At 34.6% G+C, this 72,089-nt stretch overlaps 3 protein-coding genes and 1 long non-coding RNA gene across 4 annotated transcripts; 1 reads left to right on the top strand and 3 right to left on the bottom strand.

Moving 5' to 3' along the window:
• Positions 1-2: 2 nt before the first annotated feature.
• On the bottom strand, positions 3-968 carry LOC145807929 (uncharacterized). The gene is made up of 3 exons (XM_082906973.1): positions 539-968; positions 412-441; positions 3-322 (listed from the first exon to the last, which is right to left on the bottom strand). The coding sequence occupies exons 1-3, from the start codon at positions 840-842 to the stop codon at positions 18-20; spliced, it is 639 nt and encodes a 212-aa protein (XP_082763099.1). The 5' UTR covers positions 843-968; the 3' UTR covers positions 3-17.
• Positions 969-12,466: 11,498 nt separating this feature from the next.
• LOC114290825 (putative E3 ubiquitin-protein ligase XBAT31) lies at positions 12,467-16,090 on the top strand. The gene is made up of 8 exons (XM_082906757.1): positions 12,467-13,057; positions 13,147-13,206; positions 13,439-13,510; positions 13,702-13,823; positions 13,909-14,049; positions 14,137-14,244; positions 14,695-14,953; positions 15,396-16,090. The coding sequence occupies exons 1-8, from the start codon at positions 12,878-12,880 to the stop codon at positions 15,783-15,785; spliced, it is 1,332 nt and encodes a 443-aa protein (XP_082762883.1). The 5' UTR covers positions 12,467-12,877; the 3' UTR covers positions 15,786-16,090.
• A 5,939-nt stretch (positions 16,091-22,029) lies between these two features.
• Positions 22,030-25,622, bottom strand: LOC114290851 (uncharacterized protein At3g17950). The gene is made up of 3 exons (XM_028234860.2): positions 25,137-25,622; positions 24,680-24,832; positions 22,030-22,636 (listed from the first exon to the last, which is right to left on the bottom strand). The coding sequence occupies exons 1-3, from the start codon at positions 25,146-25,148 to the stop codon at positions 22,148-22,150; spliced, it is 654 nt and encodes a 217-aa protein (XP_028090661.1). The 5' UTR covers positions 25,149-25,622; the 3' UTR covers positions 22,030-22,147.
• A 4,228-nt stretch (positions 25,623-29,850) lies between these two features.
• LOC114290852 (uncharacterized) lies at positions 29,851-33,431 on the bottom strand. The gene is made up of 2 exons (XR_003639170.2): positions 33,295-33,431; positions 29,851-30,489 (listed from the first exon to the last, which is right to left on the bottom strand). It is a non-coding gene; the product is annotated as an uncharacterized LOC114290852 (long non-coding RNA).
• Positions 33,432-72,089: the final 38,658 nt, after the last annotated feature.

The following is a 72,089-nucleotide window of genomic DNA, read 5'->3' as shown; positions in this document are numbered from 1 at the left end:
AAACACAAAGTTTAAGGCTAAGTATAACACAAATTTGGAATTCGAATTTGTGGACAAAAATATACTTTTACCTTCACATCCTTCCAGATAGCATCAACAATATCATCAGGCACACTGTTCCAGTCAACAAATGTAAGAGGAACAATGTTACCATTCCGGACAATAATGCCTAGTTGAGTAGTTAACTTGGTCACGTTATCCCCTATTGGGCAGTAATTTCCATCAAATTGTATGTGCAGCTTTTTACCAGTACCCCACTCTTTAATGCCCTTGGCACATCCTCTACCACGCCTAGTCGAGGTTGATGAAGAACTAACATGACCTGCGATATACAATAATAATAAACAATATGCAATGGTAACAACCAAATGCAAATTTAAATAATGTGAATACAAATCATATCAAATAAACCTGATGTGGGCTGTGAAGAAGTCGAAGGGTCTGCAAAATACAATGAGAATAAACAAGTTATATATAATGAGCATAAATAAATGTATGTGTAAATAATTTTCATGCAAATCAAAGCAAATTTAAATACCTGCGGATGGCTCATAAGCTGATGATGATAGCTGCTGTGGTGCCATTGATGGTGGACGCACCGATGGTAGGCGTGGAGGCCGAGTACATGGTAGCTGCTGTGGTGCCACTGATGGTGGTCGATACGGTGGTAATGGCCCCTCAGATGGTGGTGGCACTAATGGCCCCTCCGATGCTGCCCGATGTGATGCCTCCTCTAATGGTGGTGCTACTGATGTCCTATTATGTAGCACATCAGACATCATGCGCCGGGGATGATCAGGCTTCCTCTTCCTTCCCATAATAATCTTCAAGCAATATAACATTAATTGACATTAGAAACATAGACAATGGTTTGTCATCAACTATAATATGACATGATTTGAACTAATACAATTACAAAGACAAAGTAAATTAAGAAATTGATGATTAACTACAACCTTGGCCTTAATTGAATTACTAATGTTGATTACATATCAGCCTATTTGAACATCAACTGTTTCCCGTTCTGCGGCTTCCCTCACCCAACCAACTTCTTCATCACGAAGCATTATATTTTCTTCCAATTGTTGGCTCGTGTATGGCTCGATTTGTGGATCAGTTGAACTCATATCAAATAAACCTCTTTGAGACATCTTCACCACGACTTGCCAGTCTTGTTGTAACGGGTCTGCAACATACCAAACTTGCTCTGCTTGGGACGCCAAGATGAAAGGTTCATTGGTAATTCGATCATCTCGGTACAACAAATGATTGAAGTTCACCAACGTGAAATTGAAGACATCTTCTTTCTTTCCGTGAATGTTGTCAATCCAATCACACTTAAACAACACATGTTTCTTCTCATTGGAATATCGAATCTCAACAATATCTGTCAATTGTCCATAATAGTACACAGACCCCAGACGAGGATTCTTGTCTTTTCGACTAGCATAACTTATGGTATCTACCTTCAAAGCTACACCACAATTTTGTGTGGCTCGACGATCATCCATGGCCTTTACTCGATACCGAAACCCATTCAGTATATACTCGTTGAACCTCCTTGCCAGGTTATGAGGACCATTTGCCAATAGAATAATCTCTTCAGAAAGTATGACATCAGTAGTCCTTCGCAAAGTTTGGACCTATTTAACACGAAATGTAAAATTTAAAATGTAGATCGACTTAAGTAACTAGAATCTATAGAGTTAAATACATACATGTTCCTTGAACCAAATGTGAAAAGTTTCAAAATGTTCACGCCGAAGTTGATGATCGTCGACACGAGGCATTTTGAGCTTAAGTACTTCAAGGTGTTTGCTGTGTAGATTGAAATTTTAGCCATACAAAAATTTTAGTTGAAAATTCAATAAAACATAATAAAATATTGAGTGAGTGACTTAACCTACTTTATGAATGGTTGAACCGCGCTTGTATTGCATAAGATGTACCGATGAGCTTGTACCCAAGAAGTATTATCAAGATAAAAGCTTGTGTTTTCACCAGTAGCATGACCCAAATTACCAGCACCACTATAGTTCCTCACGGGTCGACTAGATTTGGTTTCCACATCACTGAGATATTGTGCACAAAAATTCATGCATTCTTCCATAAGATATCCTTTAGCAATTGATCCTTCAGGACGAGCTCTATTACGCACGTATTGCTTCAAAGTAAGAAGATACCTCTCAATTGGATACATCCATCGAAACTGAATCACTCCACCCAATAACGCTTCATCAGCTAGATGTATAGGCAAGTGCTCCATTATATCAAAAAAACTCGGAGGAAATATTTTCTCTAGATGATAAAGTGTTACAGCGATACGATCTTTAATATATTGCAAATCCGTCGCACGATTCACTTTCGAACACAATTGTCTAAAGAAATTGCTCAATTCAATCAAGGGTTCAATTACATTCTTCGGTAACGATCTGCGAATAGCCAATGGAATAAGTTGTTGCATCAGAATATGACTATCGTGGCTCTTAAGACCCCCAATGCTTCTATCATGTAAGCGCACACGACGTGATATATTGGATGAATACCCGTCGGGAACTCTTACTTCCTTCAACACTTTCAAGAACAAATCTTTCTCATCCTTGGTCATCGTGAATTGTGCTGGTGGTAAATAGGCTTTATTCGACCCTCTTAACTGCAAATGTAGGGGTTTTCTAATATTCATATCTTGTAAATCACGCCGAGCATTAACACCATCCTTCGATTTTCCTGCAACCCCTAATATTGTCCACAACACATTGTCATAAACATTCTTCTCTATATGCATCACATCGAGGTTGTGTCTTATTAGATTGTGCTCCCAATATGGCAATTCATAAAAGATACTCTTTTTCTTCCAACTATGGGTGCGATGTCCAGCTTTCTCCTTCTCTACCTGTCTCCTATGCCTTTCCTTAAGGTCATCCCTATTGTATTGGGTTAAAATACCCTCAGATTCTAATTGTAGCAACATCTCAGTTCCAGACAACAATTTTGGTTTGAGTCTGACTTCCCGACTACCATCAAATGATACTTTATCCTTCCGGAATTTATGGCCAGTAGGTAAAAATCTGCGATGACCCAAGTATGATTGTTTCCTACTATGCTTCAACCAACACGATGTAGTTTCCTTATTGCAACAAGGACATGCATATTCTCCTTTTGTGCTCCATCCTGACAAGTTTGCGTATGCAGGAAAATCACTAATTGTCCACAGTAAAGCTGCATGCATTTGAAACATTTGATTTGTTGATGCATCAAATGTTGACACACCCTCATTCCATAGTTCTTTCAACTCCTCAATCAACGGTTGCATATAAACATCAATCTTGTCACCAGGTCCTTTCGGGCCGTCAATAAGCACAGATAAAATTAGAAATGGTTGCTTCACGCACATCCATGGCGGCAAGTTGTATGGAATGAGCACAACAGGCCAAGTGCTATGAACTATGTTCATCGTCCTGAATGGGTTAAAACCATCAGATGCTAAGCCAAGCCTTACACTTCGGCAATCATTACTAAAGTCAATATTCCGACGGTCAAAATCTTTCCATGCAAGGGAGTCAGCAGGATGCCTGAAGACACCATCATCAGTTCGTTCCTCTGCATGCCATCTCATTAACTTGGCCGTCTTGGATGACATAAACAACCTCTGCAACCTTGACTTTAAAGGAAAATACCTCATCTGTTTTGCAGCTACTTGTTTGCCACCTGTGTTAGGACCATTTGAACCACCATCACCATTTGATTTCCATCTAGAACTGTTGCATATGACACATTTATCAAGATTGGCGTCCTCGTTTCGAAACAACATGCAACTGTTGGGACATGCATCCCACGTCTCATACGTGAAGCCCAAATCTATTGTGACCTTTTGAGCTTTATAATATGAGTCCGGGAGTTTCACACCCAACGGAAACGCCTCATTCAATAACTCAAGCAACATGTCAACAGACTTGTCCGTCCACTGATTAAGCACCTTCAAATGTAGAAGTCGAACAATGAATGACAAAGATGTGAACTTATGACAACCCGGATACAATTCACTTTGTGCATCTTGAAGAAGTTTGAAATACTTTGCAGTCTCTGCATTTGGACCGAGCTGGGGTTCAGATGCACGGGGATCAGGCCCCTGTGGTTCATCACCCTCAACACTTGTACCGGCATGTGGATTTCCCATAGCCCCTTGTATCATTCCAATCATATCATCTCCAATGTCTAAATTAGCTAATGTTTCATTCTCTCGATTACTATGCAGAGATATGTAAGATTCCCCATGATTAATCCAATGTTTGTATTTTTTAAAAAATCCATTCAAAATCAGATGCTTCCGTACACCATCTCGTACAAAATAGTATCGATTCTCACACTTCCTACACGGACAACTGATCATCGAACCTTCAACCCTATTGGTGTAGGCAAACACAAGGAATTCATCAATCCCATTAATGTATTCACTCGACATCCTATTTGGCAAATCAATCCAACTCTTATCCATCATCTGTACACATCCGCAAGAATATCTCACCAAAGTAACTCTAAATATAATACCTACACATAAATATTCACTTGACATCCTATTTGGCAAATTAACGAAATGTCTAAAATTCCTATTTAAGGTTTAAATTAATTAAATTAAAAATTTAAGATTTATTTTATTATAAGGGTTAAAATCCTGTTTTTTTTTTTTGTATTTTTTTTATTTTCTCTTAAATATTTTTATGACTTATTTAAACATTTGCAATTTAAATTTGTAATCGAACCATTACATGTGTATGATATCAAACCCCCATTGTCAAAATTTTATTTCGTTAGTAAAGTTTTTTCAGACCTCCACTGACTTTTCGTGGTTAAAAACACCCCCATTAGTTAAAGATAAAACTTCATGACTTTATAATTGAGTTTATATTATTATTAAAACTTTATAATTGAGTTTGTCTCATGGTTATTTGTAATTGAATCTTCTTAAACACCAATATAATTTGAGACGATTTAAACAATTAAAGTATTAGTTTAATTTGTTTCGTTCTTAAGTTCGTAAACTCAACACAAGTAACTAAAAAATACCAAAAATAATATATTTTTAATGTTTGACTAGCTGAAACTACTAACTGCATTTACTGAGCCAAAACTAAGAAAACTAAAATAGCTAACTTGATAGTTATTAGTTCAATGGAGTTGAAATTTAGTGATTTAATCACTGTTTTAATTAAAAAAATAAAAATAACTATTTTGATAGAGATGCTCTAATATAATATGAATAAGAAAATAGTTGTTTGGCCGGATGATGTGGTTGTCTAAATTATAAGATTAAAATTTTTCACATTATGTTAGGTTGCTACTGTTACTGATTTTGACAAACTATTTCTAATTAGAGCATATGATTTGGAAAAAATAAAAAAATAAAAAACTTGAAGGATTGAATGGTAAACTTGATAATTTATGGATGAAATAGAAAAAAAAAATGATAATAGTTGAAGAGATATAAATGAAAACAACCATAAAAATAATTAAAAAAATTAAAAACACTAATTGATAATAATTGATAAATGTTGATAATAATTAAAAAATAAACAGATTTATATATATATATATATACACATATATATAGACAGATTTATTAATAACCATAAGACAAATCTGTTATATATAGACAGATTTCAGATTTATATACATATATATAGACAGATTTATTAATTAAAGTATGTTCTTAATTAAAGTATGTTATTAATAAACAGATTTATATATATATATAGACAGATTTATATATATATATAGACAGATTTATATATATAGATTTTAGATAAACAGATTTATATATATATATATAGACAGATTTCAGATTTATATATATATATATAGATTTATATACATTGCATATATATATATAGACAGATTTATATATATATACACAGACCGAGAGAGAGAGAGAGAGAGAGAGAGCATACGCAGAGGGAGAGAGAGTCATCGCCGGAGCACCACTCTTGTCGCCGGAGCCGTCGCCGCCGCACCACCGCTGTCTTCCTCGTAAGTCGTTTGGGGAATTTGGGGGTGAAGTTAGGGATTTGGGGAGGAGGATCGAGCGGCAGCCAACAAGAAGAAGAAGGTTTTTTTTTTGGACTTTTTGCGACGGTATGATGTAGACCGTCGCAAATATAAGGCAAAACGGCGCCGTTTGAATTAATCCTTTTTTGCGACGGCAAATTTCCGTCGCAATGCCGTATCAAAAAAAAGGTTTTTTGCGACGATTTTATTTACCGTCGCTAATACTTCCGCATTTCTGACCCCTCCGCTTGGTTTCATTACCGACGGGTCAGTACCGTCACTAAAGGCTATTATTTGCGACAGGTGCAGTTACCGTCGCAAAAAACCGTTTTTTGCGACGGGGGGCGCGGCGTCGCTAAAACTCCGTGTTTTTTGCTATGTTTTCCTGTAGTGAGGGGACAATTTTCATGGGATAATTTACTGTTGGGATTATATGGTGAAATGACCATTTTGACCCTCTACTATTTAATTATGTATTATATTTAGTAAAATTTAATAAAATTTAATTGTCTCAATTTAAAAATAAAATAATTTTATTTAACTTTTTATTGATGTTTTATTTATTTAATTTTTTAAAATAAGTTTTTATAGATATTTTATTGATGTTTTATTTTAAAATTTTGTTTATATTTTATTTAATTTCATTATTTAAATTTTAATAGATATTTTATTTAATTTCATTATTTCATTATTATTATTTTTTGAAATAAATTTATTTAAAATTTTAATTAAAAAAATAACATATATTTTTATTGATATTTTATTTATTTAATTTTTTAAAAATAAATTTATTTAATTGTGTAAAAAATAATAAATTTTTATTTAATCTAGCTAAAAATAATTAAAATATTAAAGATATGTTTAATATTTCTATTACTTAATAAACAATTGAAAAAAGGGTAAAATAGTCTTTTACTCATTTATCCTTATTCAGTCCGTTCAAACAAACATTGGATTTACTAAAAATAATCCTTTCTAAACATCTAATCCCATAAAAAAACAAATACAGGATACACATCTAATCCAATTAAATAGTCCGGGAGATTCTTTTGATTAGACAGACTGGATAAGGGGGGATTAGAATCCATCGGATTTGAATTCTGGGACTATGAATCCCTCGGACTATTTAGTTAGATTGGATGTGTATCTCGTGTTTATTTTCTCATGGGATTAGATGTCTGGAAATGACTATTTTTAATGAATCCAATATTTGGTTGGACGGACTGAATAAAGCTAAATGATCAAAAGACTATTTTACCATTTTTCAGTTGTTTACTAAGTAATAGCAATGTTAATCTGTCTTTAAATTTAATCTTTATTTATAATTGATTAGTGGACCACAATTAATTGTTTGATTTTTTCAATGTTTCAAACAAACGTTTTTCTAATAGTTATATTTTTTAATGGTCACATTCTTTCAATATAAATAAGACCATTTCTCTTCTAATTTTTATCCAACACAAAAAAAAAAAATATATATATATATATATATATATATATATATATGTATTTTTTCAAGCAGCATAGGTGCACTACTTTCAATTTCTAAATTAATGATGACAATTTTCGTATAACAACCAACAATGTTTCAAGGCTAAAAATAAAATAAAATAAAATAAAATAAAAAAATCAGCAGTATCCATTAACAACAAACAGCCAGCAGCAGCATCACAATAGAGAAATTAAATGATATATGATGAGAGCAAAATAAATTTTTTACGGTTTAATTCCATAGGATTGTTATTTTATGAAAATTGTTCCACACCCTCTCGAACAGTGTAAGATAAGGAGTTTGGCCAGACTCTATGTCCAGCGGACTAAAAAAAAAACGCCGGATAAAGGGCTTCCAATGGATTTCAATCCAATCATATACCCTAATCCTTCCAATCCAACACCTCATAAGTGTTATGTCAATTAAAATTTTAAGAAATTTAAATATAAATGTATCAAATTTATAAAACTTTCTGTATTTTTTTTTTTTTTTTTCTTTTTAAAAGGTGACGCTGATTTAACCCAAAAATAAAGTACATCAATCATCCCTAGCCCTTTAATCTTGATTACCATTTGGTGTACCGACGTTCATGTGGCACTAGTCAATCTTTTTATTTTATTTATTTTACTTTTTGTTAATTATATAAATTAGGCACAACCATTTTAAAATGGTAAATTATATTTACTAATTTTGAGGTTTAAAAAAATATATAACATACCTCCCAAATTTAACATAATTACACTGATTTGTCTGCTAATAAGGCTAAATGATGTGTAAATACACAAATACACAAAATATAAAATATATTTAATGTTACAAATATATTAATACCATTTTTGTATTTTTGGGATTTTACATGTACCTACTCAAAGAGAGAAATTAATGATGATTATATAACAATCCTACCTTTCTTATCAATTATATAATTAATGATCTTATTTTTAAACTGTTATTTGAATTTCACTTTAATCACTCAACTTTTAATGAGTTTAGGAAATAGATTCTCTCCAGTCTGGGCCTATATGGCCCATCACAGGTTCTTTTCGATAATTGAACCATTTAATGTGTAAAACTCGTCGAGTATTTCATTCTTGTAAAACATCACGTTGATCTGATATCGATAGCTATTTGATCGGATCAAATTTCTGTCGATAATTTATTTTGAAAATCAAATTTACCGTTGATGGAAACATGTTTTGATCAAGTGGGTATGGATATCTGATTAACGTGATATTTTGCAAAGATGAAAAATTCGGCGAGTTCTACACATTGTATAGTTCAGATCATCAAAACAAGACTCGTGATGGGTCTCCATGAGCCCAACAACACGCTTTAGTCTGATTTCGAACTAGAGAGACACCTGACCCTTTAGTTTAAGGTCTCAAATATTAACATTTTATAAGATAAAGGACATGCAACATTTTTATTGTGGTTGGGATCCGTTAACATTTTCACAGAGAAGAGAAATTTTTAGCTCCTCACAGATAAATTTCTTTTTTCACAGCTTTTCAAAGAGAAATTTCATTGAAAAGAAAAACATATTTCACTAATTTTCTAAACTTTTAATTGTAAAAATCAAATATTTAAATTTTAACCTAAATTTTAACATAATCCTACTTCACTCCACCATTTTGAATTGGAGTGAAATGTTATATAAATTATTTTAAAAGTAGGCAACATAATAACTTTAGACAACACATTAATTGTGATGTCCTGGGTCTTGAGATTGGAATAGTATTGTGTAGTAGGGTAGTATGTTTTTCTTTCAGTGTTTGGTTTGCTGTATCGGGTCGTTGAGATTCCCTTTCTACTCCTACTTAACCTCTCTTAACTTTTCCAAATTGAAAATTTTGAGTTTTAAGCACTGGAATTTGTCTTGGATTCCAAAAAATAAACTCTGGTTTCTGGGCAAAATTGCTCGTGGGAAATTGACAGTCTTGTGGGTTTTTTGGGAAGAAAACCGCTCAAGCGGATGGTGAATTTCTGGACAGCTCTCTGGAGTAATTCGCCCATGAGGCAGAAAATTCCGCTCGTGCAGAATTGAAACCGCTCGAGCGGATTTTCGGCATGTATGTCTAGATTTTCGTGCCCTTTTTTTCACACATGTTTTTCACTTCTCTCTCTCTCTCTTTCTCTTTCTCTCTCTCTATACTCATCTTTTCTATCCCTTCTCTCTAAAAACACACCCAAATCCAACTTCTCTCCAAGATTTGGCTCAAATCTTCATGAGTTTAAAGGGATTTTTTTACACCAAATCGAAGAGGGCGACGAGAGCTACGTTTATAACTGATTGGATTATGTTGTTGTCGACTTTGATTTATAGGGTTTTCATCCTCTTCATCTCCCAAGCTTGAGGTAGGGATATTCTTTAAGTTTTTATATATATATATATATATTTGCAAGTTTATACATGTTTTAAATATTTCATCATGTTTTGAGTTATGATTTTGGGTTACTGAATCCTAGATAATGTTAGAAGTTGATTTTATCTATTTTTTTCCAAACTTTTGAGAATATGAGTATGTTCTAAGGTGTGGGCGTTGTTTTGAAAAAATCTTTTCAAAAATGGAGCAAAAACCTTGTTTTGGTGGAAATTCTAGAATTTGGAGATTTTGAAAAAAAAAGTTGTGATATTGTGTAATTGATACTTGATAATTTTCTATGTGAGTAAATGTTTGAGGACATTCTATAGTTGTATCAAATGAAAAGATTTCATGAGAAAATGAGAAATTGTAGAATTAGAAAGCTTGAGCAATAGCTTATTGTTGTTATTTTGGAAAGACTGAATGCTAAAAGTGATGATGAATTTATAGAAAATACATGAGGGTTGATATTGTATTAATTATTCTCTTGAAAGTGTATCATGATGTTATAATGACAAGGGATGTGGGAATTTGATAACAATAGAGGATCGTTTGGATGAATTGAGGAATTGAGGAATTTTCAAGCATTGATATAGAAATATGTTGCATTGGCACTTGATTTCATTATCATCACCTTTCGAATTGGCATTATTTAGATATTTAAATGGAACTTTATTATTGCATTGGACATTTGCATTGCCATTCCATTTTATCATTGATGTAATTGATTTTGAGTATTGCATTGGAAAAAGTATTGCTTTGAGAAAGTAAATTGTTTTGTGAAATAAAATCATATTGATTTATTTTTGGGATAAATATGTTGGTAAGTTCGGATAGGGAGTGTAGTTGGTATTAGTTAAGTTGACCTAAATTTCCATGGTGAAAGACTAAAAACATGTGCGGAGGAGGTAACACATGCTTTCCAGTTAGCTACTGATAAAGTGGGGATTGGTAGTACTTATTATACTTACTTGCAAACACCAACGAAGGGATTATCTGAATCGTATTTACCGCCCCTTTAAACTACATTGAAATTATTAAATTGTTAAATTCTTAAGATTGCATTGTGCACAAAAGTTTCAAAAGATAGAGATATATGTTTTTAAACATGGCATGACATATGCATTCATCCCATGAGATTGTATAAAATGTATATATTTTGTTAAGATTTTTCTACTGAGCTTTGTGCTCACCCTATGAGATTTTGTACAGAAAATGATGTGGTGATCCCGCCAAGTTAGAGGCGTGGAAATATGTTTTGAGAGCACCAGGCTCTTTTCTTTGTTGTAATTATTTTGTCAAGCCAAAAACTTTATATGTATGGGTTTGAAAAATCACTTTTGTGTAAATCGAGCTTAAGCCTTAAAATTTGTATTTCTTGAGGGCATTTAATCGTACTTGACTTATTATGCCACATGCTATAAATTCATATACTAGGGATGTTGAACATATAATCGCATGTGGAATATTCTTTTATAAATCTCTTGATGGTTATGAATACAAATGTTGGAGATTTGAGGATGGTGTTAATATTGAAACTTACTTTCATTTATATTAAACAATAGAAGTTAATGAATCTTTGTTGTGTAAATTTTCGGGGCGTGACATTAAGTTTTAAAACATCTCTACTCACTTTTTTATCAATCAATTGTTATAAGAAAATAATAATATTATTGTTTATTTTGCATTAATATATATATATATACATATTATTCTTAGTTATTTTTAAATTTACATACCATCTATATTAATTTTAATTATTTTAACCCTCATTGCGTTATGCTTATAGAATTTATTGGCTATGTTTTAAGAATTTTTTTCTAACAAATTAAAAATTAATTTGGTGAAAAAAATTAAAAAGTCAAAACACTTATCATTTTTATATAGTTTTATCTTTTAAAAGGTCAAAAATAATTTTTAAAAAAAATATTTTTATCATTTTTTTAGTTAAAAAAAAGTTATCATTTTTTTCGATTTTTTTTAAAATAACCATTATTTTTGTTTGAAACTAATCATCAATTTGTGATGAAAAATGGTAAAAATCTAAGGATTTATCAAAATTTCTATCAAATGTCTTATATGGGTGGAAAACTCACACCATGTAAGTCACATATGAGCCCCATACCCATATAAGACATTTAATAAAACTTTTGAAATCTTTAACCTTATTTGTTTGTGACTTATATATAGGGGTATAAAATCGATCCATTAGACAACAACAAACCTGAAACCCGTCCGCAGCATGACTCGACTAGGCCTAAGTCTGAGCCTAGCCCGTGATCCTGAGGTGGGCCGTGTGTTTTGAGTTTGGCCCAGCCGAAGTCCCAATGTCATTTTCAATTTACTTTGGTTAAAAAAACAAAAAAATAATGAAAAAAAATAAAAAGGTCAAACTTGACCCAGGCTTGTCACGAACCCGAATTCATGCCCATGTCTAAGCCTGGCCCGCCCAAGTAGCCATTCGGACTGGAATTGAGCCTAGACCAAAATTTTGCACGAGAAACCCGGCTTGACCCGGCCCAATTTCTGGCGCAAACCTGCTAAATCCGACAGTCATTTTTATACCCCTAAATTACGTACAATCTTTTGTGGAAATTACTGAAATGTAAATGCAATGATTCACCAACATTATTGGGAATCTTTAATAATAAAAACTGCCCAAAAAAATATCTGACCGATGCCCGATGGGCCACTCCCTCTAGGTAACTGCCCCTTTTCTGACTCTATAGCTGCCCGCTCTCCAATCCAACCCCTCTCTCTCTCTAAACAAACTCCGCGGAGAGAGAGAGAGAGTACTTAAATGCAAAGTTTACCATTCAGCCACCGCCACAACCACCACCTCCACCTCTAGGCACAGCGGCAAATGACCCAGGTGGAGCATCTCCCTCTGGGTTCCATTGCCTTGCCATAAACATATACATATAATACATATATATAGTGAGAGAGAGAGAGACAGAGGAGAGACAGAGAAGGGGAAGTGATGGGTCAGGGGCTTAGTTGCGCAGCGAACTACGAGCATGGGCTCTACACTGCTGTTCAGTTCGGAGACCTGGAAACTGTTGAGAATCTGTTACAGAGAGACCCAACTCTCATCAACCAGACCACAGTCTACGATCGCCACTCTTCTCTTCACATCGCTGCTGCCAATGGCCAGATCGAGGTCTGTTATTCGAATCTCATTGGGTTTTTTTTTTTTTTTTAAATCGAAATTTGGAGTAATTTTGATTGATGGTTTTGTTTTTGTTTCAGATTGTTTCTATGCTTTTGGATAGATCTGTTAAACCAGATTTGTTGAATCGTCATAAGCAGGTGAGGAAGAATTGGTTCAATGTCTGATTGGGTGCCCAGAAAATTGTTGGGGGGACAGTTTTGATTTTTTTTTTCCCCGTTTATTTACGTACAATTTCTGTTTACCAAACAGAATGTGAAATCGGTTAGCTTTTAAATGTTTGATCTTGCGTGTTGTTTGGTGTAAAATTTTGTGTTTTGTCCACTTTATTGATTTTTGGTTTTATAATTTTGGCAATTGTGAATGTTTTAGACTCCGCTTATGCTGGCTGCGATGCATGGGAAGATCTCTTGTGTGCAAAAGCTTATTGAAGCTGGAGCTAATGTATGTCAAATTCCCATATCTTTCTCTCTCTCTCTCTCTCTCTCTCTCTCTCTCTCTGTTGTGTTGTGTTTTGTTTTGTTTTGTTTCTTTATCCATATGTCTATGTACGAATCTTTGCTGAACTAGATGTAGTCAAATTTGATGATTTGCTGATCTTGATTATCTTTGTTTTATTTTATTTTTAATTTCAGATTTTGATGTTTGATTCAATTCATGGAAGAACCTGCTTGCACTATGCTGCTTACTATGGTCATTCTGATTGCCTTCAAGCAATTCTCTCTTCAGCCCGTCACTCCCATGTCGCCGCTTCTTGGTGGGTATCTGTGTGTGTGTGTTCTTGTATGGATTGATTTGAACAATTCTTAACTGGTTATTCAATGTATTGAATTGGGTTACAGGGGTTATACCCGGTTTGTAAATATTAGAGATGGTAAAGGAGCAACCCCATTGCACTTAGCAGCCCGTCAAAGACGGCCCGAATGTGTCCATATTCTCTTGGACAATGGAGCTCTTGTATGTGCTTCAACCGGTGGATATGGGTAATAATTGGATTAAACTCTTTACTGTTGGTCAATTTTGGGGGTGGTGTTGATTGTGTATTTGATTTGATAAAAAATTTCTCACAGATTCCCTGGAAGCACTCCGCTTCATTTGGCTGCTAGAGGGGGTTCTCTGGATTGCATCCGCGAATTGTTGGCATGGGGCGCAGATCGACTCCAAAGAGACTCATCTGGGTATTGTGAAAATCAAAACATATGGATTCATATCATTTTAGCTAAGCCAATTTGTTTACATCTTGTTGGAAAAATTTGTTGGAAACCTTATGTTGGTGTAATTACCACCAAAATTAAATATAGGGTCAAAAATAAATATAGAGCCAAGGACTGTCACCATGAGAAAACTCTAAAATCCTTTACTCAATTTATTACCGTTGAGCCTGATAATTCAATCTCGTTGTCATGGAAATCCAGAGTGTTTATCATTTTTTCAGTGAGCGATGATTTAACATTCTTTAGGGTATTTTCTAATTATAAATAAAATCTGAAGCCAGAATTTAAATTCAGAATATGGTAGTTGTCCCAACTTATTGATGTGCGACATGAACTAAAGTTTTGTTCTATTACATAATGCTTATAAAAAATGAGAAATTGAACCCTCTTTGTCCAATCATGTCTGTGGTGCAGGAGAATACCATACATGGTCGCTCTAAAGCACAAGCATGTAGCTTGTGCAGCGTTGCTGAATCCTTCATCAGCAGAGCCTCTTGTTTGGCCATCACCTTTGAAGTTCATTAGCGAGCTTAATGCAGAGGCAAAAGCTTTGTTAGAACAGGCACTGATGGAGGCAAACAGGGAGAGGGAAAAGACCATTTTGAAGGGGACAGATTTCTCGCTTCCATCTCCATCATATTCTGATACTGGGGTTGATGACAATATTTCTGAGGTAACTTGTTTCTTCTCATCAAGGGGTAAAATCTTTTTACCCTTGTTTTTAAATCAATTTAAATCCCAAAAATGTTAAATTTTTTTCAGATTTTGGAATTATATGCACAAAATATCCACTAGAAATTCCAAAAATGAAACACGGTTGAAATTTCAAATTTGAAATCTTGTTTCTTAATAGTTTATCAGACTTCTAAGCTGACCAGAACTATTCAAACTTAATTTTTTTTTTCCTTTGTTGACTTTTGTCGTTGGCCTTTGTGGAAAGTCGATATAGAAGCCTAATAGTGGATTTTTGTGTAAATTCTTATCTTGCTTGATATGTTTTTCTCGCCTGTAGTGCTCTGATCCGAGCAAAAATTGTTTCATAATGGTGGTTTATTGTCAATTATAAATGAATGTTTATTCTTGACAGCTTATCCATTTGCTTCCATTTTATGCAGTCTAGTGACACCGAGCTATGCTGCATATGCTTTGATCAAGTGTGCACAATTGAAGTCCAAGACTGCGGTCACCAGATGTGTGCGCAATGCACGCTCGCATTATGCTGTCATAACAAGCCTAACCCAACCACAACATGCCTTACTGCACCAGTTTGCCCATTTTGCCGGAGCAGCATTGCCCAATTAGCGGTTGCCAAAGTTAAGACCAACAATGTCGACGCTGACCACGACATTACCTCCTCGAAGCTAAGAAGGTCAAGAAAGTCCAAGAACTTCAGCGAGGGAAGCAGCAGTTTCAAGAGCTTGTCGGCAATGGGCTCATTTGGTAAAATGGGAGGCCGTGGCTCAGGTAGGATTGCTGCTGAAAATGAGTGGGTGGATAAATCTTGATACCGAGAAAAAATTGGTTTCAAGAATTGCATTTGGCAGTCTATTTTAACCCCCATGGGGGTCCAGGACCCAATTCATTTGGGGTATAGATAGATAGATAGGTAGATAGATCTCAATTTGCATTGTAGATTTGGGAAATGAATAAGTATTGATTTTCAGGTTTGGGTTGGTGAGTATTGTTTTGTGTGGGTCAAATTGTTGTAATATTGGTTTACCTTCAGCTTGAAGAAGCAGCGTGGGCCTCTGTTAGTTACTTAAACAAAACAAACAAGAAGTCTATTTATTTACTTCTTTTCAAAGTGAAATTTGCATTCTTCAATGTCTGCCTGCTTGTAGCCCTTGGAAGGAGTCAAAAAGATGGGGGTTAGGTTTGAAAGAGTGAAGTTTCAATTGTTTTATATAATTTTTTTTTTCTAAATTATTAATAGAAAAGGAAAACATTAAATTACAAAAGGAAATGAGCCTCTTTTGTTGGTGGATTGAATGCCATGTGATCAAGTCACCACTGGGTCAATAATTTTGGGTACCATCATTTTGTACCTCATTCAATTATATCAATGACGATAGTAGGAATAATTTTGAACCTCTATAAAAAGATTTAGTGACGTGGTAAGAGAAAAAAATAAATAAAAATAAAAATATAGATATACATCACATCACCTATGAATATCACTCTTTATTACATTACTAAAACTCTTTTGGAGTTTTAAAATTAAAATTTTTAATCTTTACTTCAAATATATATATAGACAAGTGAGGTGGGATGTGGGGGTTTGCTGATTTCTGACTTGATCTTGACACATGGACGTAGATGATCTCAGATTCTCAAGTGAGGCAAAAGTTACCATGTGGGTCGAGAGATCATTGAATTATTTTATTGGAGAAATTACTGATCAATGTAATTGTAAAAAAAAATTAGTATTAATTATAAACTAATGGTAAATTTTATCAATTTTAATAATTAAAAATATAATTTATTTTATGTATTTGTAATTACTTTTAAAAAATTATACTGAATTAAATTTTTTTGTATTTTATTCCTAGTTTCTTACAAAATGATTATATACCCTTATTATTAATTGGATATAATTATGTGGTTGTTTTTGAATTACTATGTTTGCTTTTGAGAATGTTTGCTTGAGAGAATTGATTTGTGTAGGACTACTTGGACAATGTATATACGAAACGGGCTTGCTTTCCCTTAAAATTTTAATTCAAATTTGAGAATTAACTTTTGTTCAATTCAAATTATGTGAGAGAATCAAGTTTACATTTTCATGTTTCGTTGAGAGATTCAACTTCTCTTACAAAATTTGAACAATGAGAGTTTAGAAAACATCAGGTCTCGTTTGGGAACAGGCTAATTTAGTAACTTTTTAGTTATTTGGCTAAAATATGATTAAAAAAAATTAGTATATTTGTGATGACTTTTTGGTTTTTTATAAAAAGATGTGCAAAAAGTAAAAAGAAAATAGAATATTTGACTTTTTGATATGAATTGTTGGCTTTTTGGCTAATTTAATAACTTTTTGACTTTTTGACTAAAAATGAGAGTTCCCAAACGAGGTTAAATTTTTTATTTTTTATTTTTTTGTGAGTGTGTCCAAATTAATTTACTTGTAATATGAGGCCTCGTTTGGGAATAAGTTTTTTTAGTAACTTTTTAATTTTTTGGCTAAAATATAATGTAAAAAAACTAATATATTTGGGATGAATTTTTGGTTTTTTAAGAAAAGATGTGCAAAAAGTAAAGAGAAAATAAAATCTTTGACTTTTTAGTATAGATTGTTGGCTTTTTAATTTTTTTAATAATTTTTTGACTTTTAGATTAAAAAATAATGTTGTCAAATGAGACATAAGTCACTTAACTTGAATGATGGGGGAAGGGGACCAATATGGTTGTCCTTTTGTTATTTTTTTGTCATGGATTGTGGTGTGTTGATATAAAGGAGTGCCACAAAGTACCAACTAGTTTGGTTTGTTTTGTTTTTGTGTTTTTTCCTAGAACCAAAATCTATTGGGCCAGTGGGGTGTTTGACGAAGGTTATTTTTTTATTTTTTAAGTTAAAATTTATAAAAAAATAAAAAAATAAAATAATTAATAAGACAAGATGACACATTAAATTTATAATTATTTTAATTTTACTCTCATAAATATTACATCTAATTACAAAAAAATTTAATTATCTTGCCAAACACAAAAATTTTAACTTATTAAAATAGTTTACTAATGTAAAAGGTCTTAGCAGCCCTCAATTAACCCCACGACGTGGACTGGACAAGTCATTGACTTGGTGATGATGTGGGGTCCTTTTGCAACAGTGGCCTTTTCATGTGGGTCCACGTGGCATAGGATCCAAGATTGAGAATTATACGGCACAAGATTAGCCCCGTTTGGTAGAGCTGTGGGAAAGTACTTATAGTTTATGCCTAAACAGCTTATAGCTTATAACTTTCAGCTTAAGCTGATTTCCAGCTTATTCTTAAAGCATATCCTGCCCCACTCAAAGAATAAGTTGTTTTCTGACTTCCACAAAACTATAAACTATAAGTTATAAGCTAAACCAAACACATCAAAATAGTTTAAATTAAGCTGAAAGCTGAAATAAGCTGAAATTAAGCTGTGCCAAACAGGGCCATTGTCATTGAGAGATGGATTATGGGAACGCTGACAATTCAAATAGAGACTTGCATTGAGCTCACAAAGATCAATTTGGGGGTAAATTTAAAAGTTGATTTTTTTAATATTTTATGAAAAATATATATAAAAAATAAATAAATAATGTGATCATAAAAAACTAAAAAATCGAAAAAGTTGTTTTTAATTTATTTGCTAAAAAGAGGCCAAAAGCAAGAGATTTCCTAATTGATTTAACGTTTTTATTTATACTATGTAATTAACAGTAGTGACATATGTATATGATTGTGAAGAAATAAAATCATGAAATGTGTGATTAAATTTAATTCTTTAAACTTCGAACTCAATTATGGAATCGTTTGAAAACTCTACAAAGTAATTTAAAAAAATCAAAAGGGCAGTACATATTAAAAAGGCAAAGATTTTTTTTTTTTTTACTTATTCTATTTTTTTTGCACATTTTTTATATAAAAAAAATCATTTAAAACATATTTAGTTTTTTTTAATCTTATATTTTAGTCAAAATATTAAAAAATTACTATAAAAAACATGTTTCAAAACGAGCTTTAAATCTTTAGTGTAGAACTCATACATCCCAAAACAATAATGATAAAGAGTACCAGAGTTGAAACTCTAATGCCCACTCAAGTGATGTGTCAATACATATAACAATAAAAATACAAAATACAAAATCACAAGTCAAAATATTAAATCATAAGATGGAGCCCGCCTTTAGAGCTCCTCATTTAGAGATCTAAAACGTTTTTGATCCCAGAATTCTAATTCCAAGTCAATTTATTTGCAAACCTTATAAATCAAACTATAGATTAGGCCTTGTTTGGAAATAAAGGGTGTGGCTAAACTAATTAATCAAGACAAAAATGATTAAAATAGTTAATAAGATAAAATGTCATATCTTACGTATTAATCAATTACTTTTTATCTTACAATCACCTATTTAATTACCAAAAAAAAAAAAAATCACAAATCATCTCAACGCAATTTCTTTTCATCTCATAAAATAATTAAAAATAAATAAAAAAGCAACTAAAATTGTGGTTAAATGTTTTTTTTTTTGGAACAAAAGTGGTTAGATGTTGGCATAATGTTCTTAAGAGAAAAAGAAAGAAAGACCATAAATATCTACAACAACAGGTGGATTGTCATGAATCCCTGACCAAGGGAACCATATTAAGCCTCTGTTTGGCAAGATGGTTTTCAGGCTTTTTTGGCTATTTTAGCCACAAAAAACAAAATAGGCTATTTTAGCCATAACAAACAAAACATCACATCCAACCTATAATCATTACATTCTTCTCTCACAAAAAAAGTCAAAAAAGCCAAAAAGCCAAAAAGCCCTTCCCAAACCAAGCTTTTTAGCCCAGGCTAAAATAGCCAAAAAAGCCAAAAAGCCAAAAAGCCAACCTACTTCCCAAACCAAGCCTAAATTTTGTTTTTTTGAAAATCCAGTTCCACCAATATATAGTTGAAAAGCTCACATGAATGAGGCTTGATTAACTTGTCATGTAGGACAAGGGATATTATTAAGCTGCCATAAGAATCAGATTTTTTTTTTCCTTTTTTTTTTTTCCAATAAAATTATGCTTCTAGGTAAAAATCAGGAATAACAATATCAAAATTTGAACATTTTCATAAGAAGTAACGTGGAGAAATCTGGACATGTGGTCCATTTTGTTGATCCGATTGGTTTAATTGATAGTGCATTGTCAAGATTATTTATGAAAAATATTGGATTAATTAATTATTGAAATTTACATTAAATTATATTTATTTATTTTTTTAAAAAAATAATAAGTATAATTTTAAAAAAGAAAATTTATTGGAATCCTATTTTGGGAACTTCTATACTATATGCTCATACGTTTTAAATGGTTGATTGAGAAGTCTTTATTAGGTATAGTGTGTGACTAGTAAATCTTTTTTTAAATGTAGATGGATATTGGTTAGACAGATATACTCTCACTAGTTAATTGGGGAAATTTGTTTTTTTTTTTTTTTTTTGGAGAATGTGTAATAGGTATGACGTGATACTCCAATGTGATAGGTATTAATGTAATACTTCAATGATGGGACATTCCAAACAAATTAAAAACTGTTTAATATACTTTTTCTAAATGTGACAATGTGATGCAACACTCTAAAATTTTTACTCATCCTTTGGCCTTGTTTGGGAACATGTTTTTTTAGTAACTTTTTGACTTTTTAGCTAAAATATGATATAAAAAAAACTAGTATGTTTAGGATGACTTTTTGGCTTTTTATAAAAAGATGTGCAAAAAGTAGAAAGAAAAGGGAATCTTTGACTTTTTGGTATAGGTTGTTGGCTTTTTAGCTAAAAAAGTCACTTGCCAAACGAGACCTTAGTGTATTTTTTTTTCTAAATGTGACAATGTGATAGATATGATGTGACACTCCAAAAAAAATAAAAACTCCTCAATATATTTTTTTCAAATGTGACAACATGGCGGATATGTTATGACACTTTAAAAAAAATTAAAAATTCATTGGTGTACTTTTTTTAAACATGACATGTGACACTCTAATATGGTGGACCCAATTTGATTGAATTACTGTGTATCTTCACGTCACGTGCCAAAGAACAATTAGTAAAGAGTTTACGTTCCACACTGCGCGTATTAAAAATAACCAAATTTTAAAAAGCTACTAATGCGTTTTTTGAACAACGTGACACACAAACGCCCCACCATCTTCCCCATACATAACCATGCCACCTATCCCACAATTATACTAACAATGGAAAAATAATCAACAAATAATTTAAAAGACCACTCAATCACCAAAAAAATATTTAAGACCTTATGAATTACAAATCTACAGGATTAGTTGGTCAATTCTCCTTTTAAAAACAAAATTGTTTATTTATTTATATCTAAACATTGGTTATCAATATCTACTCAAAAACAGTTCCAAGAAAAAATATCTACTCAAAAAGTAAACTATTTGAGTAAACAAAACGGATCGAATGTGGGCCCGTAATAGTCTAAATTGGACCCTCCCCTATCCGAATAGTGGACCGACGAGACACCTCATTTTTTTTTTTGGAATTATCTTTGTTTTTATTTTATATTGTAAACACATGTTACTTTCAGAAATCATGATTTAAAAGACGACTTTAAGTTATATTTTCAAAACATAAAATTTAATTTTTTCTAATAATAAACTAATTGAATTCACAAAATAACACAGAGTTTAGAAAATAAATTTAAAATTACCTGAGTTCAATAAATATGCTTTAAAAAAATATAAGTTTGATAAATAATAATAAAAACTCAGTGAACTCCATTTGCCACGAGAAGCCAGTAGATGCATACATATTTGGATAGTACGAATTATGACATTGGTGAAGTTACTCCATTGTCATATGAACTTTAAGGTTTTAAAATATGAAATCGCTCTGTACTCGTGGGTAAGATTACCTAAATTTGACTCTCGTTTAGACTTTACACTGACAGAAATCTCGTGCACTGAGTTGCCATTAAAGTGGGCTAATGGAGAGCAAGAAGCTCTCATGTGCTAAACACTATTGAACTATAAGCCCCACTTAACTAGGAAAAGAAAGTGACGGATTCTCAAAGAACTTGAAACTTCATGGAATACTGTTTCACTTCAAACTCCAATCTCTTCCAAAAATCAATCATCAATGTGAGAAACACACACAGATAATTTTCACACAAGCTAGTAATTAGTGGACTTCTTGTCCACACATGCATGAAAACAGCACTGGAACTCCATACCCACCATTACCATGCTCCAATCCTCTGTTCTGTCTCCTCTCACCAATATCTGATCCAAACCATGGACTCGAATGAACAGGAGGGGCAACGCAGTCATCAACAAACAGTGAATTTTGCTCACTTTCGGGCTGAGCCAGAGCGAGCTCATGCGGTCCATAAATGAGAGGGAAATGGTTCCTTCTATCTTCAATGGCAGCCCTTCTTTCAACTGCTAGAAAGTGGCCGAGGGACAAAGTATTGTTGTTCACAGTCTCGGCATCTGTACTATCCGTTGGGCATAGAGAGAAACACCAAGTTTTGGGCTTGCAGATCTTTTTCTCTCCTGAAACTTCTGGTCTTCTTCCTCTGACTGATCTTCTAGGGAGATTGACAATGCTAGAAACACCCATTAAGCTCCCAAGTGTGATGCTTTTGTCATGGAAAAAAGACCCTGTGGACTGAAATCATAGATTATGAGAATATTACACTTTAACGCCACTGATGGTAATCATTACATTCTTCGTGTTAGAGTTGTAAATCGAACGAATCTATCTGAGCTCAACTTATAATTGACTCATTGCAAACTCGTTTGAGATTGATTCGTTAGATATACACTTGAGTTTGAATATATTTTAAATTACATTTATTTTTTTGAGCTCACTTTCAACCTCTAGGATAGTATACAAAACCAAGCTACTGGTTTTTTTATTTGATTAAAGCTTGTTTGATATCAACTCGAATAATAAATATGTTAAACATAAATACATTTTGAAATTTTTTAAATTTTCAAGTCAAACTTAAACAACTCATTACTTGACACTTAGCTCAAATTAACTCATTGACAACCCTTTTTCTTTTCTTTTTTTTCTTTTTTTTTTCTTTTGATTTGTGCCCCACAATAGGATGTTAGTATAAGATCTCGTCCCACTAGCACCTAAGTGTCCCCTCAAGGCCACTGGCCGATGTCATTCCGTTGCAACCCTAATTGTTGTTATGATGCTTATTGTTATTATGCCATTATAACCATTGTCATCAATGTTATTATAATGATCAATGACTTTAACATCTTCATGCAAACTTTCAACTCAAGTACATGAAAGATTAAAATTTGGTTTAGTAGACGAGGAGCTCATTTAAGCATGACACTCGAGCTTGAGCCTTAAAATTATCTGATCTTGTTCTCATATTTCTCTCTCCAAAAAAAAAATAAAATGAAGTACATGGTTTTGATCTTTTTGTCATGTGAAAAAAATACCCTAGTGGCAAACCCTAGTAGTTGGTAAAGGTGAGAGCTTTTATCCTACTTGTCGAATTTTGAGTTTGAATTCTCTCCGAGGCACTGTTTGATTGGAGTCAATAGGCTTTCACTTGTTTTAAGAGGTAAAGCTTATGTTTCACTCATCCCCAGGGCCTCATTCTTGTACTATCTGGTTTATCTTCTGTATTCAAACTATTGGAACGTGAGACAAAGACCACCTAGAAATCCGAGCCAGTTACCATCGAAGGTTAAGAAAAAGGCTAAATCAAAACTATTACTGTAATTCCTAATAATTTGCAAAATTGATTAGCAAATTTTTCAATATAAACAAGTAAGTTAAATCTATATATCCAGTTAAAAATCAGAACTCGAGCAATAAGGTAGTCATGAAAGATTTGTCTTTCATTGACATGTCAGCTAGGGGTAACAAAGCAGTGCCAGTGAACATTTGAGCAATGAAAGGTAATTGGTAAAGGCTTCACAAGAAAATTCATGCCAAGTACAATTGTGTACTGTCAGCATTTATTGAAGCATTGAGTAACGCATGACCACTGAACTGGGCATAGGAGGACCATGTCACATATACAACATCCTAAGGCTGTTTTTAGAATTTGGATCAAGGATTTTGGTGTGTTTTGATTATGGATTGTGTAGGTATTTTTAGAAGAAAAAAAAAAAAAGAGAGAAGGAAATGTGAAATAAAATTAACTTATATTTTATTCATATTTCTTTCTCCATTTCTTTTTTGCTTCACAGATCTCTAACAAAATCTAAAATCCAATCATAGGTTAAGAGATTAGTGCAGACCGACAAAAAAAAATTAAATACAAATTAAGAAGCTGCAAAGAAGTGCTAGGAAAGCATAAGGTCACATTATCAAACTCAAGAGAGCAAGTAATTACAAACAACTTTATTTATTTATTTATGTAAACTCCATGAAGAATGTAAGTAAAGCATTTCATACATGAACAAAACAACAAATTGAAAGAAACAAAAACAGGGGTGCCCTAATCATTTAAGTAAAATCAGACTTGTACAGAATCATCAAATCACATAATTAACTAAGTTAGTCCGGATGGTCAAAACTCACGTGTCTCACTACAAAGTAAAAGATTTTAGTCTTCTGGAATAGGCAAGACTTCCTTATGCTCAATAAATAAATCACCAAATATATAAAATTTAATATGTGTATATAGAGATCAAAGCAACGATGTCTCATAACGTTTGGGTTATTTTGACTGACCTCTGTGTCTAAATCAGATGAAGAATCTGTAGAGGAACTCAGAGAACCGGTGAGCAAAGTATTGAATGATGTTGATACATAAAAATCACGGTTTCTGACTAACCCAACTCTTACATTCACTGGCTGCAAACCCAAAGGCCACCCTTCCTCTTCCTGCAATTAATTCAGTCAAAAAATAAAAATAAAAATAAAAAACAAAAAAAAAACTTAATTTGTGTTTGGTTGGGGGATTTTGAGAGGGATTTGGAAAGGAAAAGGAAAAAGGTGTGTGAAACTAGGTGAAATGTAGGCATATTTTATTCCCATTTCACCTAACTTTTCCCTTTCCTTTTCCAAATTCCTCCTCAAATCCTCCTACCAAACACAGCGTAAATGAATTCCGAGGACAATAAGCTAGAAAAGCAGTGACCATCCTTCAAAATGTCCCAAAAACAATAAGAGTGGGACAAACAAATACCTGTTGAGCCATAGATGCCAAGTACTTGTACACTTGGATTGATTCAGACTAGTAAATGAAGCACCAATGAGGTCACCTCAGGACCTTAGGTATCATTTATAGAGAGAGAGATAGAGAGTAGTCATTTCCCCTAGTATGCTCTATTGCTAAAGAACAGAAGGGCAGTGAAAATGAAGGAAGTAACTCTATATCACATGGAATCTGAGAAAATGGCAGAGAGAGAGAGAAGAGAAGAGAAGAAACAGAGCAGATAGAGTCAAAAAGAGTGACCACTGATTAAGGTGTCTGTCTGTCTTATCATTTCTATAAGCACTCTTTTCTTCTTTCTTTGGTTTTGAAGATGGGAAAGAAAAAACAGAATAATTGTGTACCACTATTAAAAAGTAAACAATGGCAAATTCCAGAAGTGGTGCAGGGACTGTCTTCCTTAATATGACACTTCTGCTCTCTCTTACTTGCTTGGGAGATGTGAGTATGTCCACTCCTAAAACAATACATATGGTATACATTTTATAATAATATCACAAAATTTTGTAAAATTACAAAATGATATAAATTTTATTATTAATAAAAATGTATTTCATTTTAAGGTGCCCATAATAATATCATTCATAATTTTTATAACAATTTAACATAACACGTCACAAATATTTTATTTTTTTACTATTCAAAATTATTATTTTTTACCAAGGATGCACATCCTAAGTTTCCCTCACTTCCATGGAAAAAGATTTTTGCTTTTAGTAGGGTAAAATTTAGGCCAAGTTTGGCGAGTTAAAAAAAAGTTTAAAAGTCAAAAAGTTACTCAAAAGTTAATAAGCTATCACTATTTATCAAAAATAAAAAATTACGGCTGCACAACTCCCAATCCTAATTTTCCCCTACACACTAATTTATATAATTTTTTAATACACATTTTTTCATAAAAAGTCAAAAAGTTAATCCAAACATTCATATTTTTTTCCTCAATTTTTTAGTTCAAAAAGACAAAAAGTACACTTATTTAGGACACTCCAAACAACCCCTAATCTCCACTCCAGTATTTTATTATAGTAATTTAGTTTTTAATGTATAAAATTTGTATTTAAATGTTTCATTTGACCATTTCATCCATATTTGCTAACTAGGGGCATGCGTATTTTCGGCCCAACATATTAACACATTAATTAACAAAAAGTTTATAATTGATGAGATCTTAATGTTTTTTACCCAAAATGACCCTGTTTCCATCAATGTTGGGGAACATTGGAATATAAATTCTATATATTACGAGATTAAATTAATATAATTAAATCATTAAAGATCAAAATAATACAAAACACATAACTTAAGACGAGAGGAGTTTTTAACCCATGTAAATTTCACATGGATATGTCACACTCTGCCTAAAGGGGTCCAAAATTTAGCTCTCTCTAATGACTGAATTTCTTTATTGGAAATTATAGAGACATTCAACACGAGAGAGGACTATGGTCCTCAAAAAGATTTTGATGCCTTTTTTTTTTTTTTTTTTAATTTATTCCAGATGGTGGCACTTTATGCAAGGTGTATGCCATCGCCAATAAGCAAATATATCAGAAAGTCTTCCCTGCTTGAGTACACCTTTTACTTTGGTCCAAAGGCCCTTCTGTCGTGACTTGGCCTGGTCCAATCTTTTTACCCACACGGCCCACATGATCTAGGCAAACTTGAAATAATGATCTGTTGCTTTCACCACATAGCTCCATTAGAATGGGGTAGTAACTAAAGGAGGATCTAGCCATAGCAAACAAGAGCTAAGTTAGCAAGGGAAATGATGGAATTTGAATTCCTGAGATAGAGATTTAGGAATTCAAATCCTATGAAGTTAATTGTACAGTATGTTATAAAGTACATTATTAATTGGTTCGCAGAACTATTTAGGCAACAAACTAGTTTAAGAGGTTGTTTAAGAAGTGCTAGATTAGTATACTTTTTGATTTTTTATGAAAAAAATATAAATGTAGACTAGGGTTGAAGTGATGTGATAAAAATGTGATGTGACTCAAATAAAATGATGTGCTAAAATAACATGTCTATTTTAATACATGTCAAACAACTAAAGTGTATATATCCATGTACTTCCTTTCTTGTTTCAAATCTTATGTCTACCCATGCTCACAAGTTATTGACCAGTCACAAACTTGCTTTATAACCTACTGCGCAAAATAACCATAGAGGAGTCGGACTCAAGATTTAGAGGGTATGCAGGTTTTCTTTACTAACAAAGTCAGTAATGCACTCAACTTTAGTGATCAAGAAAAGAATTTTGCTCACGGGTGCACTAACAACCATTAACATACTTAAAATGATTGTACACCATTCATAAAAGTGGTTGTATAACTATTTAATAGTTTGTTAAGCCCCGGTTTGACATTTATTTTAGGACTAAATAATAAAAAAAAACAAAATTAATTATAAAAGTTAATAAGACAAAATACTACTTTTTATTCATAATCATTATATTTTTTTTCTCACAAAAAAAAAAAAAAAAATCCCAAAACAAAAACAAGGCTAAAAAAGTTAACACAAATTTTTTTTCTATATTAACCAATGTCAAACGACCCCTGAGCAATACACTCATCCCTTCAAAAATGACCTCTCATTTTCAAATTCCAGGCTCTCTCTATCTCCCTAGTCTCATTTGGCAACATACTGTTTTAGTTTAAAAGTCAAAAAATCACTAAAAATGTTATAACCTATACAAAAAAGTCACCTACTCCCTTTTATCTCTATTTTTTGCACATCTGTTCGTAAAAAATTAAAAAGTCATTCCAAACATACTAATTTTTTATCTCATATTTTAACCAAAAAATTAAAAAATTACTAAAATAACTTGTTCTCAAACGAGGTTTTCACTAACTAGCCAAAGATTAATGATTTGTCCACTGAATTTGTTTAGTCTGAATTTGCCTGAATGAGCCTCTACCCAGAAGAGACTCATTTGGGCGAATTCGGACTAAACAAATTTAGTGGATGTAGCGGTGATAAAGTCACACAACTTTAGCCTTCATTTGGGATGTGGGTTGACTTTTTGACTTTTTTAGCCTAGGACTAAAAAGTCTCGTTTGAGATAGATTTTTTTGGTTTGTTTAACTTTTGTGAGCAAAAAAATAAAATGATTATGGTTTGGATGTGACATTTTGTTCTATTTGACTAAAATAGTTAATTTTGTCCTATATAATTATTTTAGCCCAAATGAGCATATCAAACATAGCCAACCTATAGCCTATATTAAAAAGTCAAAGATTTATTTTTCTTTTTACTTTTTACACATCTTTTCGTAAAAAATCAAAAATTTATTCCAAACATACTCTATTTTTTTTACCTCAAATTTTAGTCAAAAAGTTATTAAAATAACATTTTCATAAACAAGGCCTAAGTATCTCTTTTTTGAAACATTTTTAATTATTTGGTCAACATTTTCAACCAAAAAAGAAAATCAGCTAAATTTTTTTTTTCTAACCAAATTATTAGAGACAGTAATTGGAAAGTTAAATTCTCTCATCATTTTCCAACCAACAAGAAGTCTTTGGACAGGGAGAAACATGAAATGATGTTTTCTAAGCCTAAATCAACTGGAAATTGATAGTCAATTCAAAGCATGAAATGATTACATGTTTTGATGCCCTAATTGCTGGCCATTTCTGCATATTTACACGTTCTTTCCTGATTAACCCATCCCAGCGAATCCTATGAATCGCAACTCACTAGTGACGAACCTCTTGCAAAATTATGCATGACCATTTATTTACCTTTTACCATCCCATAAAAATTAATCTAGCAAGAAAACATTTCATTGCGGTACCACACTAATCAATGCCTTAAAAAACCTGGTGCTCTGAATTATCCTTAAGCCATGTTAGTTTTGTAGATAAGATGAGATAACTTAACCTGATGGGGGTAATTTAGTAATTTTGTGACAAATACTTATCCCGGTACAAGTAGCCTTAGTGCCGGGATAAAAAAATCTTACTATCTTGTGCTTGGTTCACATATTGTAACCCAAGATATAACTAATTTAAGGGCCTTTTTATCTCGAGATAAAATAGTCACATGATATCTCATTCCTTATCCACAAATCAAATGTGGCCATCATGTCTAATAGAGCTTATTCTTTGTCATTAGAACCCAGTGACAAGACATGATCCTTTGGGTCACAGGGCATGTAACTAATAAAGCCCATCATATGGATTCTATTACTAATTCATAAACATATTGCTGCAGCTTAAAAAATAAAGCAAACAGTTGCATACGCGTTCCCTAATTCAGCCTCATCACATCCCCTAAATTCTCTCCATTACAAGCCAAATTACTAGTTCTGTTTGTCAACATAAATATTGTACTTGAAAGTTGAAACCGCATTCACGTCAAATGTAATATCTCAAACAGGAATAATGATTTTATTTTTTAATGCATTACAACGTTTGCTTTTCATCATAGCAGATCAATTCACATCTTTGGCAGCAAAACAATTTATGCAGATAATGGAGGCTCTAAATTTTCAACAGTTAACATTGATTCCAGGGAGCTGGATTCGGCATAAATAACTTAAGTTATTTTTTAATGCATTACAACGTTTGCTTTTCATCATAGCAGATCAATTCACATCTTTGGCAGCAAAACAATTTATGCAGTTAATGGGGGCTCTAAACTTTGAACACATAACATTGATTCCAGGGAGGTGGATTCAGCATAAATAACTTATGTTATATAAAATGGCAATTTAAGCTCCAATATTTACTGGAAATTGCTGGCTAATGAGCAGTTAAACAATTCACTAGTGCTATTATAACTATGATGTTTCAAAATTCTAAACATCTAGCAAAATTGATTATCAGATGGAAACAACATATCTTAAAAGCCAATAAAAAAAAAAAAAACTAGGTATCTTAAGATTTTTTTCTCTTAATTTACACTTCATCCTAACTGAAACTCAATTCTACTTTGTTTAACAGTTTACTCTTTCTTTTTCTTTCATTCTTTATTTATTTTTTTGGGTGCCAGGGGAGAAGGGGATCCATAACCACTCTAGCATTTAGTCAAATATTTCAGGGCTCCATAACCACTGCCACCAGCTTACATTGAAATCCTTCATTTCCATGCCCAGTAATGCAAACTATACTTTAAAAATGTTGAATGCTAACACAAATTTGGAGAAAAGTTGGCAACCTAATGATTTCATGACCTGCCCAACTTCAGATATCTAAATGCCAAATCTAATAAGAAGATCATCCCTAGCATTAGATAATTCTCGGACCTGGTAGTTGCCTTGCACATCATAATGCACAAGTTGCACTGATAAGGTATCTGATTCCAGTTCGTTCAATTCAACCTGCATGATGGAATAAGAAGACGTGATGTTCAAATGAATTTCAATATTGAATTAAATAGCTTTATCATGATGGATTTGAAATAACTATATAAAAGTAGTTATTTGAAATAATGCTAAGGATTCTCTTATAGCTACAAAAATCCTACTAAAATACATCTCTTCTATCTCTAGTTACCTTCTGCTATAGTTTTTCTCTCCACCCATAATAGCTAACTGTCCAATATTTTTATCCTCAAATTCCCTTGATTCGAAATCCATGTCCGGAGCCTAAAAGGCTAGAAGCTATTAATTTCTACAATGTTAGAGATGGGAGGATGATCACCCAGAGAAATTTCAGACCAATTGAAGGTTTGAGTCACATTCTTCCCAAGGCAGAGGTAAAAAAGAAACCAAGATTCCATGTGACAAATATAGCATCAGCATGAGTGATCCAATAAGCATTTCAACTATTTCAAGGAAAAAAAAAAAAACGAAGGATAGAGGAAATAAATATGACCCTAAATTCAAGTGCTTGCTTGGCAGATAATTGGGAAATTGAAGAATTATTGGTAACCAAACATGACCAAAATCTCCCAAAAATGAACTTAGATGGGCTGAACATTGGGCTGAGAATAGCAATGGGTACGGAGATTTGTGGAAGGATCTACAATTTAAGCTGTCCACAATTTATCCCGACTCAAAACACCAAATTATCAGCAACCTGATAATCCAAAAAGATGTGATATCCAACTTGTAGCAAACAAACCACGACAGAGATTTGTAAAATTTCCACTATACTTTAGAGATGCAACTTTGATACCTAGACTCAAAGTGATGTGACACATACTTGCCCATATAGATTTTCATACTTAACTTTGAGGAAGAAATGGTGATAAAATTCCCATCAAAATTAATTTCTTATTATAACCAGCCATGGCCATAGTTTAACCTTCCTCTCTACTTCCCATCATATAGTATCTCATTAAGTAGTAGGCCTCATGGTTACTGGATCAAGTACTTGGGCATCAAATTCTTTAAAAATTGGGCAACAAATTCTTTAAAAATTGGGCAACTGGTGAGTGGGAGACACACTAATTCCAGCCAGATAAATATTAAGTAACTAATAGCTTTAGCATTACTGTTTTAGTATCAAAATACATAAATACATACCCACAAATGCATATACACACGCATACACATATAGGATTTAACTTCATCTTGAACTTAAGCAACTCAAGACACTGACAAGTCATAAAAATATGTCAGGTACACTGGGAAACCTAAGTGCTGTGACAGTCAACAAAAGAGATTGGACATTGATTATCAATAACATCTAAGTGGACCTCTATCCATTTTCTCTCACACTCAAAATCTTCACTAACAGATTTTGCGTTTGCCTTCTTCACAATTCAGATTCTTTTTCCTCTATAAGTTAGGAAAGTTTAACTAATCCAAGAAAATTGAAAAAGAATAAAACAAAAATAATAACCTACGAATTATAACAGAATAGGAAACCAACATTTGCTACTAAGAGGAGTTTTACATTTGGTTACTTTTTCCTCAATAAAATCACTCCTTCCTCAAGTCTTAATTGTGATTAGATTTAGCCCAGCCAGAAACAATTATACAAACAAAAAGTCCACAGTTCCACCTAAGCAACAATTAATTTTGACAAGTTCCATAGTTGCTTGTATTCCTAGTTCCAGTTGATTAATGATGTTCTGAGGATGAAAGCAGTTATTCTATTTTGTAGTCATACAATTTTTATTCCAAATGCTGTGAAGCTTAAACAACTTTTTTTTTTCTTTCTTTTTTCTTCTGAACTATTGGCTGGTGAAGGAGTATACAACAACAAAAACTCCCAGATCACAACTTGTTTGATTTCGAGAAAGCTAGAAAAATCTAAGGAAGCATGAATTCGATGTCTAAATCCTTGTAACAGTTTTTGTGTGGTGGTGCGTTGGATTGTGGGGGGACTGGATGGTTTCATCAAAAGCAACATGACCAGTACGACAGTATTAATAGTCATTAAGATCAGTGGCAGACACACAGAGGGGTGGGCGGGGCCACAGTCCCCCCCAAATTTCTCAAAATCATAATTAATCCCTTGCAAATTTTTTTAAGTATTTATAGGACAAATTAACATTTTAGCCCCCCAAAATCTAATTTTACTCTAGCCCTCCCAAACTTCACAAAAACCTCATTAACCTAGGCAATCTTCAATTATTTATTTATTTATTTATTTTAAAATAGTATTTTGACCCTCAAAAATCTATATAAATTTGCCCTCGAAAATTCTAATAATTCTACCTTGGCCTCTCCTTTGTACAATTTCTGGGTTTGCGACTGATTAAAATGTTTTGTCATGAAAAATGGTGCTAACCCACTCATCTAACCATACCATTATTAGAGAAAATGCAATATGTATAATCCACAAAAAGTATGACACAACAACTTAACAACAGTGATGGGATGATACACACATTCCCAATTTCCAAGGCCAAGGAAACAAATCAAATAATAATTATTTCAAACGCAATCACATCATTGATTGCTAAATTAATTATTATTATTATTTTTTTTTTTTTTGGGGGGGGGGGGGCTCTCTGTAAAGCATTTTATCAAACAGTAAGAAAGCAGAATGAATTGGAGGGAAACAAACACATCATCGAACAGAAAAATGAAAGTTAAATAGGAATAGACCATTCTCTCATTTTAGTTTAAACCCAATTAGTCATAAAAAAGAAGAGATTTGTCAAATTCAAAATGGGAGAGGCAAAAAAATTCAATACATGTACAATTATGAAAACTAAACAATTCACGTACCTATATGGCTTGATCGAATAAAAGAGTTCCTTACATGCCCGCAGTGATTGTAGAGAGAAATTGCAGAAGAAGAGAGTGAGAAAGAAAGAGTTGCTTGGAGAAGAGAAGTTGTGGTGACCGAAAGGGTGAGAATATTACAAGTTAGAGAAATGATGTTTTGAACTTCTATTTATTTTTATTTTTTTGCAGTTTTGCACATCAATGTTCTATCATCATGCTCCTTTATAGACACAAAAATTCAGTTTTACACCAAATAAATAATAATAATATTTTTTCTGCATATAATTTTTTTTTTTGTTTTTTCAATTTGAGAGTTTTAAAAATCAAAATAAATGTCAAATTATCATGTTCCTTTATACATGATTACAAATGATGAACAATAATTGTTTGAAAAGCAATTTCAACTATTAAAAATTTAATGAGATTTGAAGGTTCAAAAAATCTTAATTATAATTTAGTGGAGTATAAGTTCATAAATTAAAACTTGTGTGCAAATGTCCCTTAAAAAATTACACCAAAGAGACGAAACACTCATTTGGGAACATATTTTTTTAATAATTTTTTGAGTTTTTAGCTAAAATATGAGGTAAAAAAAAATTTTAAGGTATTTGATATTAAAATTTTATGAGATAAAAGACATGTAATATTTTCATAGTAGTTAAGGTCTCTCAATATTTTCACAAAAAAAAAAAAATCGACTTAGAAAAATTTCACTCAACTCAGAGAAATTTCGACCTCGACACAGAGAAATTTCAATTTTTATAGAGAAATTTTTCTGATTTCACAGAGAAAATTTGAAATTTCTCTGGTATGATTATAGAGAAATTTCATTGATGGACCTTAGCTAAGAAAAAAAAAACATCTTAGACCTCTCCTACTACACAAAGTTAGAGAGTGATATTTTACTAATTTTTTCTATAAAAAAAAATGGAAGAAAGTATCACATTAGTGATGTTTACAAAAAATAATTACCAATCAGTGGTAAATTTTATAAATATTAATAATTAAAATCGTAAACTTTTTTTTATAAATTTATACTTATTTTATCTATCTAGCACTAAATTGTAATTTTTTTAAAAACAAAAAACTAATATGTTTGAAATGACTTTTTACGAAAAAAAAAATGTGTAAAAGTATAGATAAAAGAAAATATTTGACTTTTTTAATAATTTGTTGACTTTTTTAATGAGTTTTTAATTTTTAAACTAAAATTTGATACTTTCAAATGAGACCTAAGTAAATCCTAAATACATGTAATCACGCCCAATATGTGTATTAGGCAAGTGTATGGGTCTTCAATGACTTGAGCTGTTTATTTTTAAAGGTTTTTTTTGTATATATTATCCCGAAAAAATAAGTCGATTTTATAATTGTAACTTTGTTTTTTAAAATAGATTATCGATTTCTTTTTTATAACAAAAGTGATAAATTAAAAATATTATAATTATTTGATTAATTTAATTTTTTTTATGTAAATAATATATACAAAAAAATTATAGAAAATAAAAGAATTTAAATTACCAAAATAAAATCCTATTTGTATCTTACAAACTCAAACAACACCCCATCCAAGATCTGGATGAAAGCCCAACTCTTAAAATTACACCACACAATTTCACTTGAACTGTTGACTTCTTCTATGCAGAGAAGAGTCACTGCTAAAGTGCGTTGGTTGGGAGGATGGTTAGTTAATTAGTGGTGGGTATTGATGGAGGGATGAATAAAAATGTTCACAATTATTTTCAATTGAATCAAATAAATTAAAAAATTTAAAGAGAAAATTTGTTATAACAAAAAATTATAAGAAGCAAATTATGGGGTAGTTAATTAATTAGTGGTAGTGTAAATGGTTTTGGTTGATTTTTTCCATTTTCACCATGCTTTTTTTTTTTTTTTTTTTTTTTTTTTTTTTGCGTTTCATTTTCACCATGTAGAATGCAAATATATATGAGGATATCAAGCCACCATTTTCCACCAAAAAAATTATCACAATTGCTATCGAATAAACCAATTAAACACAAAACACAAAATTAAAAAATAATTTTATAATTGTAATTATAATTACCAAATTAACAATGAGTAAACCATAAAAGTCAACCAAAAAAAAAAGCTACTACTTTAATTTGTCCGGTATTATATGGCACTAACATTAAGCAACCAAACTTGAGAGATGAATCTCAAACTGTCTGCTAGGATAAGGATATATAGGGACAAACAACCACTCTCAATCATGTGAGTTTCTCAAACATTAAAAAAAAAAAAAACTGTGCGCTTACTTTATCTTCAGGTAAATGCTCATTACATGCATTGACCTTCAAGCTAATGTTGTTCCAAATAAACCTTGTTAATTTGTGGTTTACTTATGTAGCAAAGTTGTGCAAGAAAAGGCTCAAGACTCCCCTCCATCCACAAATTTTTTTTTTTTTGGTAATCAATACATTTTCGGTGCATTAAGAATTTATATCTGAAAATTTTCACAACTTTCAACCATGTAATCATGCATTGAAATTATTGTATTTCAAAATTTTCACCTATCATATAGTGAAAAAAAAATATAATTAAATTGTCAGAGAAAGTGATAATTTTATTATTTATATTATATTTTCTACATGTCTTTTTTTTCTGTGCAAGCCAAACATGTCCAATTATTTTAATTATAAAGTAGGTAATAGTGAGATTTAAAGATAAAATCTATTGTATGCTCTTATATCATATTAAATTGTTAATTATCAATTCATCTAAAAACTTAAACTGAATGATAGTCTTATTATTTATATTATATTTTCAAACACTCTCCCTATCACTCTTTTATTTTCTTTTTCTATTTTTTTTTTTAAAGACAACAGAAATTTATTTTTGTTATTTGCATCAGAAATCTTTATCACCAGCTTCTCGCGGGAAACCAGACAAAGTGTTTTATAAGTTGTAGCTCAACTGGATCTGTTTCTTTTATTTTAGGTGGAACTTGCACTTATTTATTTGGTGCTCATGTGATAAAAGGTTAGAGAGTAGTACATTAAAGTTAAGACTGCTAGTTGCAAAATAAATAAATAAATGAATGAATGAATAAATAAATAAATAAATAAATAAATAAAGCAATTGAACCCATCCAATAGCTAAAATAATTAATAATAACATAGCGTAAAGAGCATCTACTTTGCTTTATTTATTAATTTAATTTTGTTGAACGAAAACTAGATACAAATTTAGAATTGCAATTTCCTTCGAAAGGGTGAGTATTATTGTGTTAGCATATTAGTAGGTACCAATTTGAGTCACAGAAAAAGTATTTTAACCTAAGATTAGAGTTTCAAGATTTTTATTGGATAATTACTTTATATTTGTGAAAAATGATAAATTAAAGCTTGGAATATGTGAAGATTTATCCGATCGATGTGTAGAAACGCTTTGCGTGGTCTCGAGATTAGTCAAAGTGCATCCGGACACCCGATCATAAAAAAAAAAAAAAATTTAAAGCAATTAAAAGGCACTTTATTTATTATATTGGAAAAATATGGGCCAGCAGGGAATATACTTCATGGTTTTCTTCACCTTACTGGTAAAAACAATGAAGGATGTTTGAATCTTTTGGGAAAGTCGATACAAATCATTCCTCAACCCCCACAAGAAGTTAATGTCAATGCAAACAATGATTTCTAAACCCACAACTCAGAGAGAGAGAGAGAGAGAGAGAGAGAACCAAAACTGTATATTTTAGTCTTAGATTACAATTTACATACCAATCTGTTGCAGCAAAGTAAGAATGGCGTGTAAACATCATTCATATGCTTTGGTTTCGATGTTTTTTCCATTTTTTTTATCTTAGAAAATATCAGATCTGGTTCTTGAGCCAAACACCACCCATTACCGAACAAGAAGTATGATTACCATCCTAAACAAAACAAATAATAAAAATTGTAAAACGGAAAAATTGAACTTAGAAAATATAAACAGAAAATCATACAGAATATTCATACAGGATGACGCAATAGATTTCAATCCTTCCATTTCATAACAAATGGCCAATCAAAGCGACTTAGTATTTTAAAAATATTACTATCATATCATTCTGATTGAAAATTTTATATAAAAATTATGAAAAAATATTATACATAGTAGCACTAATGACAACAATATTGGCATAGAAGGAGTGAATTTTCGGTAGAAATATCCACTCAACAATCCACAAAATTCGCTTATACATAAATAATATAAAACCATACATAATAACATTCATTTGCTGGAATTTTCTGTTCTAACTTTCTTGATTTTACCACCAAGATTCACAAGAAGAGATGGAGGAAACAATGCCTCAACCTCACTAGACAGATCAAGCAGGGTTCGCCGAGAAGCCGCTTTTCTCTTCATCAATAGCATTTTCTTGGGCTTTCTTGGTGCAGGTGGGCATTGGGGGACCAATGGAATTATCTGATCCAAACAAGTTGGAGTTCTACACCCTTCCTCCTCCTCCTCCTCATCCTTAAATTCTCCGAGAGATGGTGTCTTGATTTTTAAACAAGAAACTGAAATCTCACCTTTCGCTTCTTGTTCTCCTTGTTGTTCTTGAAGCTGATGATCATCATGAGTATGAGTCTTTTCTTGAAATTCTGACGCGGGTTTTGAAATGGAATTGAATTCCATGGAATTTGAATCCTTGTCGGAGAAAAACAACCCACAATCAGATGTACCCATGAAGGAAAGTAAATTCATGTAGAGAAAATTGGAAAGGAATAAAGATCTGTGGAAACAAACAGAGAATAAGAACAAGAAGCGTGAAATGAAAGGTAGGGTCGAGAAACTGACAGAGAGATGGGTAGGAGAGGAGAGGGGTGATATAGAATTGCTGGTGTGTCAAGAATATAATCATCAACTCACTATCTTTTTTATTTGTTTAGTAATCAATTTCTTTGGATTTTCAGCTTTTCCAATGTTTTGGATGATGAAAGAAAGAGAGAGAAGGTGGAGGTTTTCATACCCACTTCGGCGAAGGATCCAATGCACATAAAACACACATTCTCTCTCACTCCTCGCTTTCTCTCTCTAAAAACACTGAAACACACTTGTTTGGTTTGTTTTGGAGAAAAATTTTTGGGAAAAATTCTTTACAAATAAATTTTTAAGAGTAATCAAATCAAATAAATTTCTTTTTAAAAAATCTTAAAATTTTATTTGGTTACTTACTTTTCAAAACCACTCTCTTTCTCATACACATCAAATCAATCACTTTTTTTAAAATTCTCTCCTAAAAATAATTTTTCAAAATCATTTCTGAAAAAAGACAAACCAAATAAATTTTCGTACTTTTTATCTCAAAAACTACTCTATAAACACAAACCAAACAAACGTCTCCAAGTGGAGTAAGTTTTTTTTTCTTTACTTAAGTTTTTTAATGAGTCGGACATTAAAAATAAGGATAAAAATTTCGATTTGCAATACATGAAGTATGCAATTCTATCACAAAATTATATAAATTTTTAATAATTTAAATGAATTTATGTTTAATTTATGTATTTTTATGAAATCATTTACATAGAATAATAAAATTTTATATAATTTTATGTTAAAATTACATATGGGTTACATTTGGATTACATTGCACACCGAAAAATTCCCTTAAAATAAGTTGTAAAATCTTGCATTTGGAAACTTTTTGAGATAATGGTCCCGTTTGGTGGAGTTGTGGGAAAGTAATTATAACTTATAGCCTAACAGCTTATAGGTTATAACTGTGAATATAAGTTGATTTTTTACTTATAAATTAAACTTCTCCTCCCCCACTCAAAGAATAAATTGATTTTTGAATTATAAAAAGGTATAAGCTGTATTGTTAAGCTGAACCAAACACATCAAAATAGTTTAAATTAAGCTAAAAACTAGAAATAAGCCTTACCAAACAGGGTCAATAATCTAAATAAATATATTTTTTGACTTTTTATTAAAAATATATAAAAATAATAATAATAATAATAATAATAATAATAATAATAATAATAATAATGATCCAAAAAAAAAAAAAAGAGAACTAACTTAGAACTCTAACAAAAAATATTAAACCAACTCTAATGAATTGAAAATGAAAATAAACAAAAATAAATAAATAAACAAACAAACAAATAGATACAACCATCACATCATCGGGAGGCCAGCTGAGAGGGTAATTTTTGGGAAAAAATTGGGCCGAGCTGCAAGTTGGGCTTTGAGGCCCAAAACATGAAGGACTAAGTGAGAATGCCGTAAAGGATACTCCGGCCCAGGAGAGCAATGTTACTCCGGCCCAGGAGAAGCGTAGTTACTCCGGCTGGGAGAAGTAAATGTTACTTCGGCTCAGGGATGTAAAGATACTCCGGTCCGGGGTGGCTTCTAGTTAAACCGATCTCCGAGATAGTCCGGTTATAAGTTGTTCCGGTCAAGATCAGTCGGAATGTTATTACTTGGTAGAGCGGTTCAAATGCACCACGGTTCGTGTATGGGAGAACCAATATATGGTGTGGCAAGAAGAACCGAACTACGGTTAGTATGGCCTATTCTGCGGTTCGGCATAGCCAATGTTATTTCGGTCATGAGGTAGCTCGGCCGAAAAGAAAACCATCCCACTTGGTTTAAGCAGTGGGGGAGGGTGTAAAAAGATAAACATTATCCTTGGGAGAATGAATCCTAGGAGGACTCTGCATGGAGAAATACAAGTCCTACCAGGATTGTGCCACGGGAAACTTATAAAAGCTCACAAGCATCACCTTGGAGGAGGTAATTGAACACAATACTTTTTGAGAACATAAATCTTTGTCTATTTGTCAAGCTTTCTGACTTAGGCATCGGAGAGGTTTCCGGCACACACCCGCCGGCTAGCTCACGTTTGTGTTTTCAGGTGACAAAGCGACGTCATACGGAGGAGCGTGGACTTGGTCAACAAGATTATACGAGGAGAATTATTTCTCTTTAGAACTCCATATTTAGGGATTGTTTGAAATGACCTAAATAAGTATACTTTTTGTCTTTATACGAAAAGATGTGCAGAAAAGTAGAGAGGTGATGTGATGAAAAAAAATAAAAAGATAAATTATTTGAGGTATGCCAAACTTAGCTTTAATACTTCCAAACATTTTTTAATAAAAAAAATAAAATATATATATTAAAATAGAAGATGCAAGATAATACCCCTTCATATTTTTTTATTTTTTATTTCTTTTCTGGTTTCTACGAACTTTGATGCATCTATGCACGTGGTTAGCTACAGCGAAGACATATGGTATGTTAAAAATAAGAGTAATGATTCATCCCCTTTTTCCACCCACCCCCTTTGACCCCCTCTCTCTCTCATTGGTTACCTTTTCTTTTTCTTTTTCTTTTTTTTCCTGCTCCTCCAATCACCCCCTACCACGTGGCAAAGGGGGTGAGGGGGTGACCCCCAAAAGGGGGTCCCAAGCATTATTCTAAAAATAAGTACCCGTCACTTTCTCACGATATTTTTAAGCACAACAATTTCTCAGATTCTTGGCTTATAGCATGTAATTTCTCTTAATTTTTTTCCTTTTCTTAAGTAATATTATTTATAAAAAAAAAATACATATAATTAATACAAAATTGTATGATAAGTGTTGATTTTCTTATTTTAACGCAAAAAATATCAAAGTGGCATAAATTTTAAAAAATATTACCGTCACATTATTTTTTTGAACATGAATTTGTATAAAAATTATATAACTTTTTTTTTTTTTTTTTTTCTCTGTTGTGGAGTAACTCTAATGGCGAGTTATCCTTCATATCAAAACTAAAATTTGGTAAATATTTTTTTTTTTTTTGATTATATGCTATAATGTGGTGTATTCCTAGTCAAAGTGTAACAACACCAAAGGCTCCGATTAAGATATACATTTGGGTTAAAACGATTTTATAGAATAAAATAAGTTATTTTAGTTAAATAGGGCAAAATGTTACATTCAACCCATAATTATTTTATATTTTATCTCACAAAAATAAATAAAAAAAAGTCAAAAAATCTATCCCAAATGAAACTTTTTAAACCTAAACTATAATAACTAAAAAGTTAAAAAATCAAAAAATCAATTCACATCTCAAACGGACTTTTTGTATTGTTGTTGAGATCAGGACCGCCTTGACTTTCTGAAAGCCTAAGCTTTTATACATATTTTAAAATATATATATATATATATATATATTGGTCTCAATTTATTTTTATTTTTTGTTTGTACTTTTCATAAATTTATTGCATACGGTACACATAATTATTGATATAATCATAGTTATTGAGATAAATTTTGAACATTTTCAATTGTTAATATTATTAATTTATTCACATTTTTTTTTCCTGATGTAGTAAATTAAATTGTAAAATTTGATTAATTTCAATTTTAAAAAAAATATATATTTCTCCAAAAGCAATTATAACTCGTACAGTCAAACAATATTTTATAAATAATTCATACATTTGATGAACAACCATTCATTATTTTTAAATAATTCACCAATTCAACTGTTTGTTTAAACCTCATTTTCAATATAATGTAGTATTTGGTTCACTGAAATGAAGTTAAATTAAATAGAAATGAAATTGATTTAAATGGAATAAAATGGTAATTTCTTAATCTATTTTGTAAAATTACTATTTCCTCACAATAGTGAATGACGATTTTGTTTGTAATCTTTTTTAGTAAATCAAACGTGAAAATAGACATTACAATAAAATGATTACTTTATTCAACTTTATTTTAATAAATCAAACATAATTTAAGATCAAAATTATTTCGAGACCCTATTTTCAAATAAAATTTGGGAGCCTGAGGCGCCATGTTACCCGCCTTACCTCAGGATCGGCCCTAGTTGAGATGATCAAACTAAATTTATTTATTAAATGATGTTTTATCACAATTTTGTTGCAATGAATGCCACTATACATTTATTGTACTAATGTTTTGCATACATGTAAGATACGGGGTTGAAGACATGTCACTTTGGAAACAGATTTTATGCAGTAAATCCTTCTGGAGGTAGATGGCTACCATTTCAGAGGGGTTTAGGTGTGGTTTATATAGTGTGGCAGAGTATTATGAGTATTGCTTATTCTAACCCACAACTAGTTGAGTTCTTTAAGGAAAATGCAAGAATTGTGGTTGGAAATGGGTCTAGAGTGGCAGATAGTTAAGGAACATCATCCTCAAAGAAGAGTTTCCTAGATTGTTTAGCATTTTTGTGGAGAAGGAGGACTCTCTGAATCAAATTAGTATAAGAAGGGGTAATTCAAGTAATTGGATGTTGGATTTAGAAGACCATTGTTTGCTTAGGAAATGAAAGAGGTGGGAAGATTGGATGTTCTGTTGCTAGAGGCCCCAATTGTTAGAGAATCAATGGAGGATTCCTTGAGGTGGACAACATCTTCATCTGGATTGTTTTCTGTAGCCCCAATTTGGAGATGGAAAGTGGAAGAAAGTGACTCTACACTCAAAATCTCTAAATTGGCATGGAGAAATGTCGCTCCCCTAAGGTGAAGTTTTTCTGTTGGTTAGCTTAGCTTGGTAAAATCAAAACATCTATTTTCCTGTAGAGAAGTGGAGTTTTAAATGATAATGCTAGTGTTTTGTGTTTGTTTTGTAGAAATGAAACAGAGTCTTTAAACCATATTCTTCTTCACTGCTCGAAGATTTGTTTGTTATGGTCTGGTGTGATAAAATTATGGGATCTATGCATGGAAATACCAAGATCAGTGGTTGAGGTATGGCAATGGTGGGATGGAGTGAGGATGAAGAAAATGAAGAGAAAAATATAAAAGGCCTCTGATTCTAATGTGGTATGTGTGGAAGATGAGAAATGAGGTGCTGTTTATTGTGCATTACTATATTAACTTCTTATTCTCTTATATAAAGGAGTCTTGTATTCACTCATATTAATTCATTGAAATATACAAAGTTTGTTCTCTCTCTCTCTCTCCCTTTCCCTCTCAATTTCTCTTTATTCTCATAACAAATGGTAAGCATTTGGTGGTTGATAAGATGCTTGAAGTGATAAAAACAAGAGTGGCACTATGGGTGAGAAGCAGTTGAGGGGGTTTTCATTACTCAGTACATGAGTTGGTGGCTAATCTTAAACAAGTCAAATACTATTTAAGGTAAAGGGTGCCATTTTAATTTCTTGATGTTGGGTTGTTAGTATGGTCAATTTACTTTTTTGTGTACTTGCTTGTCACGACCCAAACCCGTCCTATAGGTTTAGCGCTGTAACTGGCCAGTAATCCTTGGATTACCAAAGGCCTCTTAACATAATAATGAATAATTAGGGGCTGTGGAAGCAAATACATAAAATATACATAGTCTATCGAGCTATGAAGACATACATGAAATAGATAATCTTAAATTTTCATAAACTTACGAGTGACGTCAAAAGATACAGTATTTACACGTCACTTCATATATATAAAAAATAAAAAAATAAAAAAAAACTTGTTCGAGGAACAAAGAAACAAAGTCTTATACATCTATAATAACACAGCCACTAGACTTCACTTAATTCGGAACCTCCTCGGGAGGTACAAAGGTTAGCTGACAAAAACTGAAACGCCAGGTCCTCAAGTTTGAGCCTGGTCTCGTGCGTAATCACCTACATACATAATATAAATAGTAAGCGCAATCCCAGTGAATAATAACAAAGTAAAGGGTTAAATGAACGATGTCCCATGACTGAGCTTGTACATAGATTAGTTTCATATTCGTATTCTTATTCAATTCATATACAAAATTCAGAATTTATGCTTGATCATACATAGTTTATCCGTTAGCACTAACAGATCATTTCCAAAACATCTTAGATTATACTTGTCAGTTCTATAGAGGAACCTTCAGCCGGGTACGAATAACTTGTTAGTTCCATAGAGGAACCTCCAGTCGGGTATGAATAACTTGTCAGTTCCATAAAGGAACCACCGGACTGAGAACGGATAACTTGTCAGTTTCATAAAGGAACCTCCATCCGGGTATAGATAACTTGTCAGTTGCATAAGGAACCTTCGGTCCGGGTACAAATAGCATCCTTGAATCATAGCATAAATATTACAAACATTTGTTAGAGTTGGACAATCATTTATAGTATAAAACATGGCATTTCATAGAACAAATCTTATTCCATATACAAAAAATAATTTAACTTGAACATAACTTTACTAAGTTATTACTCACAGATAACATATGGCTCTAAGTAACAGACAGAGTAGGAAATTTAGATATCTCGTGGCGCGTGACCTACACAGACACAAAATGAATACGTACTGAATTACACACTCGGAATCATCAACTTTTTTCTTTCTTATCTTGGTGTGTTTCTACTTCTTTATCCTCATTATGGCTCCTTAAACTTGGCTTAGGAATACTTAGGATGGAAAAGAGGATGCAAAAATACACTTGAAAACACTTAACAAAAATTGTTAAAAACAGGGTCCTTGCTCAAGCGTAGGAAGTTACGCTCAAGCAGACATGCAAAATGTGAGTGGTCGCTCGAGCGCAAGATCTGTCGCTCGAGCGGTCTGTAAAATTTTGTAAAAGTGCTGGTTGCTTACTTTTTCCGCTCGATACTCGCTCGAGGGTGAGAGACATGCCTTCGCTCGAGCGTAACTCTTGTCACTTGAGTGGCTGCAAAACACAAGAACTTCTAGGAGCATGCATTTCATGCTCGAGCGGAAGTGCACACATTCAGAGTAATCGCTTAAGCGTGGATTCCTTCGCTCGAGCGGAAGTGCAAAATCTGGAATTTCCATATTGCATTCCCAAGCTCAAAACTCGAACCTAACTCATAAAAACACAACTCTTGGCCTCAAAACTTGAGAAAACAAGTTTAAACTCTGAAAACATTAAGAATTAAAGATCATTTCACAAAATCAAGGCCCAAGAGTAAGTCAATTGGATAAAATCAAACTTGAAACTTATAAAACAACACATGGACTTACATGCAACCACTTTCTTGACTTCAAAGCTTCCAAAACATCATCAATTGAAGCAAATTGATGGAAAACATGATGAAGTTTCATAATTAAGTTGAGAACATGACATGTATGGAGAATTTATTTGAAATCAATTTTAAAAATTACCATAAAATGCACATGCAAGCTCTACTCTTCTACCTACTTCCTTAGTTCATTTCATGCACTAATCTTTTATTTTCCTCTGAATTCACAACTTAAATGAGTTAATTACATAATTCAATAGTTGAAGTCCTTACCTATATGTCTCAATTCTTTGAGTTCTTGAGTGATTCTTTCCAATGACTCAAACTCTAGCTAAGTTCAAGTCAATTCCTCCTAATTCTCTAGAAATCACCCTAGTTGAGCTCAAGTCTTCTCTTTTCTCTCCCTCTCTCACGTTTGGTTAGAGTGTATAGGCTCAAGAATGTGTTGATATGAATAAGAAGGATGAGTGGAGCATGCAGGGAGTCTTATATAGGCTCACTTAATGTTAATTAGTTAAAGCTAATCTAGTAGGCATTAATTAATCTAATTAATTCATTCCGAATCAAATTTCAATTAAACTTACCATAAACTTCTAAAAATTCCAATTAACACATAAGTCGAGTCAATTTCTGAATCGGATGCCAATAAGGCCTTCAATTTGCAAACCAAAACGAAAACATGAATAGATCTTCCTACGTTAAACAGATATAAACATAAATAATGCAATGCACATGTAATTAACTCAGGATTTCTTCTTAATTACTTGTTAAGTATACTTAAGCATGGATTAACGTTAATCATGGGTCGGGGTTATTACATTGCTGGTGTGGTATATTTACTTATTTTGTTATTGGTGTGATATACTTACTTGCTGCTGTGACTTTAGACTAAGAATTGTGATTGGTTGTGTTAGGATGTTGCTTTGTCTCTGTGTAGGTGGTTGGTTGGTGTCTTACCAACCTTAGCGTTGTGCTAGCATATGATTAAGCCCGTGTATGGATGCTAATCTAGTTAGAATTGACACATTGGGCATCATGCTTAAGCACTAACCTTCTTCTTTATCGATGTATCACTTTATAATAGTTTGTGCTTATCAATAAAGATTCTTTTACTGATAAAAAAAAATGAATCTAATTTTTAAATTTGAATAAAGCTACATTTTCAAATTTCAAGTTTTATAAAAAAAAATTGTTTTATTATCTGATATGATATAAATTAGTGGTGCGATCCTTTTAGGGATGTAAATATGGTCCGACCCGACCCACTTGGGCTCGGGCCCAGCCCGACCCATATCAGGCCCCACGAGCTACCTCCAAAATTCGGGCCGACCCACGAGCTAGAAATTTTGTTTGCGGGAATTGATACCCATGTATACGAACGGTTTTCTGGACTTTCACCCTAGACACACAGGCCAACTTAGTTCAACGGAGTCCATTCCCTTTCTTCTCTTCAAAACATAAAGTACATCCCTTTTCTCCTTCCAAATATCATACATATACAATGTATATCATTCATAATCATATTCAATGAAAATGGTTAAAAGATTAGTTTCAATTCGCCTAATCCACATACAATATCTATAACAATCATGATTATCCTCCACCGATAGCCCATAGCAATTATCTCTAAACAGATATACAATCTTTATAACAGATAAATCATCAAATTTCCATAGGTGAGTGATTAAGCAAATCCAACAACACCATTCATGTACACAACCTCCCAATTTCACATTTTTCATACCAATTTCATTATTTATACAAGATAATTATTCAAGACATTTTAGGGCAAAGCTCTCAATTTTCCAAATATCAATCCAAAGGCCAAAATCAACTATTTTGACACAAGATAACCTCATATCCAATCCCCATAATCATTTATACAACACCCACATAGAAACCCCTATTTTCAAGCTTGAACCCAAATCTTAGGTTTGCTCAAGACACCCCAAATCCCATCATTTTTACACAACAATCTATAACCAAGTTAAAACCTATATTAAGGTGTAGAGAGTACTTACCTCAAGTTTAGAAGACCAATGGAGCAAGCACGAAATTTCAACGATGCCGAAACCAAACTCCAACCAGATCAAAATAAAACTCTCAATATGCTCTACCCTTTTTTCAAAGACACTAGGGCGGAGAGATCAGCAGATCTAGGAGAAAAAATATATATATATGTAAAGAGAGAGAAAGAGAGAGTATTTTAGAGAGAAAGAGTCTTACTTTAAGATTTTTGGAAGAAAAGATCTGAAAAAGTGATATAAAAAATCATTTTTGTGATCTGATATACGCACAGTCTGCTTGAGCGCAAGAGTTGACGCTCGAGCGTCAGACACAATAAGTTGTTACGCTCAAGCTCAAGAAGCCCCGCTCGAATGTAGAATACACACCTCTGGTACTTTTGCAGACAACAGACAAACTGTTCGAGTGCAAGAAATGAAGCTCTAGTGCCCACCTACTCGAGCATAGGAAACGCAACTCGAGCGTGGAAAACAACCCCCCAATACTTTTGCAGACGTGCAAAGTACTAAGAGTTTACGAATCCCGCTCGAGCGCAAAAAGGGCCGCTCGAGCGGAGAACCAAATTCTATACAACACAAGGTTTGAAAACCAAGCAACCAACATGTTCCAAACACACTCAATACGTCCAAATAACCAAATTTAAGGAAGAATAAAGAGAAAAAGACAATGAACAACATTCAGAAACCATAAACCTGAGTCCAGACTACCACAAGTGTCGAATCAAAACCAGGATTGCTATAGGCCCAGCCCTAAGCCCAGAAGGGTTTCGAGCCTTGGGCAGGCCAGTGGGCCGGGCCTTAAGCTTGGACCGAGCTTGGGCGGGCCTGATCATTTTTTTTTTTTTTTAATTTTTTCTACCAAAATTTTATTATTTTTCACTAGAAAATACATTGGGCCTCGGGCCAGCCCTTGAGTGGGTCTTAAGCGGGTTGATGGGTTAGGCCACGGGCCGAGCCGAGCTTCAAAATGATAGCCTAGGCCCAAGTTCAAGGGCTTGGGCTAGGCTCGGGCTCGAGCCCAAACGGACCTAAATAGGTTGGGCCCACCCCGAGCTGTCGGCGAGCTTTTGACCACCTACAGACCGTGGGCCATTTTTACACTCTTAGATCCCTTATACTAATATTATATTGACAAATAAAGTTATAAATACTAAAACATTGTTGAAAAAAATAATAATATACCCGTCCTACCATCTTAAAATTTGATAGATCAAATCAAAAGGTAATTGTAAAAGATTAATATTACTATCTTTCATTTGAATTATTTAAGCTCTATTGAGAAATTATAGTTACCCCTTAAGTGATGATCATTAATCTTCATATAAGTATAAAAAAATATATATTAATATGTATTAAAAAAAATGAAAACTAAGAAAATAAATAAATAAACAATGATGGAGGAGGTTTGAAGAAGCAACCATGAGGTTGACTATAAAGAAGTACTATCATATATGCATGTGGAGTTGGTGGCACGCAACAACCACAGTTTGAGTACCTAGGATTCCCTTTAATTGAACATGGGGAATGGAAGAGAAGGAGATTCTTTCATGGTTTGGTTGGCTTAAAACTATAATTATATTATTGTAATTGAATATAAAATATTATTGAGATTAAAATATGACTGAATATAAAATTATTGAGTTAAAATGTAATTTATTTAATTTGTTGTAATAAAAATTGAGGTCAAAATATAAATAGATGGTCCGTTTAATTTTGGATAAGTTGTTTATTAATTTGTTAACTTATTTTAAATAAATTATTTTTGTATTTTTAGAATTTTTTATAATAAATAAAAAAAATCAGTCTATAAAAATCATATCCAAAACAACCTATATATAAACTCATTTTAATATGGTGGTCCAAATCTGAATTTCCCCGTCATTTTAATTAAATTTATTTTTATTATATAAAATTAAACTTTTGTCAACTATACAATTGCTCATCCTCAAACATTTACTCTTCTCTTCTTTTATCTTTTAAGAGGAAATTTTTTACAGAAATTCTATGGTCTAGCCTAGATTTTTTTATATGTTGTATTTGTGTGGTAGAGATTAAATTGATATAATGTGAGACCCATATATGAATGGATAAAATTCGAAATAAAAATTATGTTACAAATTTATAGTATTACAAATAATTTTATTGTTTGTACAAAAAGAACATAATAAAAGTTGGAGAAATTACATGTCAATTTTTTTAAAAGAGATTTTTATTGAAAAGTCCAATTTAGAAGTGTTTTAACCCAAGAAGTCCATGAAGGAATTTTTTAACCCATTTAGTCCCATGTATGTATAATTTTATTCCATAAAGTCTATTTTCTTGATTTATACTATTTTCTTGGACACTTATGCCCTTATATTTAATTTTGATACTTAATTTTGATACCCTTATAAATATTTTTTGAACAATTAGCAATTTAATGATGTAAACATTCATATTTTAAAATTCACGTTGGTATGAATGTAAAATTACCCGTGAGCGGCCCGAAACTCACTCGCGAGCCAGGGCGGGCCCGGCCCGTTGACAATGTGAATATTCACATTGACATGTTAACATTCACATTAATAGGAGTGTAAAATTAGCCCCTCATCCCGTGGCGGCACGAAACCCACCCGTGGCCCATGGGCGGCTCGGGGCGGGCCCGGCCCGGCCCGTTGACAATGTGAATATTCACATTGACATGTTAACATGCACATTGATAAGAGTATAAAATTGGGCCACGGCCCATGGGCGGCCAAAAGCCCGCCCACGGCCCGGGGCGAGCCCGGCCCGGCCCGTTGACAATGTGAATATTCACATTGACATGTTAACATTCACATTAATAGAAGTGTAAAATTAGCCCGCGCCTCGAGGCTGCCCGAAACCCGCCCACAGCCCGTGGGCGGGCCCGGCCTGACCTGTTGATAATGTGAATGTTCACATTAACATGTTAACATTCACATTGATAAGAGTATAAAACTGGACAGCAGCCCAGGGCGGGCCCGACCCGGCCCGGCCCGTTGACAATGTGAATATTCACATTGACATGTTAACATTCACATTAATAGGAGTGTAAAATTGGGCCCCGTCCCGTGGTGGCGCGAAACCTGCCCGCGGCCCATGGGCGGCCTGGGGCGGGCCCGGTCCGGCCCGTTGACAATGTGAATATTCACATTGACATGTTAACATTCACATTGATAAGAGTATAAAATTGGCCCGCGGCCCATGGACGGCCAAAAGTCCGGCCGCGACCCGGGGCGGGCCCGGCCCGGCCTGACCCGTTGACAATGTGAATATTCACATTGACATGTTAACATTCACATTAATAAGAGTGTAAAATTAGCCCGTGGCCCATGGACGGCCAAAAGTCCGCCTGCGGCCCGAGGCGGGCTCGGCCCGGCCTGGCCCGTTGACAATGTGAATATTCACATTGACATGTTAACATGCATATTGATAGGAGTGTAAAATTAGCCCGCGCCCCATGGCTGCCCGAAACCCGCCCACGGCCCGTGGGTGGCCCGGGGCGGGCCCGGCCCGGCCTGTTGACAATGTGAATATTCATATTGATATGTTAACATTCACATTGATAAGTGTGTACAATTGGCCCGTGACCCGTGGGCAGCCCGAAGCCCGACCTCGGACCGGGGTGGACCCGGCCTGTTGGCAATGTGAATATTCACATTGACATGTTAACATTCACATTGATAGGAGTGTAAAATTGGCCCACAGCCCGTGGGCGGCCCGAAGCCCGACCGCAGCCAGAGGCGGGCTTGGCCCGACCCGTGACAATGTGAATATTCACATTGACATGTTAACATTAACATTGATAGGAGTGTAAAATTTGTCCGTTGCCCGAAGCTCGCCCGCGGCCCGGGGTAAGCCTGGTCCCAAACCCGGGCCGCCCACGGGCTTCGGGCCGCCCATGGGACGCGAATCAATTTTACACTCTTATCAATGTGAATGTTAACATGTCAATGTGAATATTGACATTGTCAACAGGCCGAGCCGGGCCCGCCTCGGACCGCCCACGGGCCGTGGGCGTGTTTCGGACAACCACGGGGCACGGGCTAATGTTATACTCTTACTAATGTGAATGTTCCCATGTCAATGTGAGTATTCACGTTGTCAACGAGTCGGGCCCGCCTCAGCCCGGGGCCAGACTTCAGGCTGCCCACGGGTCACGGGCCAATTTTACACTCTTATCAATGTTAATGTTAATATGTCAATGTGAATATTCACATTGTCAATGAGTCGGGCTGGGCCCGCCCTGGGCAGCGGGCGGGCTTCGGGCCGCCCATGGGCCACGGGCCAATTTTACACTTCTATCAATGTGAATGTTAATATGTCAATGTGAATATTCACATTGTCAACGGGCCAGACCGGGCTCGTCTCGGGCCGCCCATGGGACGCGAGTCAATTTTACACTCTTATCAATGTGAATGTTAACATGTCAATGTGAATATTCACATTGTTAAAAGGCCGGGCTGGGCCCGCCCCGGGCCACCCACGGGCCGTGGGCTAGTTTCGGGCAGCCACGAGGCGCGAGCTAATTTTATACTCTTTTCAATGTGAATGTTAACATGTCAATGTGAATATTTACATTATCAACGGGTCGGGCCGGGCCCACCCAGAGCAGCTCACGAGTCGCGGGCGGCTTTCGGGCCGGCCACAGGGCGCGGGCTAATTTTACACTCCTATCAATGTGAATATTAACATGTCAATGTGAATATTCACATTGTCAACGGGCCGGGCCGGGCCGGGCCCGACCAGGGCCCGGGCTTCGGGCTGCCCACGGGTCACGGGCCAATTTTGCACTATTGTCAATATTAATGTTAATGTTAATATGTCAATGTGAATATTCACATTGTGAACGGGCCTACCCGGGCCCGCCCCGGGCAGCGGGCTGGTTTCGGGCCGCCCACGGGCCACAGGCCAATTTTACACTCCTATCACTGTGAATGTTAACTTGTCAATGTGAATATTCATATTATCAACGGGCTGGGCCTATTTTTTTGGCCTGTGGGCCGGCCCGGCCCGACTCGAATTTTTCCGAGCACCCACGAGGATCGACATGGGCCGGGCCCTTACACATTGACGATATGAACATTTACATTGACGGTGTGAACATTCACATTAATGGTATTTTGGTAATTATGTCACCCATAGGACTTATTGAAACATAAGAAAATAATGTGAACTAAATGGAACATAAGTAGATGAAAAGGGTATTTTGGTCTTCTTGTCTCAAATTGGACCTAATGGAATAGTCAAAAAGAAATATGGGTTGGATGGAATAAAGCTCTTTGAAAATGGATTTATCAAAAAAGCTCCCATTTTAAAAACTTAATTATAAAATTATGAAAATTTTTATAATTTTACATAATAATGCTTATAAGGAATATCACTAATTTTAAAATACTTTTTATCTTTCCACTGACAAATCATTTCCTCATAAAAGTTTCTTCGTTTCGGGCATTCATTTTTTGAGCTGGGCGTGAAGGAAGGGCTCCCCCTTCCATACCATTATTCTCTATTGTTTTTTTAATTTCACGTTATGGGTACCACTTTAAATCTATAATGATAATTTAAATTATTTATTTTATAAATTATAGGGTAAATATCATTTATATAAAAAAAATTAATTTCATCGAATATTAATAAATAGATGAACAAATATATTTTTTATTATAAAATGGATGGTTTAATTTTAAACTTGTAGTTTCGTCCATTTTAAAAAATATCATATAATTCATTTATGTATCTATTGATATCCAATGAAATTAATTGTTTGCACAACTTATCTTTATTATTGAATCTATGAGATGAATAGTTTAAATCAACTTGTAGCTCTAGAATAAGACCTACAAAATAGAGTATGAAGAGTAATAGTATGAAATGAAGATTCTGATAGAGATACTTTATAAATAAGAAAAAAAAAAATCAAATCAGTGATATTTTTAAAAATTAATAATAAATTTTACAAGTATTATAAATTATAATCTTAAATTTTTGAATTAATTACTTAAAAGTCTTGTTTACAAATATTATGGTAATTCAGATCATATCTAAGATTTTTTAAACCAATAAGTCATATTTAGTAAAACTGAGAATGTTATCAATTTTTTTTAATTTTTATAATTAAGAGCATTATCAATTTTGCATAATAATATTCCAGATAATTGTTTCATTAACTGATAAAAAAAAAAATAGAGTATGAGATTAAATGTTTTTACCCTTTTACTTATTAGTTTGATTCGACTATTCAATAAAACCAAAAAATATAATCGGTTTTTCCAAATTTAAAACTGAGAACATTATTAATTTTTTAATTTTTAAAGTTTTTTTTTCCAATTTTGCACATCAATATTCCATCATCGTGCTCTTTTATAGGCACAAAATTTTTAATTTTGCACAAAAAAATAATTCGGTTGTTCAAAAAAAAACGTTGTGTGTGTTTAGTTTGAGTTTTTTAGATTAAATTTTTTGAAAGCTGAATTTTTTATTTTCATATTTTTTTTTATTTTTAGTGAATATTTTTAAAATTTTAAGCATCTTTTTTACTTGTTCAGATGCAACTTACTTAGATGTATCTAAAAAGTAAAATTTTGTAAAAAAATATTTTAAAAAATTAATAAATACATAAAAATATACTAAATTCTCGTATTTTTTTTTTAATACTTTTGGTATTTAGTGAATTTTTAAAAGTTTTTTCACAAAAATTATATTTATGTGTATTTATGTTAGGTGTGTCTAAATATTAAAAAAAATTACTTAAAATATTAAAAAAATTCAATAAAAAAAAACAAGAATGTAGAATTTTTTGAAAAGTATTTTTGAAAAATCAAAAATATTTTTTTTTGCACATATTTTTTTTTAATTTTTTTAAGTTTTGAAAATCAAAATAAATATCACATCATCATCTTCCTTTATAGATAATTATAAATAATGAATAATCATTATTTAAAAGGCAATTCTGACTATTAAAAATTTAATGGGATTTGAAGGTTCAAAAATGTTTAATTAAAATTTAATAGAGTATAAATTCATAAATTAAAATTTATGTGTAAATATCTCTAAATTTTTTCATAAATTTATAAATATTTTTTTAAAATTTCACTTATAATAAAGGCTAAAGACTCCCTTATTGTGTGTATCATCATCTCGCGAAACAATCGAACGAAAAACGTATGAGTGGAGGGACCCAAATTAGATTGCATGGATTTCAGAGCATCATGCAATGCAAATGCACATCAGGAGTGTGAACACAACACTCATTTTTGGCCTTCTGTGCTATGTTGTCCTCGTCTTCTTCTTTTGTCCTCCTCAACTCTTTTCTTGGACATTTCATTTCATCTTTCTGTTGATTTTTTCTACTTTTGAGAATTATTACAATAATTTTGAGCGTATCAGTAAGGATCAATTAATTTTTACAGAAATTTAATTGTCAATCAATTATCAGACGATTGTATTTTAGTTCTTTCAACCTCAATAAACAGGATTTTTACTGGTAACTTTGCTTAGGAGAATTAAACTGACAATGATTAAATAAAAAACAATTGCAGCATTTCATTAAGCAAAAATGAAAAAATTACAATGATCCAATTCAGCCTCGTAGAGATTTACAGTAACAATCTACTTGAAACTATTTATACCGTCTTGTGGTAACCGTCAAAATGTACTTCTAACCGTCGAATTACTCTTCCATGATTGCTGATCATGTTTCTTCACAGTTAGCTCCACTACGTCATATCTACAGTTAGGCTTCCCTTTTAATTTTGAATTCAAATGCACGAATAACTGTTAGAACCACGTCATCTTAAATTCCTTTGCTAATCAGTGTTACACAGATCCATTATAACTAATACTGACTGCCACGTGTGTGATTATGGTTGAAGACTTGAATAGTCTTCCCATATTGCTCTTATTTTGCCACACGTCGAACTGCGATTGGCCCATACAAAATACATAGCCAACATTACCCTCTGCACTAATATAACCAATACTTGGTGATATTAGTGGATCAAGGTATTTTCCCACGTCTTAGAACGTGCATGGGTTTTGCATTTTTAGAAACACAACCGTCATTCATTGATGAACATTTGCATTAACTCCTCTTCGATCCCTTGAACATGCTCACTATCTCAGTATTCGAAAAGACCAATTCAGTTCTCATGGCTAAAGAGACCTTTTCTTATCTCGATCAAGCATATGAAGAGTTGTTTGATAATATCGTTCGTCCTCAAAAGAATCTTCATGCATTGATTAGACACCTTTACCCACCTTCCTATATTCAAGTCATGGAAGCTTTTGCAAATTATCAACCTCTGGATTACGAACATATTGTCCACAATCCTTTGATTCAGAAATTTGTAAATATGGATATTGGAAGCTCTTCCTCTAACTCAAAGCCTTCTGGGTGGGATGAAGCTGCAACTTCTTCCTCTTCTGGGGCTTCTGGTTGGGGAAGCTGGCCGGAATTAAGAGAGCAAGTCAACCATCATTTTGTCGAGCTCATTGATTCTCTGGAATTCCCTTCTGATGCTCGGAGTTCGATGGTTTATCTCTATGTGCCCATCAACCGCCGACGTTGTTTGGAAGACAACCTACTCATAGCATGGTACACATCTTCCACGCCTACAAAAATAGTACATGCCACTCCTCGTCCGGAAGAGGCACAAGGGTATAACCCTTCTTCTTAGCTCAGAAGGCTAAACTTTGCTCTTCTGACTAGCTTGACATCGTTAATAGCCCCCGATTTTCCCCTACTTTCGAGATGGAAACTCCTGCACCTCCTCTTCCACAAGACCCTCACTGGATGGACGAAATGAGGCATACTCTCTCTGAGGACCAGTTTCTTCCTTCCTATCACTGTCCATCTCCTCCTACTAAAGATCAACGAAAGCAAGCCCAACTTCTGCTTGCGGCTTTTTCCCATTTGCCCTTCAATGTTCTTGAGGATGATGTTCCTCTCAAGAACTTTCGATGGGCTTGTGATATTATGACCCGAAGTCATATTCTCAACCCCATCGCCCAAGCAGAACTTCAAATGTTCTTGGACCAACTCCCACTACTCCTTCATTGGCATCACAATTCTGTCGCCACTACTTAATCCTTGAACCAAATCTCAGCCAATCGAGTTCATACCCGGTATGAAGCAGAGAACCTCATTGATGAATACGATGATTTCAAGAATAAAGATTCTGTATACTAGGATGACCTGGATATGGACGAGACAAAACAAGGGCTGAAAGAGACAAAGTTTGAAATAAAAGCTGAAAAACTTTTTTATCAAGTAAGAGCATATCAACTTCAACAACCTAGCTTGGAGAAAATGGAAGATAGAATAAAGAAAGAACATAAGCTTATTGACCATAGTTGGAACAAGTTCCATGATCTTGTTATTTATTTTATTCTTTACTTTTATGAACTTGAGTATGTGCCTAAGCAGGGCTTCTGATGTAATCATATTTATCTTAATAAAGCGGAGAGATTTTTTTTATTATTTGGTATGGTCTGATTTTACCCCATTTGTCAAAGTCAAACAAACTTAGGGCTTCGAAACCAACAATTTCATCATTCGTATCTCAATTCGATCATACCTGATGAAATACTGAAGGCCCAATTTGAATTTTTTTCCAACTTATGGCGTGTAATTAACAACTTTCGCTGGTCTCCTTTTAGAATCAGAGCTTTGAAATTATTAATTCTACCATTCGAACCTCGATTTGATCATATGGTTATTACAATCAAGTGATCTTAAATCAACTAATTTTGTTTCAATCAAACAGTCTACATTTTCCAAAATATGAAAACCTCTTTTAAGAACTGCACTATTTTACTCTAAAAAAGTGATTTACTCTATGTATCATCAAACCAACTATTGGTTTTGGCACTTAGAACAACAATTTCTGATTTTAAGATATTTCAAGTTTTGCTTCGAAGGATTTTACTGTCACTGACAAACCGTGAAACAGGCCCTCAATCCTTTTGAAGTAAACGAATACTTGAATATTCTTACATCCTTAGGCATGGAATGCGCTTCAAAGTCGACTCCTTGCCTTCGAAGTTGTTTGTTATCGGATCTTGGCGCCAAGATTTGGCTTCGAAGCCAAATATTTTAATTCAAAGCTGACATCAGTATTTGAGATGTGTTTCCCTCCAAAACTATCAATATTGAGGGAAATCTTTCGCACCCATACTTTTAGTACTTTTCGTGAATTTCGTCCGTGTAAAACGACTGGGTATATTTTTCAGACACAAAAGTTTTAAAACCCTTTTATTATGTACTCTGAACTCACCTATTTGCCTATCACACGAACCCTTCATCTCTACCGACCTTCCATTTCTCTTTACACTCTTTCCCGACTTCGTCTTCTGGGAAAACTCTCCATCAATGGCTTCTTCTTCCTTGAAAATACCAGTCGTAGAGCGTGTGAGTCCGTCTGTAACCTTGAAAAGGATTATTGACGCATAGTGTGAGAAGTACAAGGCTAGTGAGAAAAGCGCCATTGACGGACGCATCTGCATTCATCGACGTCATGAACAGCAAGAGTATGTGTTTAGGCCCATCTTCAGGGAGATTCCTACTCAGCTTACAGCTCTATATCCACGTCTAGAAGACCATTGTCTCCTCTACGAAGGTGGTCTTGACTGGGGAAGCTGGAGGATGAACCGCCCCCATCGCTACTGGCCCAAAGCGAGACAAAAGTGGCAAGAATGGTATGATCTGGTTGTCCCTGATAGGACTCTGGATCTTCAAGAGCTTTGCCTTTTTGACGCCCTCTAATTATCCAGGTTTACCATTTCGGAGAACCCTTTCTTAATACCTGCTGCCCTTTGCTTTTGGAATTCTGCTTTTAATTTCTTTCAATTTAGATGTGGGATGATGGCCCCCATTGTTCTTGATATTTGCCATCTATTACGATTATCCCCCACTGGAACCCCTATTAGACCAGATTATCCTGACCTACAAACCCATTTTTCCCTCTCCTCTCTTAACTCATCCTATAGTGACTTTGTCAAGGCTGAGAATAAAAAAGAGGGTCCTGTGATTGATAAGGAATTCTTTTCTTTCATATTATTTTGGCTTTGCAAATTCCTTTTCTGCACCTCTTCTCAGAAGATCATGCCTGAATTCGTCCCTCTTGCCAAAGCCCTTGTCTTACAGAAAAAGGTGGCCTTAGCTCCATACGTTTTAGATCACGTATATAGAGCTTGTTCCCCTTTTTTGTGAGAAACCTTTGGATGCCAATCAAAGAGGTCCATTTTGGATACTTCAGTTTTGGCTCTTTGCATATTTTACTGAGTTACAATCTAAATGCCTTAAGTTTTTGGAGCCAAATCCTACTACTCATGGCATGAGGCTAGCCAATGTTTCACTCTACCCTTCTACCTTTGCTTTTTACTTCTCTTTCTTCTACCAACTCCTAGCTTCATTTCCTTCCCACGACTTCCGTCCCTTCGAACCTACCTACATTGGCCTATCCTGGTTGAGGACCTTTCTAAGTGATAGGCTCCGCTCTTCACCCTAACACAAGAATATATGGGCCTCTATTCTGATCCCTAGAGAGTTATTTCTTGGGACTCTGAACCCCAGAGCTTACAAATGCATTGCGGAGCCCTATTGCCCTGCCCAATTTGTTAGGCAATTTGGTTTTTCACAAGTAGTCCTAATACCTCTCTGCAACCAAACCAATTTAAGCCTTACCAGTAAGGACTTGAAGGTTCGAAAAGCAACTTCTAAATTTATCCAGGACTTTATTGACTTTGAGTATTTCCCTTTCATTCCTCAAAGTAACATATTGAAAAGATGTCAGAACTGGTGGATGGAAAACATGGAGGTACGCCTAGCCATTCCTCCTCAAGACCTGCTAATGGTACTGGATGTGCCCCAAGCCAAGCCCAAAGGGGCTAGAGTTGTCACCTCTTCCACTGCTCCTACCACTTCAGTTCCTGTGCCTGCCACCACAAAGTCTATTCCTACTGCCTCAACTCCTCCTAGAGTTACTCGAGCTGCTTCGAAGAAGGTTATGTATCCTTATTTCTTTTTTCTTCTTCTCCTTTATAATGCTCTTACCCCTACTTATTTTTTTTCTTTGGTGTAGGTGGTACGGATGCCTCACAGGGAGATTCTCCTCAAAAGGTCCAAGCTTTAAACCTTCTTAAGAGCAAACAACAACAACAAAAGAAAAGAAAGCTTTTACTTAATCCTAAAGATGAGGCACCTGTGGTTCATGCAGCAGAAGAAGAAGAAGCATAAAGAGAATAGGCAGAACAAGAGCAAGAGACACCTTTAAAAAAAGAAGAAGAAAATGACTGTATCTCTTGCTGATTTCACTGGAGATTCTATCCACGAAACATCTGCTAAGGCAGTGCAAGCAGAGCACTCCAAAGAACTTATTATGTTTCAAAGGGCTGAGAAGAGGAGACAACAGCAAATGCTTAGGGATGAAGCTGCTGCCGCTGATACACTCCAAAAAGAGGTTGCAAGAAAACAACAAGCTGCTGGACACTACACTCTTTGCAGCTCTCCAATCATAGCCACTACCTTTAAAACCAGTAAGTTCCCTCTCACTTTTATACATCTTTCTCAAATTCTCAATACAGAGGCTTGACATTCTATATTTCTTCTTTTGCAGCAACAATTACTTTGCCTACTCTTCCAATAAGGATTCTCTCAGTTTCAGTTGAAGTTAAACAGCCTCAAAACTTAGAACCCATTCAAATAATACTCTCACTTTCTGGCCCTATATTTTCCATACCTTTCCTGAAGCCAAGTATTCCTACATCTCTTTCTTTTGGCTTAACTCCATACCTCCCTCATTTGTCTTTCGATTTTACTCAATTTGATTCTCTTTCGAGCCTTGCTTCTCCTCCCCCTCCTGAGGAAATTCCAGGTGTTACTTCATCTTTGATGGTAGCTGATTCCTGTAGAAAAGGTACTGGTAGCTCTCCAATCCATCATCCATTTTCTTTGCTTAGCTCCAGTCCTTCTTCTCTTGACCAACTGGTAGCTAAAACTATAGAGACTTCTAAAGATACTCCACCTTCTTCTCATATTCCTATGCAGTCATTTCTTCCTTTTACCAGAGCTCTTTCTGCATCTTTCATGTTAATGGATGAGGTGGATATCTTTGAGGCTAGACTAGCTAGTCTTTTTGACATACCTTCCACCTCTCCAATAACTAGCAATGAGACTGAGCCATTAGTTCTAGTTGATTCTCTGCTAGAAATTTTTTAGAGCTCTTCCTCCAGTGGTAAGACTTCTTTGCCTTCGATAGACCTGGACAGCTATCTGGAGCTGCTGGTATCTTTTTTGAGGATTCCTTTCGAAGCCTTACAAAGGCCTATAATCAAAAATGGCTTTATCCAGTGTTTCAAGGTTGTTGAGCAATCCGGCATGGCTGTCTCAAGTTATTTATCTGAGGCATCAGCCACCATTAATTTTTACATCAATATTTGTCATGCTGCCAAGGTTGTAAAGGAGAAATTGGTAAAAGATCGGAGCTTTGTTTCCAAAGTACATACTGAAGTGTCAGAATTGAAGGAACAACATTCCTCTGGCTCCCAATTTTGAGCTCAACTATTGGAGAAGAAAACTCAACTTAAAGATAAACTATCAGCAGTCAACCAAGCCTTAGATTGAACTACCACCAAATTGCAGATTACCAATCAAAGATTGGCTGATCGAAAGTAGGAGATGGCTACAGCCATCCAGTTGTTCCCATCACTTCAGAATAGAGCATCTATTGTAAAAGAACAACTGAGACATTGTGCTGACTTCTGGGCCAATCTATGGATACATGTACTCAACTCTTTATGAAATAAAATTTCTTATTTATTGTTTGAGTGTTCTCATGTTCTTTTATTTAGCACTTATTCTATTCCTTGTGTTTCCTATACGGTTGGATAATAAGGCTTCAAATATCTGTCATTAATTTTCTTAGGATATACATATCCATTCAAAATTTTCAAATGATATGCTCCCATAGGCAAGACTTTATGAACTTGATACGATCCTTCCTAATTAGGTGACCATTTGCCAAACTTGTGGCTTTTAATCCCTATTGGGAGTATTGTCTTCTATACCAAATCATCTTCATCAAAACTAATGTGCTTGACTTTTTTATTATAATTTTTGGCTGCTTTCCTCTTTTGGAAAAGAATGCTATTTAATGCCAGAATTCTAACTTCATCTATACTTTCTAATTTCAAGCACATACTCTGATGGTATTGCTCAAGATCTAATTGATCCTGACATCTCACCCTTAAGGACTTAACATTAATTTCCACAGGTAGCACTGCATCATGCCCATATACTAAGGCATAATGAGTGATTCCTGTACTTGATCTTGGTGAAGTCCTATAAGCCCACAATACATCCAACATCAAGTCATGCCAATCCCTAGGATTATCTTCCACAACTTTCTGAATTCTTTTTTTCAAAGACTTATTAAATGATTCAGCTTGACTATTGGCTTGTGCATAATAGGGAGTAGAATTAACAAGGCTAACTCCAAATTCTACCACAAAAGACTTTACCATTTTCTCATCAAATACAGTCCCATTATCAATAGTTATAGTTTGTGGGATACCAAATCTATGGATCAAATCTTTAATGAATCTAATGACTTCAGTCTGGTCCACAGCCTTATATGGCTTAGCCTTGACCCACTTAGTGAAGTAATTTGCGACCACTAAGATGAAACAATGATGCTTCAAAGAGGGTGGGTGTATTTTTCCTATCATATCCATAGTCCATCCTCTAAATGATCAAGGCTTCACAACTGCATGCAGATCAGTTATGGGTACATGCCTTATTGTGTCGTGCCTTTGGCATGCCTGGCAACCTCTAGCATATTCTATGCAGTCCTTAAGGATGTTTGGCCAATAGTAAGAATGTCTTCGAAGTAGCCATCTCATCTTCACACCAGGCTGATGAGCACCACAGATGCCTTCATAAACTTCAACCATTGTTGTCAATGCTTCCCTTGGGCCTAAACATTCCAATAATAAACCATCTGGCCCCCCTTTTGTAGAGAGTATTACCATACATTATGTATTGCATAGCTTGCAATTTAATTTTTCTGCTACCTTTCAAAGATGGGCCAGCCAGATACTGCATTATTGGATGCCTCCATTCTTGTTCTTGTAAATCATTATGATTGACTTTCAGGACCACATTCCTTTTATTTAAGGGTGGTATTATTTTCTGATATATTGTTTGGCTTATGTCCTTTTGAGTATCATCCCTTCTCTTGAAATTCGAAACTTTCTGAGCCACATCATTAGCTTTATTATTCAAGAATCTTGGGCCATAAGTTACATTTGCTATCTGAAATTGATAAAGCATATGTAATGCGACAACATAGTATGGCAACATGCTTACACTTTAACATTTGAAAATTCCTTTCACCTGGTTAACTACCAATTGAGAATCTCCAAATATGTCAACTGCATGAGCTTGTAATCCAATAAGTATTTCCAGTCCCATTATTAAGGCTTTATATTCAGCTTGATTATTGGAATAAGTAATTTCATCCACTCTGAAACCATGTGTGGTTTCTACTCCTTGTGGTGACTTAATTACTACACCAATTCCAGTTAAACCATTGGCTTTTGATCTATCGAACCACATTTGTCATGGTTCAACACTAGCCATGCCAAGTTCTATCATCTCTTGGCTTTCTGTTTGACATGGATGTTCTGCCAAAAAGTTAGCTAAAACTTGTCCTTTTACTGCCTTTTAGGGGACATATTCTAAATGAAATTATGATAAAGCTAATATCCATTTTGCTAATTCTTTCTCTCAAAATGGGTCTAGATAACACATATTTAACCAAATCTGTGGCTGCAATTACCAAGACAGTTGTAGGCAAAAGATAGTATCTTAATTTCATTGCAGCAAAATACAATGCAAGACACAACTTTTCTACAGCTGAATATTTACATTCACAAGAATTTAGAAACCTACTAAGGTAATAAACAGCTTGCTCCTTGCCTTCTTCATTGTCTTGGGCTAAGAAAACTTCCAATGAATCCTCTGCTGCAGTTATGTACAACTTCAAGGGCTTATCACCCTTTGGTGGCATCAACACTGGAGGGTTGGCTAAGTAGGCTTTGATTCCTTCGAAAACAATTTGATGCTCTGTTGTCCACACAAACTCCTCTTCATCTTTCAGCCTTAATAAGGAAGAAAGTACTTTAGTTTTCTCTGCAGTATTAGAAATGAATCTTCAAAGAAAATTAACCTGCCCAAGGAATTTTTGTAATTCTTTCTTACTTGATGGAGGTCTGGCTTCAATGATAGCTTTGGCTTTATTCTGATCAATCTATATTCCCTTCTTGTGTACTACATAGCCCAAGAAGTTTCCTGCTGATACGCTAAAAGCACATTTGAGAGGATTAAGCTTCAACTTGAACTTTCTCATTCTTTCAAAAGCTACTTCCAAGTGAAACAAATGTTCCTCCATGGATTGGGATTTCACTACAATATCATCAATGTAGCACTCTAACTATCCTTTAATAAGATCATGAAAGATAGTGTTCATAGCTTTTTGATATGTAGCCTTAGCATTCTTCAGACCAAATGGCATTTTAACCCATTCGAAGGTGCCAATGTTCTGAATGCTGTCTTATGGATATCCTCTTTTACAATGCAGATTTGGTTATAATCAGAGTGCCCATCCATCATTGATAAAATTTGATGCCCTGCTGAACTATCTACCAATAAATCTACTATGGGCATAGGATACTCATTTTTTGGAGTTGTTAGATTCAGATTTCTGAAATCAATGCATACCCTCATTTTACCATTCTTCTTGACTACAGGCACAATATTGGATAGCCATTCCATATACATGGCTATCCCAATAAAGCCTGCCTTGAGGAGCCTCAGGATTTCTTCCTTGACCTTCTAAACCACTTCAGGACTTATCTTTTTTGGTTTTTGCATATATGGCTTGAAATTAGGCCTCATAGGGAGCCTATGTTCTACTAATGATCTATCCAATCCTGGTAGCTCATTATAAGACCATGCAAAACAATCATTATATCTCTTCAAAACCACCAATAACTGGTCCTTGTCAAGAACATTTAACTAAGCAGTTATATAGGTGGGCTGCTGTATAGAACATTCCCATAAGTTCACTTCTTCCAAAGGGTCTTGCATCTGAGGACTTATTGATGCTTCTTTTTTGATTTTTTTTACCTTCGAAGCAATCTCCTTGCGTTGTCCTGCCTCCAGTTTCTTTGACTCAACATCCTTACCCTCCTCCTCATAGACAAAGTCTGTCCACAAGGCTTCTTCTTCTTGTATTTCCTGGACTTTTGTCTCAATGTCCAATGCATAATATTTTCCCAAGGCCAACATCCTGACCTGTTGCTGCTCTTGTTTACAGCCAATTACCATGACTTCTTTCTCTTGCTCTTGTACTTTCTGGACTATTGATTTTACATCCAATACTGAGAACTTAATTAAAGCCAAAGATCTAGCTTCTTGGGTTTCATCTATTTGCCTACAACCAGGCATCATTATCATCTTTAACGACAAACTCTTCATCAGCACTTTCCTAGACTAAGTGTTTCAGGTGTGCTAATTCCTCATCAGTTGTCACTTCGGCTGATCCATTAAGTTTTCTCAGTATACTGAGTGGTGCCACTTCTTCAGTATACAATTTGGCCTCTGCAAAATCTGCACAAGCTATGAAGGGTTGAGGATCTGCATTAATCTCCTTCGTCTCTCCATTGCATAAGGTCATCATGATTTTCTGATGTAAAGAGAAAGGCACACATTTGTTGTTGTGAATCCAATCTCTTCCAAGTAGAGCATTATACTTAGCATTGCTATTGATAACAAAGAATGCCGTCATGCAGTCCCTGGTTCCCACACTCAGGTTGATGGGCAAAATACTTTGGGCCATCTATTTGTCTCCCGCGAAACCAGCAATGGCTATATTGGTTGGGATTAGTCTGGGGTTCTTCTTTCCTAGTTTCTTCAAAGAAGATTTCGGAAGCAGGTTTACTGCTGCCCCATTATCTACCAACACTTGATTCATCTGTATTCCATCAAAAAAGGCCTTGATATACAAGGGTTTGACATGCTGTGTCATGGATGTCGTAGGATACTCAAAAGGGTATGAGAGGTTAATACCCACCTCTTCATCACTCTTATCTTCAGTTTCCATTGGTGTGACTACTTCGGGTTCGTCTTGCACCATACTCACTTGTGAGTCTTCACTGGAAACTGGAATTGGGTCAATCTCCTAACCTTGGTTTTCATCCTCAGCTTGAAACTCCTGTGGTAATATAAGCACCATATTCACTGACACCGGATGAAATTAGCCAAATTGGACGACTGGCTGTACCTGTTTTCCTTCCTGGCCGACTTACTCGACTACTTCAGAAGCATGTTCCATGCTGCATTCTGGCACTTCAGTAATAGTAGCTTTTTTCGAATGGTCTGTTTCTACTGATTTTCCAACCAAAAATGTCTGTTCAGCCATAAAGGCTTCAAACATCTCTTCCTCAACCATCTCCTTTCTTTGGTCTAGGCCGACTTCTTCCTCTATCTCACTATCACTTTCCATCAAAGCCTTTTCCAATCCTGCCAAACTGAATTTTTCTTTGGCTTTTAGTTCGGAGTGAACTTTAGCCAATTGTTCTCTGCTGCAACTCCTATTATCTTGAAGAGTCGACTTTGGATCATGATCTGACTTTGAATTTTCTTCTCTTTCTGCGTGGCTCTTTGGTTGGACCAATGAAGAGCTTTCTCCACTTTCCTTCAAGCTCTTCTGGTACTGAGTGTACCTTCGTTGGATCTTCCTTCTTTGGGACCTAGAAATCACTGGGACCATATTTGGTTCCTTTGTTTTTGAGTGCTTAAGTAACACCCAATTGTTTGGAGCCACCAAAGGGGGTTTGACCATCTTACCTTGGTTTCCAACAACATTCCTTCGGGTAGACATCTCCCTAGGTTTGTTTTGCATGACAAACCAATCTGGAACTCCGGGTACCCATGAGCCCACTAACCCAGTTGTTGAATTGTCTCTTTCGTCCTTCGAATCCATCTTCGAAGCTGGCTGTGAAGGCCACTGCTTGGCCCTAACTCCCTGTTTTGGGCCTAACTCAGGCCTTTGATGAAGGTGGCCACTTTCCGTCCTGCGTAAGGCTGGTCTAGGAAGCTAATCTCTGGTTTTGATCCCATAACTTAAACCCCTTTCAGGTCTCCTTTTAGGATGATTGCCCTCCATTCTGTAATAGTTAGGTGGTCTAGATTCATGTAGAGGTCTTTTGCTTTTGGAGTTTACTATAGTGGCCGTTGAGTCAGCCATTGATGGCTGCTGCCTAATACCAGTTGGATATGCCCTTTTATTATAAGCACCGGTTGGTTTAGGACGCCTCTGCACATTTTTGTAATACTGTTTCCCATCAATTGGAAGTTCTTTCAGCCACTTATAGCTCAACCCGTATCTGAGACACATTCTTTGCATGACTCTGCCTCTAAAGAATCATCATCCAGTGCTTCTTCATCAGAATCCTCCCTCTGGTCTGGAAAACCTTGTCCAATAACTGGCAGGTTTCTAACATCTTTCTTGACAGTAGTTTGGCTAGCAACATGCATTTGCACATTGACCTCTTCCAATTCTTTCAAGGATGTAACAACCCTCATACTGTTTACCGACTTATGAATGATTATGACTGATAATTGAACTGATTAAAGTACTGAACTGACTGACTGAAATTGGAAACCGAATCGATTGAGTATATGTTAGTTAAATTGCATTCTATCTGTCCGACTGCATGATTATCTGTTCATGCTTATATGTTTAAACTGCTAATTGAAGGCCTTACCGGCGGCCGAATTAGAAACCGATTGATGTTCCTTGACCCTCGTAATTAATGTGATTTTATGGTGTATTTACCTGAAAACTGATTAGGTGTGATTGAATTAGATTAAAATGAGTTAAATTGCATAGTTGGTCTTATTTACCACTTTGCCACTAGAGTGGCCCACTACTTGGCTCATCTCATTACACTCATACATACACATTTTGTTGGCTCATTCTTGAGCACAGCACCGACTAGAGAGAGAGAAATAGAGAGTGAGAGGGAATTGAGTTGAGTTCGAGTTTGTTGGTGGAATTGCTTGGTAATTGAAGTGTAGATCACTAATTTGAGCCTCTAGCCTTGCATTGGAGACCTAAGGTAGAGTAATTACTCTCTTGTTTGTGAATTGAGTTAGTTCTTGCATGATTCATGCTTCATTATAGAACTAAGTCATGTTTTGGTTCATTGTGGTTGAATTGAAGCTTGATTGTTGCATGCATGTACATATATTGGAGTTTTGAGGTTGTAGTTCATAATACCTCACATGCATGTCCATCTTTTGGTCATACTCCATGAGTTCATCTTGTTTTTGAAGGCTTGAGTTCTTTTGAAACAGCATTAAAGCTTTGAAAATGATTTAAAGATCATGCATGTCATGTTTGAGGATTGTCCTTGGAAAATGGTTTGAAATTGGGTTTGAATAAAACACCCTTGGGCTTTGATTTCTCAAATTGAGTTTTGAATCATGTTTAACTATGAGTTTACAGGTGTTTTCTGGAAATTTAGCCCAAGAGGTCGAGTTTTGATGCTTTTGAACTTGGTTTTGGAGCTTGGAGGTGCAATCTGGGTTTTCCAGATTTCGCACTTCCGCTCGAGCGGGGGAAGTGCCGCTCGAGCGTGGAATCCGAGCATCCAGCATCTCTCTGCACTGTTTTACAGTCCGCTCGAGCTGAGGATTGGGCGCTCGAGCGGAGTCTTGTCTCAAGCTCGAGCGGGCGTCGAGCGGAGATTTCACCCATCCAGTACTTTTACAGTACGCTCGAGCGGGGAAGTTTACGCTCGAGCGTGTACCTTTGTTGCATGACCGCTCGAGCGGGGAAACGTGCGCTCGAGCGGGACTCTGTTTTTCTGAAAATGCTTTTAAATGTGCATTTTTGCATCCTCATCCCATCCTAGGCATTCTTAGGCCTAGTTTAAGACATTTAGATGAGGATATCGTTGTAGAACACACCAAGGCAAATTAGGGATTAAGTTATGATATTTCCCAACTGTGTAACTTAGTGTGTGTTCAACCTGTGAACTGTGTAGGGTTGGCGACTGGGGGACACGCTCTAGCATACTGTAGCCCAAACTCTGTGAGTAACAATTGTGTAAAGATATGTTCAACTGATATCTTTTGAATACTGAACTGAACTGTTTACTGAACTGGTATTACTGAATGAATGTATGTCCTTTATTTCTGAACTGTACTGTGGCATCCTTAGTACCTACGGTTTACTGTTACTGTTACTGTTACAGAGATCTCTGTCGGTTCCCTCGTGGAACCACTACTATTTACGGATTGATGGCCATCATTACTGTTCGGTCTTTCAAGACCTACTGTTACTGTTATGCTAATGGATGTACCACATATGACTGTTTACTGTACTGAACAACTGAATGACTGATTGAAATGAACTGTTTTCATACTGTAAGGACATTCATTCTTAACCCCTTTACATATTGTGTTATTCACTGGGCTTTAGCTCACTGCTCATATATATATGTAGGTGTACAGGCACCAGACCGCAGCTAGAGGCGTCAGGGTTACTCCAGTTTTGTCAAGCCAGCCTTTGTGCCTCACTGCGAGGTTCCGAGTTGCCATGCTATGGCTTGGGGGTGTTTTGTTTGTTTTTCCCCCTTCTGTACTGTTTTACTGTTCTGTATAGACCGGGTGTTACTGTACTGTTACATAGGGTTGAGTCCCTAGTCTGAATGATTGTAAATATTGTGTATACTGCTCTGTACTGTTTATGTGTAAATGTATGAAAAGCCTTTTTGCATACAGAATGTCACAGCTCAATGGACACTATTTACTTACTGTATTGGCTTCCGCCAGGCCCTGTACTCTGTTTTACTGTACTACTGTTAAGCAGGCCTTCGGTAATCTTGGATTACTGGCCGGTTACGGTGCTAAACCCATAGGGCCGGGTTTGGGTCGTGACAAAGGATAAGTTCTGGAAGCTTGGCACAATAACATTGGCTGCCACTTTCTCAATTTCTGGGAATGGATTAGTGTCAATCCCCATGACTTTTTTCTGCTTTAGCTGGGAATTTCAAACTTCCCTTCTGAATTTGCTCCTGGATCTTGTCTCGAAAAATAATGCAGTTTTTAGTTGAGTGAGACCAAGAATTATGTCATTTACAATAGACTTTTCCTTTAAGTTCTTCTGGAGATGAAATTTTAACACCTCTTGGTAACTTCAGGAAGTTTGCAGCGAGCAAATGATCAAAAATGTCATCTGCCTTTGTCAAATCAAAAGAATATTTCTTATGAAGGTCTTTCTTTTTAAACTGCTGGTCAATTGTTGTGTCTTTATGGATTAATGCCTCACAGATTACATGTTCTTTCCCTACAATCTCTGCTGCATTAATCTCATAATTAGGATCTCTACAATACGTCTTGTACGATGCAGTACTTTGATCTTGTTCTTCTTCTTGTAATGTTTCATACCTAGACACCTTGTAGGTTAGTTCCACTAAGTCTCTAAACTCAATAGAGTCAAACTTTTTTCGAAGCCTAAACTCTAGATCATTTTGGGCCAACCTCACAAATTCAGGCTCTGGTAAAATGATCCTACATTTATTTCGTGCTCTTTTAAATCTGGCGATAAACTAAGTAGCCTTCTCATCAGACCTTTGACTCAATCTCGCCAAGTCTGCCATGGAAACCTCTGGCTCTATTTGGAAGAATTGGGCATGAAATGCCTCCTCCATTTGTTGCCAAGTTTGGATAGAGCCAGGTGTAAGGTTAATATACCATACAAAAGCTCTCCCAGTTAGAGAGTTTGGGAATAATCTTAATTTCATATAGTCATTATTGGTACATTCACCGCATTGAGCCACGAACCTAGCAATATGCTCAACCGTTGATTGGTTTCCATTCCCATAAAAAAGGGCAAAGTCTGGTATCCTGAAACCTCTTGGGTATTCATGTACCCTATGTACCCATTCTGGGTACGGTTTCCTATAGACAGGAGTCTGAACCCCCCGAGTCATTGGTCCACACATCTCTCTAACAATATCAATAATTTGGTGCCTAGGGACCATATTTTGTGCCTGTTAAACCACTACTGGATGAACAAACACAGGATTTGGTGGACAACCTTGTGCCTGGGGTCCTCTTGGTCCATAGGGTGGTATGTTTGGGACTGGTTGTCCTTGTGGTGCTGGTTGCTGTTGGGGGTATGGGTGACCCCTTTGAGCCTGTCCTGCAAAAGGACCTGCGAAAGGTGCTGGAACAGGTGTTGTGTCTCTTCCAGTTGTAGGAAAACCTTCCAACCCCCCGGGTATAAATTCAAAAAAAGGATTAGTGAACCCCCTCGTGCCAGGTATGGCTTCGAACATGAGATTTGAAAACATCCTTATGCCATTATCTTGTGTTAGGCCAGATCCACCAATTTGCATGGCTTCACTGTTAAGTAATGAGGCATTTTGATTTGCCAGAGGCCTTGAAAGAGGCTCGTACCAAGACTGAGGTGGTGGTCTTTCATGGTTCTGGTTACTAGTTTGACCATTAGTATATCCATTACTCTGCATAGGCTGTTTATCTCTAACCAATCTTTGTTGAGGGACATTTAAATTTTCCTCTATATGCCTTGCATCAGTTGGTTGATGAGTACTCATTCGATCCAAAAAGGATGTTGGACATATTTCCATTGTGTTCATTAACTGTTGTCACATGGCATCTACTAAGCCTCCCAATGGATTCATTGGCTGAGTAGATGGAACAATGGATGGTTCAATTCCCTGGCCTCGTCCAATACTTTAAACATGCGGTACTTGTTCCGAAGTGCTGGTCTGTTCGACCATGGGTTCTGATTAAACAGGTACTTCCACAAGATGTGTCATCACATTATTCTCTAGATTAGGCATTTCTACCTCTCCTTCCACATCTTCTTTCAAGCGTTCATTTTCTCCTTGTCTCCTACGTCTAGCCATTTTAATTGGTCCCACTGGGCGTGCCAAAAATATATGTTGGCTTTTTTGGCTTTCGAGGGTTATTACAGTAATTTTGAGCGTGCTAGTAAGGATCAATCAGTCCTTACAGAAATTTAATTGCCAACCAATTATCATACGATTGTGTTTTAGTTCTTTCAACCTCAATGAAGAGGACTTTTACTGGTGGCTTTGCTTAAGAGAATTAAACTGACAGTGATTAAATAAAGAACAATTGCAGCATTTCATTAAGTAAAAATGAAAGACTTACAATGATCCAATTTAGCCTCGTAGAGGTTTACAACAACAATCTACTTGAAACTACTCCTATGAACGAAATGCAGTATAGGAATCTGAAGTACAGAAATATAAAGGACAAGAAATGTAAAAACTGGAAGGAAAAATAAAAAAGATAAACTGGTTCTTGGATCTAAGTTCGTCCCCTTATTCTGAAGCCTTCTCTGCTATTTATACTGTCTTGTGGGAACCGTCGAAATGCACTTCTAACCGTCGAATTACTCTTCCATGATTGCTGATCATGTTTCCTCATAGTTAGCTCCACTACGCCATGTCTGCGGTTAGACTTCCCTCTTAATTTTAAATTCAAATGTACGAATAACCGTTAGAACCACGTCATCTTAAATTCCTTTGCTAATCCAGTGTTACGCAAATCCATTGTAACCAATACTGACTGTCACGTGTGTGATTACGGTTGAAGACTTGAATAGTCTTCTCGTATTGCCCTTATTTTGCCACGCATCGAACTGTGATTAGCCCGTACAAAATATATAACCAACACTCTCACACTCTTCAAATTTTATG

The sequence above is a fragment of the Camellia sinensis genome, chromosome 14 (genome assembly GCF_055761805.1).
Source record: "Camellia sinensis isolate YWXY chromosome 14, ASM5576180v1, whole genome shotgun sequence".
Classification (NCBI taxonomy): domain Eukaryota; kingdom Viridiplantae; phylum Streptophyta; class Magnoliopsida; order Ericales; family Theaceae; genus Camellia; species Camellia sinensis.
The sequence above is the reverse complement of the archived record's forward strand: the minus strand, read 5'-3'. Positions and strand labels throughout refer to the sequence as shown.

What these genes read in the sequence shown, in the direction of transcription:
- LOC114290851 (XM_028234860.2), bottom strand. An exon ending in CATCTGATTTAGACACAGAG is followed by an intron (nt 22,637 to 24,679) that starts GTCAGTCAAAAT and finishes CTATGATTTCAG; the next exon opens with TCCACAGGGTCTTTTTTCCA.
- LOC114290825 (XM_082906757.1), top strand. Translation starts at nt 12,878, where the DNA reads ATGGGTCAGGGGCTTAGTTGCGCAGCGAACTACGAGCATGGGCTCTAC. An exon ending in TGTTGAATCGTCATAAGCAG is followed by an intron (nt 13,207 to 13,438) that starts GTGAGGAAGAAT and finishes TGAATGTTTTAG; the next exon opens with ACTCCGCTTATGCTGGCTGC. An exon ending in TCCCATGTCGCCGCTTCTTG is followed by an intron (nt 13,824 to 13,908) that starts GTGGGTATCTGT and finishes ATTGGGTTACAG; the next exon opens with GGGTTATACCCGGTTTGTAA.
- LOC145807929 (XM_082906973.1), bottom strand. Translation starts at nt 842, where the DNA reads ATGTTATATTGCTTGAAGATTATTATGGGAAGGAAGAGGAAGCCTGAT. An exon ending in AGCTTATGAGCCATCCGCAG is followed by an intron (nt 442 to 538) that starts GTATTTAAATTT and finishes TGTATTTTGCAG; the next exon opens with ACCCTTCGACTTCTTCACAG. An exon ending in TTCTTCACAGCCCACATCAG is followed by an intron (nt 323 to 411) that starts GTTTATTTGATA and finishes TGTATATCGCAG; the next exon opens with GTCATGTTAGTTCTTCATCA.